This window comes from Cricetulus griseus, chromosome 3 (assembly GCF_003668045.3).
Source record: "Cricetulus griseus strain 17A/GY chromosome 3, alternate assembly CriGri-PICRH-1.0, whole genome shotgun sequence".
NCBI classification, from domain to species: Eukaryota; Metazoa; Chordata; class Mammalia; order Rodentia; family Cricetidae; genus Cricetulus; species Cricetulus griseus.
Genome location: NC_048596.1, coordinates 49,997,953 through 50,067,812, shown reverse-complemented (window position 1 = coordinate 50,067,812; position 69,860 = coordinate 49,997,953). Strand labels below are relative to the sequence as shown.

The 69,860-nt window shown below is 53.7% G+C and overlaps 2 protein-coding genes across 2 annotated transcripts; one reads left to right on the top strand and one right to left on the bottom strand.

Annotated features, from left to right (window-relative positions):
• The first annotated feature begins 21,400 nt into the window (after positions 1–21,400).
• Syt7 (synaptotagmin 7) lies at positions 21,401–56,635 on the top strand. Its single transcript, XM_035441585.1, has 14 exons — positions 21,401–21,475; positions 21,641–21,719; positions 23,739–23,842; positions 28,092–28,171; positions 31,833–31,964; positions 32,861–33,088; positions 36,318–36,686; positions 40,307–40,429; positions 45,485–45,620; positions 49,156–49,426; positions 52,850–53,019; positions 53,460–53,574; positions 54,066–54,265; positions 56,531–56,635. The coding sequence occupies exons 1-14, from the start codon at positions 21,401–21,403 to the stop codon at positions 56,633–56,635; spliced, it is 2,187 nt and encodes a 728-aa protein (XP_035297476.1).
• A 7,617-nt stretch (positions 56,636–64,252) lies between these two features.
• Positions 64,253–65,131, bottom strand: Lrrc10b (leucine rich repeat containing 10B). The gene has a single exon (XM_027406714.2). The coding sequence runs from the start codon at positions 65,129–65,131 to the stop codon at positions 64,253–64,255; it is 879 nt and encodes a 292-aa protein (XP_027262515.1).
• Positions 65,132–69,860: the final 4,729 nt, after the last annotated feature.

Below are 69,860 nucleotides of genomic sequence, written 5' to 3'. Positions count from 1 at the left end.
AGCAAATAATCCCAATTCTGTAGAGAAAAACGGAGTCCTTCAGATTTGGAAAATGTTAAACAGATCCAGGGAGCAGATAGCAGAGAGCATGCCAAGAGATCCTCAAGGTTGACAGGAGAAGGGGATTTCATTTCGGCGGGGGGGGGGGGGGCACACTGAGTCAAGTGAAAGGGGAGGACCGGGAGAACAGGGTCGAGAGAGGAATGAATAGGAGTTGAACAGCTGCTTTCTTTTCTCCCGGAGCTGGGATAGATGGGAAAGGTTGCGATACGTAGTACCCCACGGAAGATGGAGATTCTAGTCCTATCTGTTCCTGCAGCGCGCCAGCTCTGGGGAAGACAAGACTGTCAGACCGAGGCCCAGCGCAGGCAACACACTCCACTCCTGGTTTTGATACCCACCAACCCTTCTTCCCAGGTCCTCCGCTTTTCCCAGTCCAGAGCTAACGCCCTCGAGCGGCCACCGAGCGGAAAACCCGGGTAGGATCTCCACGCCTTTCGGAACGGAGTCAGAGGGCACCTCGGAGGAGGTGGCCAGCTGGGCGACCCTGTGGCGTACGAGTCCACCGCCACCCGTGGCTCACGAGCCGAGTGGGTCGCGTCTTCCATAGTCTAAACGAACCTAGCCGTGGAGCTCCGCGGCCCTTCCAAGCGGAGCTTCGTGAGCACTTGGGGTGTGCGGGGCGGCGGCCGTGCCCTCGGGGCGGCTCCGGGCGGCGGTGGCCAGTTCAGGGCTGCAGTGCAGCGCGCGGCCGGCAGTGGGCGCAGCAGTGACAGTGGCCGTGCGCTCGGCGGCGAGCGGGCGGCGCCGGCGGTGCCCCGGGCGCACACACACACACATACACACACTCACACACTCACGCACGCACACACATACATACATACACACACACACTCCGCCTCGTACACACTCACACACGCTCCGGCGCGCACACGCGGCGCGCAGGCCAGAGGGAGGAGGCTCCGCGCGGCTCGGCGGCGGCGGCAGCGTGCTCCGCGGGCGGCCGGGAGGGCTGGCGGGCGGCCCCCGCTCCCCGGCTCCGCGGCTCGGTGCAGCCCGCGCGGCCCCCGCCCTCGGACCCGCCCCCGGGGGTCGCCCGGCCCCATGCCCTGCAGCGGCGGCAGAGCAGCGCGCGGCCGCAGGCGGCTCTGAGGAGCCCGGAGGGAGCCGGCGACGAGGGGACCATGTACCGGGACCCGGAGGCGGCCAGCCCAGGTAAGCGCGGCCCCGCGTGGGCTGGGGCGCCCCGCACGGGCTGGGGCGCCCCGCACCGGCGGGCAGGATGGCTGCAGCGCCTGGTCGCCGTCTCGGAGCCCCAGCCTAGGGCTGCTGTCGGCTGGAACCGCACGAATTGCACCCCTTCCTACCAGGGTCATCCCAGCCCCGGGGGCGTGGGTTCTAGCGGCAGAGATTCAGACTCAGACCCCGCAGTCGGGACGTTGCTAGGCTGGATGCCCGGGGCCGGGTTCGCAGTGTCCCCACAAGGACCTCCCCCCCACCCCCCAGCAGCCCAAGGACAACGTGTGTGGCGGAGCGAGGAGCTGCTGTCCCCGTGGGTGCCGGGCAGTGCCTTCAGAGGTACCCCCTGCTCCCCAGCACCAGTGCCCTGGGGATGTCAATGTTGGGGGACCTCGGGGCAAGGAGGATCCTGGCAGTTTTGGGCCAAGATTGTGGGCACAGAAGAGCAGAGTGTCATCTGCGGTGCCAACTGTGAATTGAGAGGACTCCAGGGGGCAAGTGGGAATCTGGTGCAGCAGCGGGGGATAGAGGCTTCTGGGGGGTGGGGAACCGCAGGAGCGGTGAAGGGGAGGCAGGGGTACCTGAAGAGAAATCTCAGCGGCGGATGACAATGGGGGTGGCTGGGCAGTGTTCTCCTGGGCTTGGGGAGGGGGACGCAAAGAACACCAAACTCACTCCAGTCCTACCAGGGAGGGAAGGGAAGGGGGCCGCACCCCTTTGCCTTTCTAAAAGGGAGTGGCCTGGGAACCCACTGTCGGCTTAGCATCCTTATAGCATCCTTAGAGCCCATGCCAGGAATCTCTCCTCCTTCCTCGGGAAATTGCTCTGCCATTTCCTCCTTGGTTCCTGACGCCTCCCCCACGCAGTGCCCACCTGTAGACAGGTCCCCTGCAGCTCCTGGCCAGGCTCAGCTTGGGATGCTCCTTCAGACCCAGCTTAACCCCCTTACCCCCACTTCTGCTTGTTCAGCCTCCTGGCCCCCAGGGTCTCTGTTTCTGGGCTGTTCTCCAAGGCTAAGAGCAGGGCTCCAGCCTAAGACTCAGTCCTACAAGAGTCTCTGGGTTCCCTGCTGTGGGTCCTGGGGGACGCTGAAACCCTCCACAGAAGGGGACTCTAGCCCTGAACCTCTGCACAGAAAACGGGTGGACATTGGCTTTGCCCATTTGTGCCCAGTCCACACTTGCTGTCTTCTCTCAAGAGGCACTCCAGTTTCACTGAGGTTGACCTACTGGGTGGCAGACACTGTACTCACTCAGGACTTGGGTCTGAGACTCAGTCTTCTCTGGGGCTTCATGCCCTTCTCCGAATGTCCTCTAGGTGTGGGCTGAAGGGACATTACCTTTGAGGGGCCCTTTCCTCGTCTGTCTGAACCCAGCTCACCTACCCTGACATTGTTCCCTAGGGAAAGGCAGCTTCCTACACTTGGACCAAAGGCAGGGGCATCCTTTTGCTTGGTTCACTCTCAGCAGCCAAGTTCCAAGCCCAGCTCAGGAATGAGCATGGAAGGGAGTGCAGTGGGGACAGTCTCCATTGCTGTTAGGCCATTGGCCTGGGGCCATGCCTTCAGCCACTCTTATCCTTCTAATACTTTGGCATGGTGACATTACCACTCCTCCAAGCACCTCTGCCCTCTCCACAGAGGCCAACCTGATGTGCTTGGCATCTTCTGGGCAAAAGGCCTGGATTCCACAGCTGCTCCTGACAGCCTGGCAGCCCCTGGACCTTTCCCTTCCTGCTTGCCCATCTTGCCCCTTGAAACTGCAGGGTCCACCAATGCCCGTGGCAAGGTTGGTCCTGACTGTGAAGGAAGCTGGTGAGGTTTTCTTCTCTCTTGTGTGGGCACTGGGCTGGTGGAACCAAAAATAGGTTGTAGGGGGTAGGGTATGTTTGGATTCTGCTCCTCTGGGATCTCTGGAGGCCCTTTGTGACCCTTAGTATCACTTCCAAGAATTTCTATAGTTCCATGTCAGGCTCCCATCCGTAGCAGCTTCTCAAGGTCTCCCAGACTCTGCTACCCACAGCTAGGGCCCTATGTCCCCCATTTCCAACCACCCACAACTCCCCTTTGCCTGGTACCAGGTAGGAGTGAGATATGCAAATTAATTCCTGTGTGACTCAGACCAGTCACTCATCTCCCCTCTGGTCCCACAGGATCCAGTACCTCTTACAGCCTGGTCTCCTCATCCACCCGTCTCAGGAACACCTGTGGCCCATTGTTGCTTTGTTAAAATAAATAAAGAAATAAATAAATAAAAGATACCTATCCTCTTCTGCTCCTCATGCTCCAGGCCAGTTCCAGAGGGTCCCTATGGTATTCTCTCTCCCTCTGTGCTCTCTCTCTCTCTCTCTCTCTCTCTCTCTCTCTCTCTCTTTCTCTCTCTCTTCTCAGGTCCCTACAGGGCTCATCCTAAGACTAAGCCTTTACCTGATGGGTGCTCTTCCCTTCCCACCTGGTCCCTGGCCCCCAGGCACTATTACTCCTGTTATTATAAAGAAAGGGGTGGGAGAAGAGAACAGGAACCAGATGGAGAAAGCAGACCTGTTCCTTCCCATGCACACTTACGAGCTCCTGCTCCAGACTGCCCAGCCACCTCTGCCCTACCTGCAGCCTCCTCTGTCTTCTCCCTCCCATCCTTTATCCTCTGCATCCCAAAGCTGGCCTGGCCTGCCTCCTTAGTCTGTCTGACTGCCTGTCCCCAGGCTGGGCAGGGCCTCAGCAGGCCTGCAGGGGTCAGCGTTGCAGTGGGTAGGCAGGACAGGCAGGACAGCAGTGGGAAGGAGGAGGGAGGGAGAAGTGACCTTGCGGTGAGCTGGTGAGCAAGGCCAAAGAGAGAAGGGCTGGGAGAGAGAGGTCAGGCCCTGAGGGATTCCTACCTAGTCACCAGGCTTCTGGGACTTGGTTTGTCCCACTGGACAGCAGTGCCTGAAGCCTCCATCTGTCCCACCTGTTAGTGGACTCTATCCTCTACAGACACTCCATCAGGCAGGTCATTCCTTAGGGGTAAAGGGGCACATATATGGGCAGAGGGCTTGGCATGGCAAGGTAATTGTCTAAATCACCTATCTACTCCCTAGGAACAACTTAAGGGCCAAGTCTGTCAAAGGGTTGGTGTGAGGCTGGAGTTAGGGCCGAAAGAACAGACTAAGTTTATGGTATAAGGACCATGGATGGGGTCAGGGCCAAGGCTGGGTGTGGAAATCCCTCCAACAGGTATGGCAGGGAGGGGGGTCTGAGGATGAGCAAGTCTGACATTGCATTGGGAGAGGATGACCTTTGGGGCTCCTCTAAGCTACAGAGCTGCTGTGGAGTAATAGTGCCTGGGGGCCAGGGACCAGGTGGGAAGGGAAGAGCACCCATCAGGTAAAGGCTTAGTCTTAGGATGAGCCCTATAGGGGCTCCTCTAAGCTACAGAGCTGCTGTGGAGTCAGGCCTCTCACTGACTCTATGCTGTTCTGTGGTCTTGTGGGACAGCTTGCCCATCAGGCTACGTGTCTATGAACCCAAGGATTGAGAAAAGAGGTTGGTCCCTTTGATGGTAGGGGTGTCAGAGAAAGTTGGATCACGGTGATAGATCAGCTTGGGATAGGTGGTGGGGAGGGGTGGGAGGAAAGCTAGAAGGCAGAGGACCCGGTGGGCATCAAGTAAACTAAGAGAGGTCTCTGGACAGCTGGTCCTGACCCTAGCTGACCCACAGGCTCCAAGGGCAGCAGAGCAAGGGCCCTCCAGCCCCCATATTGAAGCATGTCATGGGGGAAGAGCAAGAAGGAGCATGTGGTCCCCTCCTATCCACCCCCACTCTCCACCCACCCCTCTATTCTCTCAGGGACTTTGGATTCTTATTGAATCTGATGGACCGTTTTCAATAACTGCTTCCCCCAGGGGAGTGAGGCCCAGAACAGCAGGGGAGTAGCTGCTGAGGGGGGGGCACATGGTGGCTGGGAGGCTCAGTCCTGAGTGGAGGAGGGAGAGTTGGTTCCATGGGCTCCTCAGAGATACTGAGATGTCCCAGGTGGGCACGGACATCTTTGTGTGTAGTCCCCATTCCATGGTCAGTGCCCACAGGTGGCACTCGTGGCCAATGAGGTCAGTTTTCTCTATCAGGGCAGTCACTGCTCTGGCCAGGTGCCGGAGCCAGCCTGTGCCAGGCTAAGCCTGGGTACCCTTCTACCTTGCCAGGGAACCCCAGCCAGTGGTGCCAAGTGAATTGCGCCAGTTCCATGGACGTGGAGGTGCTGACCTTCAGGCAGCAGGGGGTAGCCCTGTTGGGCTCTGTCCAATTTGCCTCTGGAGGGCCAGGCTTTGTCTCACCCAGCAGAATTCCCTGAGGGTTGGACCAGAGTTGGCAGACAGCATGGAACCTGTGGAAGGGACTGGAGAGAGCCCAGCATCTATGCCTGCATTCCAACCCGATGGTAGAAAGGTGGTCTAGCTCGTCGGCTACTCAGGAAGGCTTGGCAGCTTCTACCTGGAAGGGACCCTTGGGAAAGGTGTGTCGTCCTGGGTGGTTGGGCTGAGATGTTTGGGGAATTGGTATATCCACGTGATAGAGCATGTGGGGCTCCAGTGAGGGGGAAGGGGAAGACAGGGTGGTGGTAGAAGCTTGGTGGCTGTGTGTACCTACGTGTGTGCGTGTGCGGGCGGCAGCTGGCTGGCCGTAATAGCTGTGCTCAGTGCCGAGTGCCCTGCCCGCTGTAAACAGCAGCTAATGAGTGTATTCATAGCGAGGTGTATTGAGGTGCACGGGGGAGCTGAGACAGAAAGCTTTGGGGAGGGCCCCTCCCTGGGCCCTATACTCAGCCTGGTAGGGTGTGGGCTCTCTAGGGATCCTGCCTGCCCCCTGCCACACCCTCAACCTGCCAACTTAGCCACCTCTGAGGCTTCCATCTTCAGGGAGCAGGGCCTCACCTAGCTGTAAGCATGCATGGGTGTGGACATGGGATGGTTGTAGGAGTATTCTGTATACAGATACAAGATTACTGTGATGCTGTGTGTCTGTGTCTGTGTGTGCGTCTGAGTGTGTGTCTAGCTGGGTTAAACTGAACTCATCTGTGCATCGGTGACTGTCAGATTCTATGCATATATTTGTGTTCGCACTCCTCCCCAAGATCCTAAGAGAAGGATCGTCCCTGTATCAATAGTTACCCTGATAGTGGCAGAACCAAACATATTGTCAGAATAGCATTATGCGTCTTGCCCTGCTCTTTCTGTGTCCTTGGAGTCTGGGAGGATGAGGGCTTCTGGGGCTGCTTTGATGGAGAGAAAGGGGTGACCCTGTTTGTACCACTGGAGAAGGCAGAAGGGAGGGTCTGAGTCTCAGCTTCAATCAGCTTCCATAGCTACTGTTTGCATCAGCAAAAAGGAGCCTCTGGTTTTTGCGCCTCCAGGAACCCCAGAAAAAAGAAAAGAGGGGTGCCAATGAGTCTGTCCTAACTGGTTGGTGGTGTGTGTGCCTGCTTCCTGCCAGGGCTGGGTAAGTGAGAAAGGGGTGCCTGCATGAAGCCCCAAACAGGGGAGTAGAGGAGAGAGCTGTGTGGCTAATGTGTCCGATTAAATTACTTCAAACCCTGCAGCGGCGGCTGCTCCCGGTGGGGCTCTGGGTACAAATTGGATCCGTCTCATTACTACAGGATAGTGTCAGCAGGACCAGAGAGCTGTGGCTGGCTTGGCCAGCCCAAAGCAGGCCCTCTCCTGCTTGGCCCAATCTGAGTACACCAGAGCCCCCTAGAGGAGCTGCTCATCAAAACATCCCACGGGGTCTCTAGGACCAGTGCGATACAAGGGTTCCCTGTCCTTCCCATGTCTGACCCTAAGTATAGCAGAACCCTGCCCCCTGAGTCCCTGGTTTCTTCCTCCAGCAATGGAGTATTGTGCTCTTCAGGTCATGTAGCTTAAGGAATTCCTTCTCAGCTCACCCAACACCTCCTCTCTACTAGTGTTAGCAGAAAAGCACTATCGTAGCAAGCTCGTATTTGCAGAGCACTCAGTCTATTTGCAGGCACCTTACACATGTGCTACCAGGGATGGCTTGCTTAAGCCAGGGCCCTGAACCCACCTGCTGTCTTTGTGTGTTCCTGCAGAGGTAATTGTTGCTGTCTCACTCTTCCCCTGCTGCCTCAGTTTCCTTCTCTGTGAAATGGGCATGAGGATGTTTCTTATTTTCTGTGTGACTGGAGGATGAGGAGCAGTGAGGCAAGAAAAGTAGTCATCCATCCCAGAGCTTCACACGTAGTAAACACTCGTGATATGGAAGGGCAGCTGTTATCAACATTACCCCGTTGTGAGAGATTGATGTGTAGGACGGGGGTTCTGGAAGCTCCAGGCCTTAGTGGAAGAGTTTGGGGAGGATTCCACTGAAGCCATGGCAGCCAGTATCTATCAGGAGAGCACAGATTTGTGGAGTGTTTGCTGTGTGACACATGCTCTTCTAAGTGCATAACACGTCCATTGTCAGTACACCCTGGCAAGGACTTGCCATTAGAAGTCAATTTGGGATTCTAGCCATGCTGCAGGATCCAAGAGCTTTGGGCTCAGACCTTTGGGTCTTGAAGACCAAACAAGAGCTTGCCGTAGGAGGAAGCACAGGCCGGGCATTTGGCAATTGGGAGCAAGCACTTGCAAAGGTGCAGGGGCAGGAGAGATCTTGGCCAGTCGAGTGAGCAGCGTCTGAACTTGGCTGGAAGGGAGACCCTAGGGAGCAGTACCCGGAGTGAGGCCTGAGAAGGTAAATTGAGCCAGATTAGAAAAGGCCTGGCTTCAGAAATGATAGAACTGAGCTATTGACAGGAGGAGCAACAGGGTCTCATGTATTCCAGGATGGCCTGGAACTTCTACCATAGCCAAAGAGGACCTTGGGCTTCTGGTCTTCTTGCCTTTTCCTCCCAAGTGCTGGGATTATAGGTTTGAACCCGGGGCCCTGTGCATGCTAGCCAAAAATTCTCCCAACTGAGCCACATCCCCAGTTTTGTTTTTGTTTTTGTAAGGTAATGGAAGTCTTTTGAATAGATCGCTGTAAAGAGCTTTAACAGTGGCAGTGTGGGAGATGGCAGCATGCTGGCAATGGAGTTAGAGTCTCACCAGGGGACATACTTGCCCAGCTCTGTCTCAAATTTCCTGCCTCAATCTCTCACCTGAGCAGGGTTGAGTCCAAGACCTTAAGTTTTCAGGATCCAGCTGCCCTGGGCCCTGGCCTTAGCAAACCAGTGGTGGGGAGTGGGCAGTCAGATGGTAGCCAGTGTGGATGGGCATCAGTGAAGACCCCGAGAGGGCCTTCTAGCGCTGGAGTAATTAGAAAAGGCCTCTCAGAGCTGGGTGAGATGCTAAGGTGAGTGGTCCCAAGGGCCCCAGAGACATAGGTGATACTGCTAATGAATAGCTCTGCACCCCCCACCCCTCACTTAGGGCATCAGGGTGAGGCCATAACAGGAACCACAGAACTCACACGCATGCTGCCAGATTTGGGCTGCAGAGTCTCAACAGAGCTAAACTGTCTCCATGACAACTAGGCAGGCCACCTCCCCTCCATGCTCATGGCCCCTGGCACAGGGGCCCATTTCCAGCAGGGTGTGGATATATCTTCCTATTTCCCTAGGGAGAGGTCATCCCAGGGCAAACAGCTTTACACTGAGCACATACACACATGTTGCCATTTGAGTGTGTGTGTGTGTGTGTGTGTGTGTGTGTGTGTGTGTGTGTGTGTGTGACCTTGTTTTCTAGATTGTGTAGGTGAGGAAACTAAGGACCAGAGAGCTAGAGGGTCTTGGCTAGGTTATTCCACAAATCAGGATAAAGAGTTTGAGTCATTCTTAGTCCACAGCCTGGTTGCTAACCACTGGGCTATGCTGCCTAGTGCTTCCTTTATCCTACTAGGATCCCAGCCAGCCTGTCTCTCAGCCCAACTCTCAGAAGGGAGTGCTTAGAGTTGGCTTGGCTGCAGAGTCGGACTCAGAGGGTGTCCCCAGCACCTTCATAAACCCTTTATTCTCCAGTCCCTGAATGGAGTAGAGGTCCCTTTCTATCCTGTTTTCATTCTTCTCTAGGCAAGGTGGAGGGATTCTCTTGCCAGAAGATCTGGGGAAAAGGGGAGGAGCCCCTCACTCACTGCTTGGCACCTGCCAGCCTGGGAGGAGCCCAGTGAATTGTCTACGTGGCCCTCCCCAACCTCATTCCTCCCTCTCCAGCCCCCGCCTGGTTGGGGAGGTGCGAAGAGAGCGATTTCACAGCCTGTCAGCTGAGGCCTAAAAATACCCAGAACTCTGAGATGTTTGGGCAGGGGGAGGAGAGCGTAGGGACCAGGGATGGGATGGAGGGGTGCAGTTAAAACTCAGCCAGAGGAGCCCTTGTGGTACCATTGCCCTACTTGGGAGTGAGGGCTAGACCCTCTGTTCCCATATCCCCCATCTTCTCATTTGTGGAAATGACTGGGGGGGAGGGCTGGCATCCCTAGGATTGCGAGAGCTGAGTTATGATAGCCAGAACTGAGAGAAGACTTGGTCTTTGTTAGGAACCATAGACCCTAAGCCCCCAAGCCTCATGCTGATGCCTCTTTCTCCCTTTCCACCCCCAAGTTGGCTGGCATCTTCAGGCCGTGGGAGCCAGGCTGTGCCTGAGCCTGCTTCCTTCCTGGAGAAGGTGCCTGCTTCTGCTAGAGGAGAGGCGTGAGGAAGGCAGTGGGGATGGGGGTGCCAGCAGGTGTGTGATGTGACGTGCCAGCCACCCAGGCACTAGAGGGAAGCAGAGGAGAGAGGGTGTGGTGGCCCACGTCACTACCACGTGGCTCTGCACTGCAGCATGGCACAAGGTCTCCACAAATGAACCAGAGCCCAGAGGTGTGTGTGTGTGTGTGTGTGTGTGTGTGTGTGTGTGTGTGTGTGTACATAAGCACATATTAAAGCTGGCTTCTTCTTGGTGCTGGAATGCTTGTGGACATATGAGACCCAGCATGGCTATTCCAGGTAGATAGTGATTAAGAACAGATGAGCAGGTAAAGGACAAGTCACATGCAGGGAAATGACCAAGACGGTACAGACAGACACTGGGGTTCTGATCAAAAATAATGGGATTCTGGGCTGGGGAGATGGCTCACTTGGTAAAGTGTGTGCCTTGAAAGCATGAGTACCTGAGTTCAATCCCCAAAATACACATTTAAAAACAAAATCCCACACAGTGGCACACCCTTGTAATCTTAGCACTGAGGAGGAAGAGACAGGAGGATTCCTAAGCTTGCCTGCCAGCCAGCCCAGCCTCCTTGGTGAGCTCTAAGCCAGTGAGAGATCCTGTTTCAAAAAAAAGACAAAACAAACCAAGGTAGAACCGGTGTGATGGATCAACGGGAAAAGGCACCTGCCACCAAGCCTAATCCTGTGTTCCACCCTGGGACCCACATGATGGAAGGAAAGAAAAGCTATTCCAAGTTGCCCTCTGGCCTCCGCTTGTATGCTGTGGCACCTTCATGCTCCTCCAAACGAAATAAATGATAAAGATATAAAAAAACAAAACAAAAAACCCGGGGTGGACAGTTCCTGAGAAACAACATCCATGGTTGTCCTCTGGCCTCCATATGCATATGCACACATAGACACACACACACACACACACACACACACACACACACACTGCACTGGCACACACATACACACCTGCACAGATAGACACACAAGCGATGGGGTTCAGACCCCAGGCCTGCTGTGTACTGATCCACTTTGTCACCTTCGGCAGCTTAACCTTGCGGTGCTTCCATTCCTGTTTGTGAAATGGAGGCAACAGTGCTGCCTCTGGGGATCTAGGTGTATAAACCACCTAGAACCATGTCTATCAGCAAGTCTGCACTATGCACACATGATCTGTCATTGTTATCTGGCCCCTGCTCTTAGATGTTATAGGTGAGAGCACCAAGCCCCAGAAAAGGCAAATGACCTTCCTGAAATACACAGTGAGTGGCTGAGCTAAGACCAGAACCTAGGGAAATGGGACTTATTGAATGTGGGACCTTATGATACTTCTCTCTTTCATGCAACAAGAAAAACTGCAGCCCCATTGGTATTTTGGGCCTAGATTTCAGAGCTGGGAACTCAGACAAGGCCATAGTGGAGGGATCTTCTGGACAGTGGCCTCAACATGGCTGGCTGGCCGGCCACCAGCTTAGAGCCATTTCACTGGCTAGTTCTTCTGTGTCTCAGTTTCTTCACTATAATAGGGTGGTAGGGTTGTCATGGGGATCAAATAGGATCCCACACATCATGTGGTAAGCAGGTGACACACTGTGACTAGTAAGTACTCAATAATGTTAGCTGCCATTGTTGCCTTTGCAGAGCCCTCCTACCCAGCACCCTTCCCCCCCCACTCCCCTCTTTTTGGCTTTTCTTTCAGCCCCTGGCCACACTTGCTCCCTTCCATGTGGTACACCACATCAAGGTCTGGCTTGCTGACAGCCAAGATCCACATTCATCTGCTGTTGCTGCCCAGCAGAGAATGGGACCCCCCACTGGGACGTAGCCCCTGAGTCCTCTGTGTCTGGTTTCCTCGCCCACTTGCTGTATGACCTTGGCCAGTCACTACTTCTTTGTGTGTTGATCTTCCTGCTGAGACAGAGAGGCTGCAGCACACAGCCGCACATGCTCAGGTCATGTTACTGTGACCCAGGAGGGTCCCCTGGCTCAGCCCTCTGGACGGGGTTACAGGTTGGCATGGAGGAAAGTCAGCTGGCTGTCCCCAGAATGTGGAACATCTGGGGCATGAGCTTGCTGGTGGTGATCATCGCGCCTGCCCGCACCTGTGGCTATGTAGGAAGGCGTGCAGGCCTGGCTGGCTGGGGACTGACATTGGGGAGGCTCAAGGACAGCGATGTAGAAATAGCCCTTCTTGGGGCCCTGGGAGCTGCCACTCCAAGTCGTTCTCCCCCATTCTCCACTCCTCCCTGGGGGTTCTTGCAGTGATTCCTCCCTCCTCCCTGTCCTTCCTGTCTCCTTCTCCCTCTTGGAGTCTCCCAGTATGTCCCTGTCTGCCATCCTCTTTTGTAATCTTGGTCATCTTAAGGGGTGCCTTCTTTTGCCTCTCTGAAGAACGGAGATCTGTCTGTCTCCTTAGATTCCTTCATTCATTCATTCTATTCCATTCCTTCCCCCACATCCTTGTTTCCAGGTAATTCCGGCCCCTTCTGCTGCCCAGGTCTTTATTATTCCGCATGGGTGTGTCTAAGCTGCTCCTAGCTCCTGGTCTCCCGGCTCACTCCATTTCAGCCACACCCACGCCCCCCACCCCCCAGCATCTTCACTTCCCTTCATGTCCTTGAAACTCCTTGATCCTCCACTGCCCTGACCGGCTGTGACCCAGGAAGTGTTTGTGACTAGTGCTGCCACTCATTGCCTCCATACACCCTCATCCCTGTGGGTTGAGAAAGGGGTCAGTCTGGGGCCCTGGGACTGGCAGCCTTGCTTCCTAATTAGCAGGAGGTAATTGCCTGGAAGAAAAAAAGCCATTTAGAGTGAGACTCCAAGACTCCAACATAGAGCTGAGGCAGCTGGTGGCCTCTAGGGAGCAGGAAGAAGGAAAGCGGCTCAGGTCAGGGCCTCACAAAGCCTCGTAGTCCCAAGGATTTTCCAGCCCTGTGTACCCAGGACCCCAGCCTGCAGCAAGTGGGAAATAAGCACCAGACTGGCAGGCCCACCACCTACAGTTGAGTTCTGATCAAAATGCGACTTAGGGCAAGCCATTTATTCCTCCGAGTCTTACGTTGACTCCTGTGAGGTCAGAGCCAGGTCATTCCTGCTTGCCCTCACCCCCTCAGTATCACGGGGCTCAGTTCAGTCAGTGGCTATAACACTTAGTAAGGCTACATGTACTGCTGAGTGCAAGGTGTTACTGTCTCATCCACGTGGCTCTCAGCCGAGAGGTGAGGGTGGTGGAGGGAGAGAATGGTCTTGCAGATATCTGAGGGATGGTGAGGCTTCTGGAACACTGGATGATAGTTGGAGTTTAAGGGTGGAAAGATAAGGTTTCTCACACCAGTCTCCATGTCCACCAGCTCCATCGTTCTGCGTGCTCACCCTTGCTCTCTGACCCCACTCTCTTCATTTGTAAGAGGCTAAACATGACGCTTCCTCTGATGGGTGTTTGTAAGGCTAAAGGATATGATGTTTGCAGAGCTCTTAGCATGGCGCTTAGTGCATAACAAGTGTTCAATGAATGGTACTAGATGGCTGTACTGTAATTAAAGTAAATTAGCTCTGCTCCTTCCCTGAATTCAGAGAATCTGTGGTTCAGTGTTGTCTTTATTGTGATTTTATCTGCTTTGCTTTGTTTGTTTGTTCTGAGGTGGGGTTTTAGGCATCCCAAATTGGCCTCCTGATCTGCCTGCCTCCACGTCCTGAATGTGGAATTACAGGTGTGCACCATAATTCCCATCTTATGACGTGCTGGGAATCAAACCTGGGACCTGGTGTGGATTAGGCAAGCACTACTAGCTGAGCCCCGTCGCTAGCCCCTGATTCCTGCTTTTTGTTTTGTGTGATTCAGGGTGGGGAGTTTCTTCAGCCAGCCAAGCTAACAGAGATCTGTAGAATCACCAAGCACCTGTAGAATAGGAAGGTCTCGTAGGTATGATCTCCTCCCCAAGCTCCTCACTTTTTTCTAGGGAAGGGCTATGAAAAGGTGGCTGTGGAGGAATGGAACTTCTGCCCTGAGGGAAGCAAATTATGGGAGTTTTCTAGCCTAGCAATGGGAGGAAAGGTTGGTGGTCATCAAGTCAACACCGCCCACCACCTGGAGGTTTGGCTTGGTGCACTCTGGTCATCTGTGTTCAGTCTGCACTGTGACCCAAGCAGCAAGGCGCCCAACTAGGCTAGGACAAGGAAGGACGAGTTGGAGCGTGCATGTGTTGGGCAATGATGCAAGCTCAGAGTGCCAGATTGCCCTAGGAGCAGTGAGGGGGCGGCGGGGGCCAGGCCTTCTGCCGCTCCTTCCCTGCGCAGGCACCCTGCACCACCACTGGGGACCTTCTGTGCTCCTGCTCTGGGTGCAGCTCCAAGACTGCCACTAGGAGGCAGTGTGGCAGACTGCCTAGAGGGAAGCGGGTGTGGTATTTAGCAGAGAGACTTGTGACTCGCTGGGACCTCACCATCTAAAAAGAGCTCTGGAGGTCTTCTAGTGGCTTCAGCTGGGGTTTGTTCGGGAAGGGACAGTCAGAGGACAATAGAGGTGCTGCGCTATTATTGTGAGGAGGTTCCAGTCTCTTTAGTCTTGCTCTATAGGAACAATGAGGAGGCCACTGTCCTGGGACTGAGGACTGACTGTTCAGCACCAAGGACAGGGAAAACCAGGCCTACATCTGTTTCAGTACCACGGGCAGCACTGAAGGGCTCAGTGGCTCAGACCTCCTAATCACTAACCCTGTGACAGATATCTTACAGCGAAACAGCACACAAAGGAGGAACACCCTAAGCTCTAGCGACAAGGCTGAGAACGGAGAGAGGAGTGAGTATCCCAAGGTCACACAACTGATGAGTGGTAGGACTGGATTCAGATCCTTCTTGCCCACATCTGGAGTCCCTCTCTAGTTACCTCTTACCTTCTTAAACATCTCAGGAAGCTGCTTCACATAATCTTACATCTTCAAGAGCCCTTGAGCTGGCAAAGATTAAGTGTACTCCCCTCCCCCGCCCAGAACCCTGGCTGAGTACTTGAAATTCAGGATGGATGAGTCCTCACTCATGTGGCCTTTGTGACTCCAAGCCTCAGGTGGGAGGAAGTCAGAGAAGGACAGGTGCCCTTCCTGGCCCATAAGTAAGCCTGTAGCCTGGGGAGGTGGAGTTGAGTCACCAGTGTGAGGAATTGTGCAGTGCTCTGAGATCCTCCAATGAGATACAGCGCAACGTTCCAACCCTAGCCTCTGTGCTGCCGTGTATTATTAATAACAATAAGATGCTGATTTAGGCCAAGGCACAACAATGCATTATTCATAGGAGTAACTAGTGGTCAAGGCTTGTACTTAATCATCACACATCCCTGATCCTGCCCCCGCTCCACACTCCTGCGGGAGAGGCCCTTCGTATGAGCTCCTCCTTTCTTGGGTTCCTGCTGCTCTGATGGATGTGATCATTTTCATGGCTACCCAGGCAGCTCATCAGCTTTGGGCACAAGGTGGGCAGGGAGAACAGCAGGCTCCTGGATAACTTGGCTAGATATCCTGCACAGAGCTGACACTTGAACCTGTCAGTCCTGAAAGGCCTTGATCCTGATGACTTCTGGCCTCAGTAGATCTTTGTAGTCTGCAGATAGCCTGTCTCCCCTCCTTTTGAGGCTGAGGACCAGCACTCAAAGCAGTCCCATCCCAGGCCAGGAGGTGAGGGTGGCTGTGGTGTGGGGAGGAGGTAACTGGACAGAAGATGCCCTCATGACCTCCATTAAGTGTGATAATGGATGTGAAACCTTCAGTAAACTGCCCAGCATTTCACAAACTGTTCCTCGCAGTACAAATGTGAGCCATTTATTCCCTAGGCCGTGATGATGTCTACTGGAAGAGAGAGCAGAAATAGGAAAGGCGTGGATAAGACCCGGTAGCTGGCCAGGCCTCACCCCTGATGAGGAGTCTGAGTGCTTGTGGATCCTGACATGTCCATATCCAATTCTTGCTGGACCGGCTCCTGGCCCATCAGGATAATCCTTCATTCGATGTTTACTCACTTGGCATCTCCTCTGAATTCTAAACTGTCTGCATGCAGCCGGCCTCTGCGGCCCTTGCCAGCATGCTCTCCCTGGCTCACTCACACATTATCTGTTTTTATTACAGTCAAGGTTGAGGAAGCTTGCTTGTGTTAAGCCCCTATTTTCAGCTACTTGTAACTTTCCAAAACACTTCCCCTCGGGCCTCCTCTTGTTCTTGCCCCAGGTGAGGCCCAAGGTACTGTGGGCTCCTCCTCTGCTTTCTGAAGGACATCCAGAGACAATGTCCAGAGGGCATGGGAGAGGGCCAAGACCCAGCTTTCCTTTGAAAGGTGTGCTGGGCTCACTTCCCTCCTTTTTCCTTTTCTCCTCTCCCACCCATCTCATTTTCTCTTTCCCTTGCAAGGAGAGAGCTGCCAGGCTCCAAGGTGGGTGGCCTGGAAGGAGGAGTTTCAGAGTGAAGAGAGGACAGAAAATTCTACTGAATGCCAAGCAGCAGAGCTCTGCCTGCTTGTTTGGGCTTCGGGGTTTGGCTTAGTGGTTCTCTCTTTCTTTCCCATCGCTTCCTGGCTTTCTGGTGTGTGCTGGGCTGGAGAAAGCAGTGAGGTGATATAAGCACCACAAACGAACCTTTCCCATGTCCACATTACCTACCCCAAGCCGGCAGGCTCTGTCCACTTGTAAATGCCCTCCCCCATTTCCATATGCGTGGCATGCATGGGGGGGCTTCTTATGGAAAGCCATGACTCCAACTTTCACTACCTTCCACCTGGAACGTCATCCTGGGGGCTGAGGGAAGTGCTGTGTAGTGCAGAATCAGGTGGGAGGAGGCAGGCTCAGGATGGGAAGGTGCTGGCTGATGTAGACCCAACCACCCCCAATAGCAGCACTCCTCCTCTTCAGTGTGTGTGTGTGTGTGTGTGTGTGTGTGTGTGTGTGTGTGTGTGTGTAATACGGCTGTACCCTAACCAGTATCGATGCTGGAGCCCTGGGCACATCTTCTGATTACTCTGTTCTCCCAGTTAGCCCATCCAGCACCTGCCCCCAGCTTCTTCTGGGACTCTTAAGCAGCTGAGCCTCTATCAACTGAAGGTGCATCAGGCTGGCATCTGGGAGGAAATCCCTAGGCAACATATGCCAAAGGAGTGTCTGTAATACTGGGGAAACTCAACCCTGGCTCCATCTGGGCAGTTCTTGAAAAAGAGCCATGTATTAGTTAGGGTTTCTATTGTTGTGATAAAATACCATGACCAAGACCAACCTGGGGAGGAAAGGGTTTATTTTATCTCACAGTTCCATATCACAGTTTATCACTGACAGAAGTCAGGGCAGGAACTCAAGACAAGAACCTGGGGGTAGAAGTCATGGTGGGACACTGCTTACTGGCTTGCTTCTCATGGAGGTTCTCTCTTCTTAAATGACACTAGCTATATCAAGTTGACAAAAGAAAGAAAGGAAAGAAAGGAAGGAAGAAAGAAAGAAAGAAAGAAAATAAGGGAAAGGAAGAAAACTAGCTAGGACAAGCCTTTTCACTGACTTCTTTATCTAGGGTTCACTCAGTCTCTTTCTTTTCCCTCTAGCCATTGAGTGATTTAAGACACAGTGTCCCTAGAGTAGAACAGAGGAGAGCCATGGGACATAGGACCTGAAGACCTCAAGTCCCATCCTGGTTTTACCTCTCTCTTGCTCTATGCTCCTGGGAAGGCTCTGAATCCTCTGACCCTCGGTTTCCTTCATTGTAAAATGGGCATGAGAGACTTACTTTCATTTGTATGTGGTGGCCTCACACCTGTAGTCCCAACACTCAGGAGGCAGAAGCAGGTGATCTCTGTGAATTCGAGGGCAGCCTGGTCTCCAGATTGAGTTCTAGCATAGCCAGGGCTACATAGTAAGACCCTGTCTCACCTCCCCCAACCCCCATAATAGATGTACTTCCAAAGAAGTGCCGAGAGCTATGAACCTGCCGTGGTGCTATCAATGACTATGGCTAAAAGTACTTGGTAAGGAGACCAATGGCATACAAGCTGGAGATGCTAGAAGGAGCCTCCAGGAAAGGGACAGTCCAGGTTGAGAGTGATGGGAAGTAGTAGGCATAGGCAGTATCCATGTCACCATCCATGAGTACAAATATTAAAGAGCCTGTGTATAGATCTCTGGTGGCCCCCTATAATATGACCTGGGTTACATGAGTCAGGAAGACAAGACATTACCCTAGTGGCCCTTGTTGAGGTGACTGATCTATGCCCAAGAAAAGGGAATGAGACAGAAGTTCAGTTAATTTAAGCTTTGGAGGAAGAAGTCACTGCTGTGTCCTCAGAGAGGGCTTCCTGAAGGAAGTGGGCTTTCCTGGAACTGGATGATTTCATGCATTTATTTAGCAATTACCTCCGCAGCCTCTCTATGGAAGTTTGGCTGTAGAAGCCATGGATCTAGGGTCTCAGCCCTCCAGGTGATCCAACATAGAAAGAATATAAAGAGCTAGTTCTGAATCCCAATTAGTGAGCTGTCATAGTTCCAGTACATATAAAGGCTTATGGAAGGAAATGAAGACCGACCTCAGTCAAGTGCCTTGAAGAAAAGACTGTAAGGAACAGCCATCCAGTCAACTTGACACAAACAAACTTAGACCTATCTAGGAAGAGGTAATCTTACTTGAGAAAATACCTCCATCCAGATTGCCTGTAGGCAAGTCAATAGAGCATTTTCTCGATTAATGAATGATGTGTAAGGGCCCAGTCCACTGTGGGTGGTACCACCCCTGGTCAGATGGTCCTTGGTGTATTAAAAAAAAAAAAAAAAAAACTGAGCAAGCCAGGAGGAGTAAGCCTGTAAGTGCGTTCCTCCATGGCTTATGCTTCAGTTTCTGCCTCCAGTTTCCTGCCCTGCTTGAGTTCTCGCCCTGATTTTGCACTGATGGAGTGAAAGCGTAAGATGAAATAAATCTTTTCCTCCCCAAGTTGCCTTTAGTCATGGTCTTTATCACAGCAATGGAAACCTAACTAAGACATCATGCAAAGCCTTCTAGGCATGAAATGACTGGCCTGGGTGCTTGTGGGAAGGAGTGGAATGGGTGTGGCTAGGCAGTACTGTAGAGCATGCCTTGGGACATCATTCCACCCAGAGGGAGACCAGTGTAGCCTGGTGGGAAAACACAGGCTCAAGGGCCTTTAGTTCTCCAGACCTTGCTTCTTCCTCTGTCAGTGGGGGAATACTAAATAGCCCAAGGTTCTTGAGGTGGTATGCAGAAACTATCTGGTGTCAGTCACATCTGCCACACTAGGCGTCCCCAGTGAATGTTGGCTATCATTTAGTCCTGACAGCACTACACCAGGGGATGGAAGGAAGAGAATGGAGACCCACTCCAGCCCTTGCTTGGGCTATGCAGATGACCATGTGGCTGGGGCTTGAACCCAGGGCATGAACCTACTAGAAGCCTACTGGCCCTACTCTGCTCCACCTGGAAAGGAAAGAGGAGGTGACATGTGAGTGGGCAAATGATATCCAACTCAGGAGCGGGAGTTCGAAGCCAGAGAAGCATCTGAAAGCCCAGGCCTCATGAGTGATAGAGTGGACCGGACATCTGCTCATGGCCCTGCATGCATGTGTGTGTGTGTGTGTGTGTGTGTGTGTGTGTGTGTGTGTGTGTGTGCATGAATATCTGTATTAGGAATGAGTCTCCATGTTACATGTACGTGACAAGGTTGTGGTGACTGTATCTGTGTTCTTTGTGCATATACCTACCCTCCCCCAGCCAGGCAGCCAGTGAGCTTGCCCTCAGAAGTCCATTGCTTCTCAAGCAGCTTCCCCAGGGCACCCAGCCGCCCGCGGTCCTGTTTGATTCTGTTCATCCATAAATCATGGCTTGCTGAGGAGATGAGAGGCAATGGAAGCAAAGCCTTACCAACCTGCACCGGGTCTACAGTTCACACCTGAGGCCCAGCCTGGCTTCCAGCTGTTGCCCCTACCTCACACCCCCATGTCCCAGCCCTTCCTCTTCCATGCCAGAAGCACTCACCGATGCCTGCCATAATCCAGCTTCTAGAGGGCCACTTCCTGGGATGGGGGTGGGTAAGCATGCACAGAACCCAATAAAATGTGACCCTTGGCCTCTGCTGTCCTGGGGAGAATGAGAGTGGACCAGTTCAGTGTTTCGTTCACTTCTCAGTGAGCCCAGCTCCCTGACCCAGATATCTCTGGTCCAGGGAACAATGCAGTAATGCTATGATAATAGCTAGCATTTATTGCTTACTCTGTGTCAGGCACTGTGCTAAGCACATTATATGTGCTAATTCCTGTTAGTCTCCCAGTAGTCCCAGGAAAACTGTGCTATTATTAGTCCTTGCTTACAGGTAGAGAAACCAAGGCATGTAGGGATTAAGTCACATGGCTTGAAAGAGTCTGAGCCATAATTTGAGCCCAGAAGTCTGGTTCTAGAGCCACAATACTTAAACATTACACTCTAAAAGACAGGTAGAGTGCAATGGGAATGCTGCAGCAGAAGACATTGATCGATTCTCATTGGGCAGATTAAGGAAGGCTTCATGGAGGTGTTTTCATCAGGGTCTTGTCAACTCAAGGGTTTGTGGGGGCAAAGAATAAACAGGGTCCTGGTTCAGAATGTATGTGCATGTGTGTGTGTGTGTGAGAGGGGGGGGGCTCGGAGACTGTCATTAACGCCTCTCCCATCTCTTCCCTTCTATCTTGTTTGGGTGACAAATGAGATAACATATGCAGGCATTGAACATTCAACAAATATTTACTGAGCACGTCTTTGTGTGTCACCAAGGATACTGGAGTGAGTGAAGGATTGACAGCCTGTCTTCACGGGTCCTGAAGTGTGGTACACAGTGGGTGCTTAATAAATGGCAGATTCCCAGGGCTATTCTTACTCCCAGAGGCCTGGGAGTCTTTCTCATTCATTCTTCCAACAAGTATTTATTGATCACCTACTATATACCAGGTTCCATTTTCCATGATGGAATAGTTTTAGCTAAGGAACTGATCTTTGCCCCCATGGAGCACAGGCAATTGGGCTCCCTTCAGAAAGGAGACACCTCCTTGGTTCTCCTTTCTTTGAGGTTTGCTTGATGGTGGTATGGGCAGGACGATAGGACTCAGTTTGGTCATGTGGTGACTTGCCCAGCACAGGCCTGGGCAGAGGGGCAGCAGTGTGTCTGAGCTCACCCCTCCCTCCCTCCCTGAACACCCCCTACAATTGGCCCAGAAGGCTGGTTCTGCTTAGCTCCTGGTTTGCCCTGCCTCCCAGATCTCCCAATGTCATCTGTCTGCCCTTGTCTGTGTCTCACCCCTGGGGACCCAGGATGTCTTCTCTGTCCAAGGAGAGGTCATGGAACTCCGCCCTGGGCAAAGGCTGACTAGGGCCGCAACGTTTCCTTTCTTCAAATGTTAATGTGCTGATGATAAGGGGACTTGAAACCATGCATGTCATCTGAGGAAGGGATAGAAGAGCTGGGCAGCTTTGCCTGGAGAAGACTTGAAGGGGACATGAGAACTGTCGGCAGGGATTCAGAGGCCTGTCATGTGGCAGAACTGCCCCAGGGCAGGCTGAGGACCGCAACTGTGAGTTCCAGGGAGACAGATTGGACACAAGCTACAGCAGCCTCCTCAATGGTATCTGCGGGAGAGCCAGCCTCCTGCAGGAACAGCTCCCTGTCAACACCAGGGCTGTCCAGAGGGGATCATGGTTCATGGGCTTGACTCTGTGACTTCCAAGGTCCCTTGCAGCTCAGGGACACAGTGACTCCAGCCTCCAGGAATGGTTCCTTCTGGCTGGCAGGCGAGAACACGTTTGTGCCCCTTGATGGTAACAGCACTTGAGGGCATGCTGGCCAAGGACATCTTGTCACTTTTATTCCCAACATCAGTGCAATTTGTAATGGCAAGCATTTGTTTCACCCTGCCTTCAAGGGCTGTGCAAAGGATGCTGAGGGGGCTGAGGGATCTTGAGGGGGAGGAGTCAGCTCCTTGAAAGATAATAGCATCCACACTGCAGGAGACCCTAGAGCCATCATTCCAGAAGGATTCAACTTTGCTCAGTATCTCCTTCTTCAAATGTAATTTTCTTCAAAAACCCAAGATGTAAAGCCAAGGGAAATGATGCTGATTTGATTGAAGAGGGCTTCAGCCTTCTCTACTCAGAATCTACCTCTGAAGCCATCAAGGGAGTCCAGGGAACCTTAGGTGTTCCAAAGAGTACACTTTGAGAACCAGCAACCAATATCCAAGGCAAGGAGTGCAAACCCTGAGACAGACTGCCTGGACTGTCTGCCTCAGTTCTCATCCACTTGCTGAGTGACTGAACGTGATGTCTGAGCCCCTTAAGCCTCAGTTCCCCTATCTGCAAAACTAAACCAACTTATAATCCTTATCTCATTTGTTGTCATGAGGATGAAGTTGTCCTTGTAGGTGAAATACCTGGAACTCCTGGCTCATAGTCTGAGTTAGGAAGGGTCAACTCTATTACATTGTTGACACTGATGTCCCAGACATCAAGGGCTTCTCCATGGCCATAGGGCAGGACCAGATCAGAGCTCATCGTTGTTGCACATAAAGCTGACAGGAATTGGGCCCAGGGGTTTCCTGTGATTAGGAGTGAGCAGTTGGTTGGCAGGTGGTAGGCTGGGAGGTTTAGGAAGTTGGTTTGGCCCAAACAGCCTTGGAGAAAGAAAGGGTAGTAAATAGACTCCTTGGGGTGCCACAGTGGTGGGCACTGAGTCAGGAGCCCTGAGAGCTGAGAATGACCCACCCAGCTCTCCTCTAGGAGACATCTATGCAGAAGAGACCCAGAGGAGAGGAGAAGCAGAAGCTAAAACCACAGGAACCAGGTCCAGACAGATACCGTCAACTCTTAATTACCACAATCACTGGCACCGAAAAACCCATGCAGGCTCCTCTGTAAATAAACTGCATCTTCTTGATTTAGGACACATCCCAATGCACACATATTTAGAGCTCATGTGTGCTCTTTGTTGCTTTTCCTCCGCTCTGTCCCCCACATGGTCATGTTTGGCCCAGGTTTTGCAGTCTGTACATTTGTTTTGGGCTAATGTTTACAATCCCCTGTGAGGAAGACAGGGGAAGCTGTTAAATCTGCATTTCCAGAGGAGAAAACTGAGTGCTCATATGGCTTATCCTGGGCCACAGAGTTAGGAAACCTGGGGTTTTCCTCCCACGGTGGGGCTCCACCCCTCAAATATGAGATCGCAGGATCCTTAAGGTGGAAGCTTCAGGTGACTCTTGTGAGCTTCTGGGACCTTACAAATAATGCTGAGGAGTCTGGAGCCAACAGGGATGAGAAGACTGGAAGCAAGCCAAGGGGCTTAGGATGGAGCTGACAGAAGAGGGCTTCCAGCACAAGCCAAGTTGAGTTAATGTGGGCAGAAAATCCCAGAGATTCCCCTTTGATTACACATTCACTTTGAGTCTTGGCCAAGCCCTTAAGGGAGTCTAAAGGTGCTCAGAAGGCAGGAGGCCTTTGGGCTCATTTACTGTTCAGAATTGGGTGTGGCATGTGGAGGTACCTGAAGGCCACACAGAAGCTGTGTCTCTTCTAGAATCATTGATGGACCTACAGAGCATCGATGTGTCCTCTCCCTTTGAAAGGGATACTGTTTAGAGAACGGCAGTGTCTAAGCAGCATGTTTCTTCTGTTTGTCCTGATGAAGAAGCTGAGATAGCAGGGGGAACTTCCCAGATTCAGGCAGAAAAAGCCGAGCTGGTAGTGGAAAGTGCCAGAAAGAAGGGGAGGTGTGCTTGTTCTGGGGGCTCTGGGATGGAGAGTAGCCCTGGTCCATAATGATCTGACTGTGTGTGTCCTCCTTAGGGGCACCCACCCGCGATGTCCTACTGGTCTCTGCCATCATCACCGTCAGCCTTAGCGTCACTATCGTCCTCTGCGGCCTGTGCCACTGGTGTCAGCGCAAACTGGTGAGGCTCTTGTGGGGAGAACCTTTGGGGCTGGGCCTGACCTTGCACCCTGCCATCCTGCTTTCGCTGGCCTCTAATTCTCTGCCTAGGCAGATGACCTGTCTGCCGACAGTCAGGGACAAGTGCATACAACTTCACACCACAAGCTTACACACACACTTTTGCTTGGGTCTTGGTCCTATACATCTTTTTACACCCAGAGGCACACTCATGGGGACACACATAGATCACTACACGGGCGGGCGGGTGCGCTCACATGCACCACCTCACGCATAAAGAACTTCAGACACACACACGCACAGACTGAGAATTGAGGCCCTCGGAATCCCCGCTAGTCGCACCACCCTTTCCCTCCCCACGCCCCCCAAGGGGCGTGGCTAATCCACAGCCTTCTGACCAATGAGAAGGTGCCGCCCGCCCCGCCCCACCCCCAGCCGTCTGCACATCCATCCTGATTCTCCTGGTTTGTACAAGCACAAACGGCTTCTTTTCATTTTTAACGAGGGCTGGGGAATTAACGAGCGGGATTAGGCTATCAATAAGTAACGAGACTGTCAGGAGGGACATTCATCACCCTAAGGCGCCGGGAGGGAGAGGTGTGAGCCTCCCGTTCCTCCAGCACTCTGCAGCTAGGCAAGTGCTGCTGTTCCCTCAGGACCCCCTTTCTGGGCCCTTCAGCCTGAGTCCTACCTCCCATCCTGCCCATTAGCGCAGTGGGACTTGTGAGGGCTACAGGGAATGATCTCAATAGAGGTTCAGAGCTGTCCCAGGTGCAGGCAGGGATCAGGCACCCCTCCACCCCTCATGGCCCCCACCCCCGTTCAGAATGGGATGATTGGGGCACCATACACAGAGGGACCATAAGGATAGGAGTAAAAAGCTGAGTCATAGACCCTGGGTGGATTCAGGCTGCACGCCCCACTCCCTTGTAGGAAGAGAAGGGGCAAGCACCTTTGGAAAGAGTTTGAGGTCTGGTGAGGAATCTATGGGGAGAACCTAAAAGCTGATAACCCAGCATGCCTCCTTCAAGAAGGCATTTAAAAAAAAACAAAAAAACAAAACTAGATGAGTCTCTCCACCCTGGGGTATTGATAGGCAGCTCCCACCCCTGGGGAAGAACCGAAAGTTCAGCTCCCTGTGTGAGTGTCATCTGTCCCCTGCTGTGGGCAGGAGTGTGAGCTTGCTATCCTCCATTGTTCCTTGGCCCATCTTATTTCAAGGAAGGTACTGGAGGGAGCTGGGCTTCATGCCCCGAGTACCAGTGCTTCTGAGACCATGGAAGTGGCTGCTCTTGGTGTGTGCCTTGTCTCCTTGTAGGACCAGTTAGATTGTTCCTGCCTGCCTGTGTTTGAAGGCAGAGGAAGAAGGTTGCATGAGCTGGTGACCATCTGTGTCTGTGTATGTGTAATACTGCTGAGCAGTGGTATGTGTATCATTTTCTCAGATCCCTGTGTAACTGAGGTCTGCCCCATGTTCTAGTCTTCCCTGCATATGCACTGTGCCACCCAGTGTGTGTGTGTGTGTGTGTGTGTGTGTGTGTGTGTGAAGACACCCTTTCCAAGACCAGAGTACAAATGGCCTCATTCCACCAGCACTCATCTCTGATGGTAATAGAGTATGAGACAGGTTTGTTTGTAGTTGGGGACTTTAGAGTACCTTGGCCATTTGAGAGGTTCTGAACCAGCAATCTCGCTGGCCCAACCACACCCTAGCCTCCAGCTAGGAACCTTCCCCGGGTTCCAGACCACAGTCTGTCTCCTGGGACTTGTGCTTCATAGAACATAGCTTTCTCAGCGTGTACCACCCTAAGCTCCTGGCACCATGGATTCCAGATGACAGGACAGACCCTTTTTACCCAGGCTACTTCCTTGGTCTTTATAAGGGACCTTAAAACGCTGTCCTCACAGACAGCAGTGGCTGGGCTCTCCTTGCCTTCCTGTGCCCTCAGTCCCAGTGACACAATACCTTGACAGCTCAGATCCCATTCCCAAACATTAATAACTTCCATAATCTTCAGCTGGCTTTTCCAGATCATCCTGGCAAGTCCCCTCCCTGACAAGCAGGCTAGTGACACTGGGTTCCTCTCAAGCCACCCAGTATCATTGGGACCTCATCTAGGTTTTCTGTTAATTTGAGTTGTCCTTTGAAATCCTCAGTGCCCCAGCCCACTCCTGCCCTGGGTCCTGTCCCACATAGTACCCTGGCTCCTGCTGCAGAGTTAGTCACTACAGCCAACAGGAAAAGTTCTCTGAGCTGCACAGGTGGGCGGCAGTCAGAATCTCCCCCAAATGCTCTGGGCCATCAAGATCACCAACCCCAGCCCTGCCTGGCCTTGAGGAAGGGTCAGCTGAGCATCCTTGGAGCCAAGGCAAGCTCTCCTGCAAATACCTGAAAGAAAGAAGAAAAGGTGATGGAGTTCCAAGGTTACCATCAGAAGGGCCCTGTACTGCCCAGATCTTGAGGAATAGTGGGACTCTGTCTCCTGCCTAAGGTCCTTCTGAAAATAGCCCTTGGTGACCACTGCATGGCCCCACCCTGATGGTCTCTGTCAATGTTTGGAATTGTTTGGGATTTGAACCTCTAAGAAACGAATGATGAGAGAGACCATAGCAGTGTGAGGGAGGGTGGCTCTGTGGACCCGAAGGGCCTAGCATCTCTGCATTTGAGTTTGAAGATTTGAACTCAGGGAAACAGCTTGAGGCCCAAGCCCCTGTGTGGGTGGGGAAATAGGACGGCATTCTAGTTGATATTCTGAACTACCCGTAGGTGCCAGGTGCCACTCTAGGTGCTAGAGAGTGAAAAGCCTTGCCTTTGTGTGGCTTTGTTTGGCTTTGTGTCAGGATATAGGAACTGACACAAATAAACAGAGAAAGCAATGCGGTCTGGTACCGGGAGCCCCTTCTCCAGTGGACCCACGTGGTAACATCAAACTATTCCGGTAGGGGGGATAGAGAGGTCAGAGAGGGTGGAAGGGCTGGCCAGGGTGACATAGGGCACTGGTGGCTCTGCCAGAGCCACATCAAGGTGCCCTGAGTTAATAAAGGTGCTGCATGTAAAATGGAGGGAGGGCTCTGCACTCCACATATTCCCAGGAGTTTTGCTGCAGTTTCCCCAGATTCCTGTGGCCAGGAAGGGGCTGCAGCTGGCAGGGCATGTGAGAACACGGCCGTGGCAGCTTTTATTCTGTGTTTGGAAGGATGGAATAATTGTCTGTTATGGCTACGGTGTTGGTGCACGTGAGGGAATGTTGAAGCATACACGTGCATGCTTGCAACACTTGTGTGTCTGCATTTGTCTGTCCCCACTCAGCTAGTTCAGGGCCCATTAGTACCCAGTGGTAGAGGGGTCTGCAGGGCAGACCTGGCCCCTGTCCAGCCTGTGTTCTCAAACTGCCTGCACCAACCTGGTGCCTGGCCCAGGCCTGAGGCCCGTGGGGTGTTCGTGAGGATGCTTGGTGGCAGCCAGGAATGTTAATGGGGCCGGGCTCTGCATGAGCTAAATTTAGAAACCCAAACTGAGAAGGTGAATGGTGCTCACCTTCCCGGCAGCAGGCCTGGTCGTTGCTGTTCTTCCTTGCACTGTGGACCCAGGATGCCCATCCCTGACCTGCTTCTTCTCTCTTCACACTGGGCTAAGCAACTCTGGGGGCTGTCCAGGGGCCAAGCAACCTTGGAGCCCCCAGGGTCAGGATGTACTCTCTTTTCCCATGATTATCTCTCACAGAGACCTTGTCCCTTCCTCCTAGCCCTAGGACATGAAGACCCCAGCGATCCCCCAAGCAGTGACCAATACTGGCAGGCTCAGGCACGTGGCCTGCTCCCCGCCCCCACCACTGACGTCATTGGCCACTGCCAACCTTGCCCTGCAGGATGCCACCCCCACCATCTGGGGGTGGTGACGTGGACATTGTGACGTGGCCAGGCGCCTGAGAGCCGTCTGTCCACAGCAGAGGGAACTGTGTTTCTGGGAGCTGGGCCAGAGGCGCAGGAGACAGGCAGACGGCATGGCCTGATACCTGAGGGTCAGGCATGAAGGATTGCTTGTAGGCAGAGGCAGGTCCTAGAGCCCACAAGGTGCCTGGCTCTGGGACAGCTACCCCACAATGACAACAATCCCTCACACTGACTCTGGACTTTGTTGATAATCTAAATTCTAGTCTCTCTCTCCTTTCCTCTGGAGCCCCTATTCTGGAGAGACAGGGAATGTCCAGATCTTCACCCAAGAAGTAACCCTGATACTGTCTCCACAGGGCAAACGCTACAAGAACTCCTTGGAGACGGTGGGCACGCCAGACTCGGGGCGTGGGCGCAGTGAGAAGAAAGCCATCAAGTAGGTGCCAGGCTGCCAGTTTGGGGGGGTACACAGATAGCCCAAATGGGAGAAGCTCCTTCTCCCATTCCTCAGACCTGGCCACACACATATCTAATATGTCCCTCACCCCCTGAGGCCCATGCTCATGCCCACCTCCTTGGTCTCAGAACCCTGGATAATCCCAAGGCCCTCTTTTTCCTCTTATGCCCCAGATGCTGAGATTTTGGAGACTGCAGCCTTCTTAAGGCTGCCTCTCACCTACAGCCCTATGTGTGCTACGCTGATTCTTCCATCCAGCTCTTAATGTCATACACAGAGTCCCCACCCCCCTGGCAGGTCCCTGGACCCTTCAATCTCCACCCAAGACCCTACTTATAGGCTTGGAATCCCCTCCTCATAGTCTGAGTTTCTTTTCTCACACTCCACACATGTTCCCAGGGCAACCTGGAAAGGATGGCAGACAAGTCATGAGGACCCCAGCTAACGTCAGTGCTGAGTCCTGGGAATGAGGCCCATGGGGAGAGGCTCTGTCCTCCTAATGCATCTTGTCCCACTTCAGGTCCTATGGATTATACCCTGCCTAGGGTTGCCCACTGAGATCTAAGAGCCTAGTCCATAGACCAAGACCACCTTGGCCAGCCCTCTGCTGAGAGTCACTAGGAGACAATACAGAACCCCTGCCCACCTAGGGCTCAGGCTCTGAGAACAGAGCTTTCCCTACCTTGCTCTCCATAGAGAGCAGGCCTTCATAGGGAGTTCTGACCAGCCCATCTGGATGGGATCATGCCTGCTGGCCAAGGGGCTTTGCCTGGAAGCTGAGCCCAGCCCTACCCATACCCCTCCCCTGTCAATTCAAGGCCCTCCACTTTCACTGTCTCTTCCCCTGCACCCCTGCACACCCTTGCCCTCCTGCTTTACTCATTCTTCCCCTTGCTCCCTTATTCCTGAAGGCTCCCTCCCTGCCCCTTCTCTTTTTGTAAATCTCCTGTTCTGACCTTGTTTGGGGATTTCATAGAAGTTGTGAGGGGGTTTGTCTGAGGTGGGGGATGAATAGAAGGGTGGGGCAACTAGGGCTTGGATGGGTGGAAGGCTCAGAAGGAGACCACGGGGAGTCTTTGAAGCCGAGTTTGGTTGCATGCTCTCTGTCTTCAAAGACAGGAGCTGGTGGGACTTGGGGGCTGTTGCAGAGCACAGGCTCTGAGCTTTCTGAAGGTTGGGGTTGAGGAAGATCCCATGAGCTAGTCTGGGCTATTTGAAGCCCTGAGTGAAGACAGGTGCTCATGACAGGGAAGGCATTCTAGAAAGCACCCTCCTCTAGCCAACAAGGGGAAAGGAGGGCGTCAGGGAAGGAAGCAGTCTACAGCCAGGGTCCAGAGGACTCTCTAAGGCACAGTGAGGGCAGAGTGAGCCTCTGTCCACAGCCTGAGTTGCTGCCACCTGATGTGCTGCCAGACCCTCTGCCCCTGACATAGAAGCCGCTACTTATGTCTGTGTTCCTGTATTCCCTGTCCTGGGCAATTTATTTACTGCACAACTCCCCACTGGCTTAGGACCTCCTCCAAAGGAATCATGTTGTCAAGGGTTCTGGGATACTGCATTCTTCAGCAGCGCTTCCCAAACTCTTCCTTGGAGCGCCTGTGCCTCAGAAATAATGAACACATCCAGGATTTCACAGCCAACCAAGTCTGGGAAACAATGCACACTCCATCTCCCTTTTGGCGATACTGATGGCCGCTGACACATTATGACCGACAAGTTATGCTGTAAAGGAACCAGTTTCTCCAGCCTTCTTTTATGAGGGATCGTTTTTTTTCCAGTACCATGGTAGAAATCCAAGTAGCCCCAGAACTCAGGGTCGGGGAACAGCCTGGCAATGATGCTGAGGGGATCTTTTCCCTCTAGGACCTAGATTGGATGGAGACATGGAGGGGGCATGAGGAGGGAGACTGCCAACCTGCTACATTCCTTTATCACCTGATGTGGGGAGTCTCCATCCAAGCAAGGTCTTGCTGGGGAGTGGAGCCAAAGGAGTATCTTTCATGGGCATGAGATCTTTCGTAGAGAGAGAATTTTCTACTGGAGACTATCCTGCCTCCCTTTCCTACACTGTTCCCCCTGTCTCTGTGAGCTGGCTCGGGGCTTGGGCTTGGACTTTGTGCATAGATTCCCCTGTGAGACACTTCCAAAGTGTATTTAGACAATAAGTGACTATCTTTAGGGATAGCCAAGGCCACCATCTCCTCTAGGCCCATAGTGACAGCCCAGCTTCTCATCTCTTTTTTTTTTTTTTCTCCATTCCTGAGTCTCAGATGAAGCACCAAGGTCAAGATCTAACTCTCAGGGACATGAGAAGCAGCTCCCCTGAGAACAGTTGATTCTTAGGGGAGAATGCCCCCATGATGCTGGCCCCCTATCCACGCTTCACCTCACCCAAGCATGGACACAGGCCAGACTCTTCCCCTAGACCCTTACTCTAACAGCGTTCTTGTCATCCATGCTTGGATCCCTTCTAGAATGGTTCAGTGGCCTGAGAGCTACCCCTGCCCCCCCCCACCCCAGCACCAGTCCCTGTTGCTCTGGGAGCCCAGGAAGCTAACAAGCTGTCTATAGTTTCTGAAACCTCCAGGCCATAAACTACAGGAGCCCAGGATTCTGCTGCCTACTCTATCCTATATCCCTACACAGAAATTCCGATGTCCTTTATGCTGTTAGCCAGTCAGCTGAGGCCAAGTCACCCAGATGGAGGGATGATGGACTAGGGTGAGGGTCCCTTCTAAATCCAGCAGCTCCACCTTAGGGACAGGAGCACAAGAAACCTTCCCAGTTGGCCAGGCCAAGTTTCTACTGTGGGCTCAAGGCTGGGAAGGTCCTATTGGCCCAACTGACAGAAGAGCAAACTCCCTCCACATAGTCCCCAGAACAAAGGGTCTTGATGACCTCTGGTGATAGCCTCCCTGGCGTCAGAGACCAGGCTACCTCCTTTATCTGGAAGCCTCACCCAACCAATTCAATCACCCCATTTTCTCAAGTGAAGCCTTCTGCTCACCCAGTCTCATGGAAATCCTGCATTCCAGCCTCACCAGAGGAGGAGGCCAGGGAACATGTTAGGCCACTGGAGAGAAGATGGAAGAGGGAGAAAAGCCAGTTTTCTCCTTTGATGAGAAACTGAGGCCAGAGAGAGAGAGGGCCAGCTACCAGGAGCAGGATTTATCCTACTTTCCAACACCTTCTAACATTAAACTAGCGCCTTCCCCTTCTCCCAGAGTACCCCTTGCTCATCCAGGCCTTTCTCCCACCCCATCCCCATCCTAAAGCCCTCCTCTCTCATGGTCTTTCTCTCTCCCACCAGCTTCCTAGGCACGAGGCTCTCCCGTCTACCTGCCTGCAGCTTGTCTCCTTCCTGTGCGGCTTCCCCCGGCCAGCCTTCCAGTGCACGTGTGTTTGTATGAATGTGTGCACCAAATGGATGTGTGAGCGCAAGGATACCTGGCCCAGGCTGCAGTGCCCATCCACCCTCCTGCCTTTCTTCCTCTGCAGGAGCAGACCCTCGAGGCCCTACCCTCTGTGTGGCCCCAGGGGCCCCCGCGTCCCTTCTGGTCCCTTCTGCCCCTGCAGGACTTGCTGTTCTGGTCTCTTCTTGTATCTTCCTGTTTTCTCCCCTCTCTCTCTGCCCCTCCAGCGACCTAGACAGAGACTTTTGGAATAACAATGAAAGCACAGTGCAGCAGAAATGGAGTTCCTATCCTCCCAAGGAGTTTATTCTAAACATTTCACCCTACGCCCCTTATGGCGACCCTCGACTGTCCCTCAAGTGAGTGACTTTACCTGGTTTGATCATATGTACTGAGTATCCGCGCACGCCCTACCCTCCCCTTCTCCTGCCCCTCCCCCCACTTCCTCTCCTGCTCCTCTCCCTCCACTTTCCCCTCCATTCACCCCATGGGCAGGCTGGCCATGGAGACGAGCAACCCCTCCTGCCCCCCTCGCCTGCCTGTCCCTCTCCTGTCACCTCTCCCAGGGCCAGCCATGCAGGAGAGCCCCCTCCGCAGCCACACCTGGTCCCCAGCTACGCCCCCTGGCTCCCCACCCTCTGTGCAGTCAGGATGGGGTTGCCCGTTTTGGTCCCTCCCTCTCGGTTGTGGCTCGCTTTTTCCTCCCCGCTGTGTGCTGCGGCCGTGGCTGCTGGTGGTCGGTGGTCGGTGGTCGGTGGTTCGTGGCGGTGGTGGCGGTGATGGTGGTGGTGGTGGTGATGAACTCTGACTAACACGGCTTTCTCTCTCTCCCTGCCTGGGGGCCTCCTGGCCTGGACAGCCCGCTCTTCCTCCGTCGTTAACCCTTCGTTGTCCTGTGGGATAGAGTTGGAGGTGGCTGCCCTCCCCCAACCCCCACCGCTCCTGCCCTAGGCGGTGGGGAGGGGCCCCCCTCCATTGTCGTGGTGCGTTGTTCTCTGACCCCAGCCCGCCCGGTCCCCTCTCTCCTCTGCAGGCTCCACTGTTAACCCATTTGCAGTGCTGATGTCTCTCTTTCTCTCTGTCTGTCTCTTGTCCGTCTGTTTCTCTCCTCCTCTCTCACTGTCTCTTTCTTCCTTTTATCTGTCGATGTTTTTCCTCTTCTTCCCCCCTCCCACCCCCACGTGTGGCCCGCCCTCTCTCCCCCACCGCCACCCCCGGTGCTCCTCTGGCCTGGCTGCCTCCTACACGCCTCCAGTGGCACCCTCCTGTCAGGCGCCAAAGTAGCCACTGCGGCGGCGGGGCTGGCGGTGGAGCGGGAAGGCCGGCTGGGGGAGAAGCCGGCGCCGGTGCCACCACCCGGAGAGGACGCCTTGAGAAGCGGCGGGGCTGCCCCCAACGAGCCGGGCAGCAGTGGCAAGGCGGGGAGAGGCCGCTGGCGGATGGTGCAGAGCCACCTGGCCGCAGGGAAGCTCAACTTGTCCAAGTGAGTGATGGCACCCCATGGCTGCCAGAGCCATGAGCTCAGGCCTGCCCCCACCAGGGTGGACAGCGGGACCCCTGGCATGCCCGCTGCTGCCCCCAGAGGTGCCGTCCTCGGCCCCTGGTTCATTCCATCCCTTCACAAGACTCTTTCATCGTCCTCGCCATCAGGCACAACCAACTCAGCCATATGCTCTCACATTCAGGCCTCTGGCAGCCTCCCATTAATGTCTTCCTTTGCCAGTGACCAGGTCATTCCATTCTCTGTCCCCAGAGCAGCTTCACTCCAGTCCTTGGGCCATCCCATCCTCTTTGACTGGCCACCCCATCTCAGCCATCAGGTCATCCCTCCGTGGGCAGCAGGCCCTTGGTTATCCCACTGTCTCTGACTGTATTTTTATCACTCATCAGCCAGTGGGCCTTCCCTCTTTTGGCCAGCTGATGGCTCTAGACCCCACTTTGAGCCATTCCATTTTGAATGATTTCATCTGCTTGTCCCAGCCCTTGCTTGTACCATGACACCATCTGCCACAGGGTTTCATCTATGAGCAGCCACCAGGCTGCCACAAATGTTCATCTCATTGCAGCCATCCCCACTGGCTGGCCCTGTCTTGGTCAGTGAGCTATCCCACTGATAGGAAATCTTGAGGGTTGAGATTGTTGAACCCCCAGTAAGCAGCTCCTTTCAAATGTCAGAGGGTAGTCAGAAGAGCCTGTCCCTTTTTAATGGCTTTCTGGGCTTGCCGAGCAGTTGTGGATGGTTGACACAGCATCTGTCTTTCCACTAAGGCTGACTTATTCTCCTCTTCGCTTTCAGAACTTCCAGTCTCCCACAATAGAGCCCTTCCAATTCCCAAGTCCTCTGAACTATGAGCACCTCACAAATTTGAAAGTGGGTTCCACTTTGAGCTGCTAACATTGTCTCATTTCCAGTCATGAAGGAGCCTCCCCTTAGAAGGCCAGCAGCCTTGATTGATCCTTCTTAGTGTTGGGATATTCGGCTCAAGTCAAGGCCTTCCTGACTCTCTTCAGAAGACACCCCCCACACACACACACACACACACACACACATCAAACCACAGAGGCTACTAGGCTGAGGCCACATTTGCTCATTGCTTTGAGTGGACACAAGTCCATTCCCTCCTGGTGTATGGTCTCAGGAATGTCCCTAGAGATGGATGCCTCACACACCATCCGAGAGCCACATCCCCTTCTCCCCCCCAGGCTACCCCAGCCAGGCTCAGGGTTGACTGGACTTCCTTGGCATTTGCTCACTGGCTTCAGGCCTGGAAGATCCAGTTTTAGTTTCCTGTGACTGAAAGGTTGTAAATTGAACTAATTTTGGATGTGATAGGAAACAGAAATGAGGCCGGCAAGGAAACAGAGAAGATGGTGTGCACCCCTCCCCCAGCTGGCCTGCCCCCATTGAGCTGTGGGCCTACCAAGGCTGAACAGACCTAGGCCTGCCCTGGGGAGAGCCCTGATTCCCAGCCCATGTCAGGCCAGGCTGCTGCCTGCCTAGACCCCCAGTTACAGCCATGTTTTGCTTTCTTCTTTCATTCTGTCCTCTCTCTCTCTCTCTCTCTCTCTCTCTCTCTCTCTCTCTCTCTCTCCTCTCTATTTACCCAGCCCACAGGGGCCACCTAACTATTGTCTTTTGGTTCCCAGAGTAAGTTCAGGGGTGAGCATGGCTGAGGTCTGGCTGCTGTGGTGAACGTGGCTCCCAAGGGCCCTGGGGCCTCCTTCTGCTACTCCCAAGATATACTTGGTTATCCCATGGCCCTAGAGCAGGGGTAGACCAGCTATCTCAGTTAAGGGCCAAATGACAGCTGGGAAATACTTAGGCTTTGCAAGCCAAGGCCACATCTTTCATGCTGCTCAGCCTCAAGTGGAATGTAAACAAATGCCAGCAGCTGGGTTCCAGTAAAACTTTATTTATAAAAACAGGCATTGGGCCCAGATTCAGCTTATAGGTCCTAGTTCACCAACCCTAGTCCCAGACAGCTGGATCAGGAAAGAAAAAGGAGGCTGTAACCTCAGACTCAGGGATAAGGAACTTGGAATTGTTCAGCAGTGTCTAGTTTGACTCCCTGATCCTTGAGTGACAGTTTGCCTCCAGTCCTGTCATGGGAATTGTTAAATCTTTGGCCAGAGCACAAAACAGGCAGAAACACAAAACCTTAAGTCAAAACACAAACTCCTGTCCCCGAGCCCTGACATGGTAGCAGTTAGTGGGGTACAGCCCTGACCTCAGCTCCAGAGAAGGCCACTGAAGGGCTGTTTTGTACCCTCCATCTACAGTTGAGAAGATAAGGCCCAAAGAGGTATAAAACCTCATCTAAAGTTGCCCAGTTAGTAAGTGGCAGAAGTGAGCTTTGAACCCAGGTCTCTGGCTCTACACCACCTCTCACAGCCAGACCTTGTTTTCTTGTCTGTCCTTGCCCTGCCTCGCCAAGCGCATTTAGAGATGCTGATGGGCTATTGCACAGACATCCTCTTCTATGTGAAAAAGCAGTGGCTCCTGGGACCCCCCCACTCCTGTCTGCTCTTCTGTTGGCCCCCACATCTGAGTGTGAATCATTGCCTAGGTGGCAGGGCAAGATACCCTAGGAAGAAGTCAGAGATCTGCCGCAGAACTGAACCCCAAGGCTGCGCTGGCCACCAGGCAGGCTTCCCTGTGAGTCTGCCTTCTCTCCTCCTCTCCTTTGAGGCTTCAAGAATGGCTGCCCTGCCTCCCCAGCCATTATTAGGCCAGCTCTGTGCTGGCCTGGATTTCTTTCTGTCTCGGGACAGTAGTACCTAGAACACAGAGGCAGATGTTACTAGTATTCCCCTAGTGAGATGGCAGGGGAGTGGTAGCAGCTCTCTGTCCCTCCCACTCCAACATGATAGGCAGTCAGTCATAGGGCCCTGGGGACCTGCCTTCACCACGCAACTGCCACAGCTCTTGCGGCCCACTCAGACCTGCAAAGAGGTTGGTCCAGACAGAGGTACTGGGGAACCAGCAGCCAAGTCCAGAGGTGGGTGGGTGGGTGGGGCCAGCCTGGGGACCTCAGGGTGGGTTAGGTGGTGGCAGCGACCGCAGCAGTGACAACTCCGATGGAGGCCTGGCGAGGTCCAGCCGAGCGTGCCCTGCACTGGGGCCTCCCAGCCCTGGCCCTCGGCTTCTTTCTCTTCCACTGTGATCCCTTCACCTGCTTCTCCTTTCTCTCCTCTCCTCCACCTGCCCCAAGTTTCGAGGACTCCACCCTGTCCACGGCCACTACCCTTGAGTCTATCCCCAGCTCCGCGGGAGAGCCGAAATGCCAGCGACCCCGCACACTGATGCGGCAGCAGAGCCTGCAGCAGCCGCTGAGCCAGAACCAGCGGGGCCGGCAGCCCAGCCAGCCCACCACCAGCCAGAGCCTGGGCCAGCTGCAGGCCCATGCGGCCTCGGCACCGGGCTCCAACCCCCGGGCCTATGGCCGGGGTCAGGCTCGGCAGGGCACCTCGGCCGGCTCCAAGTACCGGGCAGCTGGGGGCCGCAGCCGCTCCAACCCAGGCAGCTGGGACCACGTGGTGGGGCAGATTCGAAACCGAGGCTTGGACATGAAATCCTTCCTGTAAGTCCTCCCCTTGAGCAGCCAGCTCCCCACCTCCCCAACCCAACCTTTCCCCCAGCCCCAAGTCTCCTTGGGAGCAGATGAAGCAAGACACTCTTGTTCTATGTTCCTTCATGTGGGAACACACATTCCCACAGTGTGTCTGGCAGGCTTAGGGGTCCTCCTCCCCAGCCTTTTGTGACTTATGTCTGGAGCCCCTAGAACTCTGAGGACCCTAGAACTCTCTCACTGCCTTTGAGGCTTGAGAAGAGAAGCCTTCCCCTCCAAAGTTCAGTGAGAACACATAATTAAGTGCTCTGGAGGTCCCTGAGATCTGCTCCCCCCAATCAGTCCCCGGCTGCTCCTGTCACCATGCCAGCCTTGCCTCACTGTGCCCTTTCCTCCACCTCTCCCCAACCCATCCCTGTCACTAAATCTCCAGAGCCCTGCAGTCCTTCCTCCAATGTCCCTCCTGTCTGTAACCAGACTCTGCTGTTCTTTCTGCCCCAAGCATCCTCCCCCCTGTCACTTCCCTGCCCAACCATCCCTGACCTCCGCCCTATCAATGACCCCTCTCCAGAGGACAAAGCTGAGCCACACCCCCAAAGCTGCCAAGTGTGGTATTTCTTTCAAGGACCCAGGTTGGATAAGCAACACCATACTAGCTAGCAGCTGATCATAGCTGCTTCCCTGACATATGTCCCACCACCTTACCCTCACAGGGATAGTCACACTAGGAGTTGAGAGGTGTGGGCCTATGGGCCTTGTTCCAGCCATGAGGGGATCATTCCTATCAGCCCGGTCTTCCCTGGGAAACTTCTTAGGTACAGAATGGCACCATTAAACTGGGAGGAAGAGGAAAAGCCCAAGGCCAAGGCCAAGCTCACTGGAAAGATACAGGGCTTCCAGAAGGCAAGCAAGTTTTTCAAAGCATGTTACATCTCCATGTGAGATCCCAGCCAGAGCCTCCAGCTCAGGCAAGAGCCACCTCCAACAGAACTAGGTGCCCACACCTGGTTTGCAAGAGGCCTGTACCATGACCCACTGGCCATTCTGCCCAAGGCTGCCCCTGGAAAATCAGAGAAGCCTGTGCAACTGCCTTCTGGGAAGGCAATCAAGTACTGCACCAGAGATGTCCAGCAAGGCTTCCTGTCTTGGCAGTGGATTGTTCTGGGATGGGTGTAGTGGCCATGGAGTAGGAGATCAAGAAATCCAGTTCTGCTGTGGCGTGAACAAAACTGAGGGTCAGCTGGGCCCCACCTGCCCTTAACAGGAAGACGCCCACCCCCTTCATGTCTTCCTGCAATTGCGTAGGCTGGGGCCAGATATCAACTCTTCTGCTTCACCATTTTCCTAACCCACTAGAATTCTGATGGGTGTGACTTAGATGCCAGCATCCTGGGGCATGGCTCAGATTGCCAGCATCACTTACCCATGCTCCTGCCCCCACAGCAGCTCTCATACCCTCTTACCTGCTGGCCACCTCCAAGCTCAGAACATCTACTACTACTGATCCCTCACAATAAGGGGTTGCCTACCCTGTCTGTAAAGGCCGGATACTTTGGGCTTTGCAGGATACATTCAGTCTTTCCCACATAAGGCTCTCTTTTTTCCCCTTAGTGTTTCTAGGTTATAGAAACCGTTCCTAGCTTGTGGACTGCACAGAACCATTGATAGGCTGAGGTGTGCTGAGCCCTGCCTTGCAGTGTAGAGGCTGTGTTGCTGAGGATCTTTCACCCCAAATACAGAGGCCCTAGAGTCCGCTCGTGAGGGCTCTCCAGGCCTTGCAGGAGCTTGCCCTCCCCTCACACGGAGAATGCATCCTTCCCACTTGCTAGGTGCAACCCCACCCAACCAGACCAGTTTGTCTTCCCCAAGTCCAGCTCTGCTCCTCATCCTTGCCCTCATGGCCTTCGAAGCTGCAGAGAATGACAATCTGGGTATTTATGCAGAGGAGCAGCTCAGTTTTAAAGACCAAAAGCAGTATCTGAAAAATGCATTAACTGAAAAAAAAAAAAAAAAAAAAAAGCACGTGTTTTCATTGGGTTCGCCTTCTCCCAGCTCAACTAGCTCCTGAACAACCAAATGGAATTTTACCAACTCAGACATTAGCAATAGTCAGGAACAAAAGAAGCCAGGATCTGGCCTGAGGGAAGGGGAGAGTCGAGCCCCCAAAGTCAGATACCAGCACAAATGTCAGCTTGATGTGGCTGTGTCCAGGACAAAGACTCAGAAAAAGGACACCTCCATGTCTACCTTCCTCCCCTCCTCCCCTCACTCAGACCCTTGTGGTGCCTCCCATTTTCCACAGCTCTTATGCCCTTATACCTCACCCCAGATGCTATGTCTGGCCAGAGTTCCCATTTTGACAGTCTCCCTGGGGAGTAATCACAGAAGCTCTTGCTATCCGTCAGTGCCTGAAGTGATAGGTTCCTGACCTAAGATCCTCCTTCTGGAACATTCTGTCAGTCTCCCTGTGTTTCCTTTGGCCCGTCTTGAGGCATGCTTTCATGCTTGCCCTGTCTGAGAATCCTTCAACTCTTTGTTTTGATGAGCTCTACAAAGGTCCCCTCAAGCTCTACAAAGCCCCTGTAAACTCATAGTCTTTGATGGCTTTGAGGGAAAACAGCCACCAAAATTTGCATTTCCTTCTAGGAAGTGCCTATGACACCAGCAAAACTCCACACAGTGGTTCTCTGAGGAGGCCTCCACACTCAAGGTGTGTGGCCTCAGACCCTGTGCTGCTGCCCACACATCCTCTCTAAGTTGCTCTCATCCTGTTGGTATCTGCCCACCACTCTGCTTTGGCCACTTTCTCTCAGAGCCGTATCTCACTGCAGGCACAGGCTCCCTGCAGCCCTGCCAAAGCATGCCCAGACCTTGCCAAGTTTCTGGACTTTCTCTCCACCTTTGCTCCCTGATGCCTTCTGAACTGCTTCTCCATGGAAAGGCCTCCACTGAACAGGTCCTACAGGCCTCTGATCATCCCTGACTCTCTGGGGAAGTGGACAAGAGAGAAATCCCACTATGCCTGGGATCCCAGAAGGGACAGAATTGGAGTTCTCCTATGATGGGTTGTATATCTGGAAGCCTAGAAGAAGCTGCATAGCTGGTTTCAAGGACCCCGAGATCTATGAAGGGCATCCCTGAGCACAGTGTACAATGTCCATTGGATGTCAGATTTTTCTACAGTGCTTCCCCTGTGTCCCAAACCTCCCTGAACATGCCCTATACAAAATATTGAGAGAGCCTCTTCTCCCTCTCCCAGGGAAGAGACAATCAGAGTGACTGCATCTGGGATACCGTGTCCCAGGGTCTCTGCTCCATCCTCCAGCCTATGTGTTCCCTGGGGACTATCCCAGATACCTAAGTCCTCTCCTTGGGCCTGTGCCTAGCACCTTTCCCATGTTACCCCAGAGACTGCAGCTCTGGGCCCAAGGCCAGCTAGACTCTCCCCTCTGCTCCCCCTCAGTTCTCCAACCACTTACAGTTCTGAAAATTGGTTTCTTTTCTCCAGGGCCAGTTTCTTACGCTTTTTCTCTTCTCTCTCTTTGTTTCTGTCTCTCTCCTCCCCTCACCCTTGCCCTGTCCATGGGGCTGCCTCCTTTCACCCCGGCTGGTGGGCTGCCCATCCTGGGCAGGGAAGGCCGGATGGTGGTGCTATCCCTGGTATTAGGGCTTTCGGAACAGGATGACTTTGCCAATATCCCTGACCTGCAAAACCCAGGAACCCAGCAGAACCAGAACGCTCAGGGGGACAAGAGGTACGAGCACGGGAGAGGTCTGCGGCGGCGGCGGCAGCGGCAGAGAAGGAGGCACGGAGAGGCCACCTGCCTCAGCCGGCCCCGACTGCTGGACGAGGTGGTGGTGTCTTCAGCAGATGCTGGAGTGGGAGGAGAAGTCCTCCAGCTGGTGTTCTGTCCCCTGACCACGTCAGTGGTGTCCCTTGGGTCAATGAAGGGACCATCCTGGGACCATTCTGGATCAAGCCTGCTCCCCAGCATGCTTGTCCTGGCCTGGAGCAAGCCCAGCCTCCTGGGCCCCATCTCCCTGCTTGACTCCCTCTGCTGCCCCTCCATCTTTCATCTCTGCCCCCCTTCCCAACCCAGAAATCCCTGTTTCTCTGGTGGTTGGCGAGTGAGGGGGAATGCTGGGAGAATGGCATAAGCCTGTTCTTCCTCATCCCCACCACCTCAACCTCCCTCTGGCCTGCAGGGCCTGTTCTGCTACTCAGCCATGGAAGAGGTGCCCCTGGTGGGGAGGGTCTGGAGTGAGGGACAATGGGAGAGGCCTGGTGACCAGAAGGAACCAGAAGGGTGGCCCCTGAGCACAACCTCCAGAAATGGAAAGTGGGGCCAGCCGTTTACAGCAAGGGCAAGGTCTGGCTCTGCCAGGCTCCCTGTTGCCTTCCTCGGGGCCCTGTGAAGACCAGCACTAGCCAGGTGGCTGCAGTACGAGCTGTACCTCCTAGCCTTCGCCACCTGGAATTCAGGGAAGCATCTCCTGCTGTCCTCTGTGTCGAGGAGTGGGTAGACACTGCTCATAGGTAAAGGGAGGGTTGAAGGTTGCAGGGTTTATTAGCGCTCCCCAAGATGGAGTCCTTACCTACTTGTTACCTTGGCCTGGCCTTCGGCTGGACTCACTTCTGCTTGTGCTCAGTTCTGCTTCCCAGGAGGCCAAAGGCCTATGGTAGGGCCCATGGGCCAGCATTGGCGTAGCCAGAGCCTCACATCTGTGACCTCAGACAAGTCAGAGACCCTGTCTAGGCCTCTGCCTCTGTCAAATGAAGGATTGAACACACAAAGCTTCTAATGAGGAAATGGGCCCAAGATCCAGGGTACTTGTCAGATCCTGTAAGCTGGACCGAGATCAGGCTTAGACTGATAACCACGGTGCTCATTAGAGGCTGCTGCTAAGGACAGTAAGGGACTGCCCCAGGCTGCTGCCAGTGGCTTGTAGCTTAGGGAAGCAGGGTAGGCTGTTTGTGACAGCTGACTGGCTATTTCACGGTGGCTTCTGGAGACCAGCCCTCTCTTTCATTCCCACCCTGAATCCACATTGCATGTCTAGTGGGTCAGACATCCGTAGAGAGTCAGAGGGGAGAATGAGAACTGTTCTTACCCTTGGTGGCACAGCTGGTGTCAGTCCCTGAGCCCATGTATGTGAAGTGGGGATTGAGTGATAGCAGAGCCTGCCACCCTTACCTGCCTGGGTCTGATAGAAGCCACAGGCTCTCAAAGATGGGCTCCAAGCAGGCCAGAGGGCCTGGAGGAGAGGAATGGGACCAGGGACTAGAGGATGCAGGGGGCTGGAGCCCTCTGAAAGCCTGCTAAGAACCCAAGGCCTCTGCCTGGGAGGGTTGGTTTGGGGGGGGGAGGTGTGAAGCGTGAGGGAGCAGATGCAGGCTGGAAACGAGATTTCACATCACCCATGTGTTAATTAACCAGCTCCATTTTCACCCAACAGCCTATTTATACCTCCTTGCCACTCAGGTCTTCATATTTTAGTACAGCCATCCCTTCTGATCATGACATCAGCTTGTCCTCTGCCTGCCTAGGAAAGGTGGGTTTGGAGGTGGAGGCCCGCCTTGGGCCCTCCCCACCTGGCCCCACTTTCCGAGTAGACACATGCCATCCTCGCCTGTTCATGCCCTCCCATATTTGAAACTCATCTCTCACAGCTCTTGGGGTGTCTCCAAGTGGTGGGCAGCTTCAAGGACCTGCTGACTCAGCTGATTCCCCCTAGCAGGTGCCCCTATCCCACAGCTTGGCATAGGTGCCTGCACCAGGCCAGAGCACCTTAGGGACCTACCCTTTGACCTTTGGGCCTCACAGCCATCGGCTGGCTCATCTGTCCCTTTCTCAAAAGCATGCCCTCTCCACCCCAGCTGACACCTTGGCCAGGTGCCTTGGCTGCTGCTGGAGGAAAGGCTCAGCCCCCTTGGCCTGTTAAGCCCCAGAGTCCTGTGAGACAGCAGGGAGGCAAAGCCACTTCAGGGCCCTGGCAAAGAATATGGGTATCCAGCAAGCTACAGGGAACGTGAGGGACAGTCTGCCTGCAACCCATCCAACATTTCATGGTGCCCCTGAAGGCTCCCTTCCAGGATCCCCCAAGCCGTGGGCCTAAGCATATACCTCTTGAGCATAGGAGTGGGGTGGGAGGTAGAGACCCTTGCTGTGTCTGTCTCACTCATTCTCCCACACCACCTACTGCGTGCTCACAGCCATCCTTCCAGCATTTCACCTTTGCTCCTTGGGATCCAAATGGTTTCCACCGTGGCCCCACCCCCACCCCAGTGGGGGGCAGAGCGGACCAGGCCACACCCATTGCTCGCCTCCTCCGAAGCCACCATGTTTCTTCCGCCTCTGTGTGTCCCCCGCCTCCTCTCTGCCTCTCCTGTCGGCCGCCACGCTCCTCCTTGTCCCCTTGTCCACCCAGCAGCCTTCTTCCACACGTCTGACTAACCTTTCTTAGCCTCTCTCTCTCTCTGTGTGTGTCTGTCTCTCTTTCTCTCTATCTCCTTCCTCCATCTGCTCCTCACAGGGGTGTCCCTGGGCCAGTGACCAGCCCCTCGGCCTCTCCCTCTGCCTCTCCCTATGCCTCTCTCTGTCCTGTGACCTCCGACAGCTTCAGGGGTGCTGACCATCTTTTCCCAGGCTGCTTTGCAGCTATGCTGACGCTGTGGTGTGGCCAAAATAACTCCGACTTTCTCATACCTTCAGCAGTCAATCTCACGCTCTCTCCTCTCCTGCTCTATTTTTAACCTGACTTTACCTCTCCAGCTATTTCAGTCTCCTCTTCCTCCCCGTGCCTGTCTGTGTGAGCACATGTCCACGTGCGTGTGTGTGATAGTGGGGTAGGGTGGGGCTCGTGTGTGCCTGCCACTCTGTGTACTGGTGTGCTCAAACCTCTAGGGTGTCCAGGGAGAGGGCAGGCAGGCGGGTGGACGTGTCACGCTATGTTACAGAGCAAGGCCAGGGTCTCATGGCAGGTGGATATTGTACCTGATGACCTGATGTCCCTGCCTTTCCTGCTTCTGGTTTGTTCCAATTCACAAGCACACTTTTGCATGGCTGGGTCTCCCCTTTGAGGGAATCTGAGTGTGCCTCCAGCTGTTTGTGCCACCACAGAGGCCCCTGCCGCCCTGCCCACTGTCTGTGCTGTGCCGTCTTCTCCCTGTTGCTCTAGGTGTCTGTTGGGCTTGTGTGAATTTTTATGTGTGTGTCTGTGCGTCTGTGTGTGCACGCCCGGCTGTTGGATCCTGGTGTCTTCCCCCAGGGCCTGGCATATTCCAAGCATGTCTGTATCTGCCTGCTGTGGCCGCCAGTGTACTTCAAGCTGGTCTATGCCAGGGGATGTGGCTTGTATCCAGCCTATGTGGCTCTGTGCTCTCAAAGCTGTTTAATTTTAGCCTGCCCCAAACCCTATGCCATCTCTTCCTCACTGCCTGTCCCCACCTCTTCCTCCTCATGAGACATTCCAGCCTGGTCCCTGGGCAGGCTCTTAGTTGTCCCTTCCTAAGTCCCAGCTGAATGGAGCCTGGGCTCATTATCCGGCTGTTAAACAGAGATCCCAGCCCCCTGGACCAGCATGGCATTGGGTGTGGCCATGGTTGCCTGCTAGGTGGCAGCCTGTCTTTCTCTGACTCGGGGTAAGAGTCTTACCAAGTATGTTGTATGAGTGGGGAGCATGGTGGGGACTGGGGCACATGAGGTCATCACGGGCCCAGCCCAAAGATGGCTATTCAAGATGAATGGGTGTGGCAGTTTTTTGTGTCGTGTTTGAAACAGAACAATTAATTGATTAATGTTGCATAAGCAAGCACTTTACCATTGAGCTACATCTTCAGCCTAGAAAAGAGCTTGTATTTAATCAGATTAAAATGTTCATGCTCAGGCCTGGAGTGATAGCTCAGTCAGTAAGACTTGCCACACAAGCACAGGCCTTGAGTAAAAGAAAAGCAGAGCATGGTGGGTCTGTAACCGCGATGCTGGGGAGTTGAAGTCAGGCAGGTTCCTGGGGCTCACTGGCTAGCCAGCCTTGGCAAGCCACAGACCAATAAGACAGTATGTCTAAAACAAGAGAAATAGCACCTGAGGAATGGCAATGAAGGCCTCCACACACATGCACATACATGTACACATACACATGTGAACACACACACAGTACTCCTTCACACTGGCCACACGGCAAATGTAGATTCCAAGCACATGGCTAGTACTGCATGAGACAGCAAAAGAGCACGCCTGTCGAAGCAGACACTCCAGACAGAGCCATGTGGACAGTGGTCCCAGCCTCACCTTGGCTACAGGGTGAAGAGCACCTTGGCTCTGCTAAGGCTGAGCAAACACAGGTGGAGCTCTGAGAGAGAGGCTGTGGAGTGTTTGCAGAGGGTAATGACGTGGAGAGACACCTGGACAGGCCACCTGGCGCCTCCCCCTTTCCAGACTGGGTGGAGGAGGCCTCTGCAGAGCAGGGGCACTCAGAGTACAGCCATGTAAGCCAGAGGACTGGGAGAGGGGATTGAGAGGGGGGTAACAGGAAGAATGAAGGCTCCCCTTAAACAGGCTCCACAGGGCAGCTCAGCCAGTCACCTGAGGCAGAGGCTCAGGAAGGATGAGCCCTGAGTGCAGGTCTTCAGGGAAAACCAGGCTTTCTGTGGACCTGGGCTTCACTCCTGCTGGCCCACAGGAGGTGACAAGGGCTGAGTTCTCAGAGAAGATCCTGTGGCCACCCAGGCCCCTGGAGTCCAGCCCAGCCCAACCTACAGGCCATGCTCATTGGAACTCTCCTCCCCCCCCCTCACCCCCAACCTCCAGGTTGCCTGCAGGAGGGAAGGCTGTGAATACAGCCCCAGTGCCTGGCCAGACGCCTCACGATGAGTCTGACCGCAGAACGGAGCCCCGTTCTTCTGTCTCCGACCTTGTCAACTCCCTCACCAGCGAGATGCTCATGGTGAGAAGGGCTGGGGAAGGGCTGTGGGGGGGACCAGAAGTAGGCAACTTAGTCAGAGACTTAGATACTCAGTCCCAGCATAACGGCTGCTCAGTGTTTGCGGACTGAATGAGGCCTGGTTTCTTTTCACTGCTCTTTCATCAAAATGCCTTTCCATGCTTCAGTTTCCTCTTTTGTCTTCCTTTGATCCTTTTCTGCCGAGGAAAAGCCTAAGAAACACAAAGACATTTTTATGTCCTGGGAGGAGAGGCTGTCCAGCAGTGGCCTTTGAGGCAGGTGTCCTTCCCTCCAATGGCATTCCCTTGAGTAGAGATGTAAAGTGGGGCTGCCAGGGGTGACTGTCCCATAGCCACCACTGATCTCAGTTGCTCCCAGTTGCCGACAGGCCTATGATCCCTATCTAGGTTGTTGACCAAAGCTGGGGCCACAGTTCTCATGATACCCCCTGGTGGCAACAATATGTCACAGTTACTTGTACTTTCCAGAGAGACACTGGGTTAATCCCCAGAGGGAGGCCCATGGACAGGCATAGCAAGTTAGCAGACAAGAATCAGCTAAGGGTCTAGTGGGCCAGAAGTTCCTCGAAGGCTTGGAGAGAGTTGTGGTGTGAACCCAGCGCCCTTTCTTTCTACTGGACATAACAGGTCTTCTTGGCTCCCTTCCTGTGGAGGCAGGGTTCTAGCCACTCCTAACCACCCAGACATACAGTTTCCTGCCAGCTTGACCTGTCTCAAGTAGGGATATGCACACAGAGTCACACAAGTCACCTGGGTAAGGATTCAGGTTTCCAGGCATCAGGCCTCAGGTGGAGCCCAAGTCTGCATTTCCCTTGGCTTGGCCCTTTACGAGTTCCTATCTCCAACTTTGTATTCACTGGCTATCTTCTACTCTGGGAAGCCCATTACCACAGACCACCCTGCCTGCTTGCACAGCCCCTTAATTGGTGCTATTTCCTGGTAGTCAGATTCCCAGAAGGGGCAGCCCTTTCCCAGCCAGCTGGCTGGCCCCTTGCTGCCCTCAGGGAGAGGCTGGCAGACTCAAGCAGCGGAAGGAAGTACAGGCCGGTCTCCCTCTCATGTACTCCACAGATGCCCGGAGGTGGGAGAGCAAGTCTAATTGCCCAGCCCTCTGCCAATTCGAGGTCGTTGATATTAACAGTGACAGTAAAAAGATAAGCAGGATAGAATATGTCCTGTGACCTCATCCCATGGTGTTCTCCAGACCCCAAGCTGAAGAAGCCGAGGGCCAGGAAGGAGTCAGATACCTAGAGATGGACATAACCATCCCCACTGGGGAACATGGGACCTGGCACAGGCTGGCTTGATGTCTTTTAAGGCTTACTTCTGGACAGAGGTTTGGGGCAGGGGAGGGGAAAATTAGGCAGCCTGGTTGCTATGGAAATGGCTTGTTCACTAGGACTCAGGGCTGGGCCTTGAGAAAGCTAAGCAATTGGGTACAGAGGCTCTGCCCCTTTCAAAAATAAAGTCCACCTTGACAGCCCAGGCTTCCGCCGAGAGTGGAGGGAACCACACCTATGGTGGCCTAAGACTTCATAATATAAGAGGGAATTGGTGTGCAGGTAGTCTTGGCTGGCTCTGCCTACTTGTGCCATGCACCCATTCACCCTCCTGAGAGCCCTACAGCCCAAGTTCCATGTTCTCCAACCTGCAGGTTCAGAAAGTGACCTTCAGTAGAAGAGGAGGGTTGCTATAAGCTGAGGGAAATTGGGGACGGAGGTCTCTATATGGATAGCCACATCCTGGGGAGGCTGGGATAGAGCCTGTGGGCAGTAAGATCAGCTGCGGGGGGGGGGGGGTGAGCAGGAGCATCAGCAATGGGCTAGGTGTGTAGCTCAGTTCGTAGAGTGCTTGCACTGTTGGATTCCCTAGCTCCTAATAAACTAGGTTTGGTGGCACATGTCCCAGAAGTCAGGTGATAGAGGCAGGTGGATCAGAAGTTCAAGGCCAGCTTTTCAACATAGAGAATTAGTGGCCAGCCTGGGCTACATGAACCCCAGTCTCACAGAGATACAAAAAAATTAATTAAAAAAAAAAGTCATTTGCAATTCCCCCTTGGCCACTGGGTGGAGCCAGAGGTCAGATTCAAACTATGGTCTAAGTTCGGGAGTCAGGCACCCACCGTTGCTGGCCACAAACCTGGTTTCAAGTTCTGACTGGCCAGTCAATCATAGGAGCTTGAAGTGTGTGGCCTAATATATCTGTGCTCCTTGCCAAACTTTGAACATACTAGAGCCTGCCTTAAGATATAGGAAGGCACAAAAGATGCCAAGTGTGTGGCATACTGCAGGGTTGGCATACAGTAGGGGACTGGTAGGTGCAGTATTTGCCATCATCGATCTAACTTGGATACTCTGCTCAGTGCAGGCAGGTCTTTGCTTCCAGTGGCTATGGGGAGGGCCTTACTGTATCTTGGGGTCTGGGCGGGCTTTGGTAGAAAGAGTGGTGCTTGAAGTCAGAGAGTGTCCTGACTGATATGCAAGCTTGGATGTGTGATTTAACCTCTTTGAGCCAGTCTCCTCAGCAAGAGGCGGGTGACAGCTGCCTGGTCCGGCAGTAAGAAGGTGATGTGTCTTCACTATGGTAGGTGCCTCTGTCTGCCTTATGTCACCTGTGATATTCTTTGTTGAGAAGGTGGGGTTGCCACTCCAGGAAGCAGGAGGGGCCATTTTCTGAGAGAGTGTGGGGAGAAGGCAAGTGCCTACCTTTTGGTCCCATCTGCAGTTTCCTGGGACCTACTCTTGACTCCCATCTATTGCCAGAGGAGATGTGGACTCAAAGACACCCAGGCCAGCAAGGCCCTGACTAGGCAGTGGAGACCCTCAAGGCCCTCCATCATTCCTAGTGAGCAGTACCCCAACTGGCAAATCCCAGCTGCTCTCCCCAACTGCCACGCCCTCATTGAGATGAAAATGTAGCACCTAGTCCCTCCTTGTGACTATCCACCACTGTCCAGCCTATCCAAGCTTCTATCCTGAGGAGTGGAGACTGGGAACGGGCATAGCTTGGAGGTACAACTTCGGTGCCCAGGGACCCTAGCCTGGTTCAGTCAGTCTCCCTGGGGACAGCCTGGCAAGCATTTCATCTTCTCCCAAATGCCATCTTGTAAACTGCATCATCCACAGCCCCCAGAGGGCCTCCTTTGTAAGAGTTGGGATGTCTCCCAGGAGGCCATAGGGCTGGAAAAGGAGAGGGGGGCAGGACAGCTCAGGGTAGCTCTTGGAGCCGAGCAGACTTGTGGCTTCAAGGGGAGGTGGGAATGTGGGTCTCCTGCTCACAGCTCTGGGATCCAGGATGCAGAATCATCCTGGCCCTGTTCCCCTCCCTTTCTGGTTAAGTCAGGGCTCTCAGAGCCTGGACATCCTCTACTGGCCATGAATATGATAGGCCACTACCCCAGCCAGTCACGCTGGGACCACAAGAAGTTAGCTTGTCATGCTGTCATGGACCCTGCCGTGCTGCCCGGGAGCCTTGTGGAGACAGAATCCCCAGCAACCTGCCATCTTTTCCCACTACAGCTCTCCCCAGGCTCTGAGGAGGATGAGGCCCATGAGGGCTGCAGCCGAGAAAACCTGGGCCGCATCCAGTTCAGCGTTGGCTACAACTTCCAAGAGTCCACACTCACCGTGAAGGTCATGAAGGCCCAGGAGCTGCCAGCCAAGGATTTCAGTGGCACCAGTGACCCCTTCGTCAAGATCTACCTGCTACCCGACAAGAAGCACAAACTGGAGACCAAGGTGAAGCGGAAGAACCTGAACCCACACTGGAACGAGACCTTCCTCTTTGAAGGTGAGGGTGGTGCCACTCCCAACATGCCTCTTGCCCCCCGCCACACGCGCACACACTGAATCCATCCACACGTGCGGCTGCAGGCAAGAAACAAACAAATGCATGCCTACAGGTGCACAAGTGTACAAGCACACACAGGCAGGTGCACACACATGCATATAAGATGCATGCACATACTATTTTCATGAACACACATGCCCGGATTACCCAACGCATTTTGCTTCTAGCTGAGATTGGTCCCAGGAGGTGAGAAAAGTCAATGTACCAGCCATAGGCTGAGGAGGGAGACTAGATCCCAGCTCGTGCGTTGCTGGAGCAACCATGTGAAGGGCCCTTATGCATCTAGTGGAAGTGCCAGAACCATCTGGGACTCTTCCCTTCATCCTCATCTTCATCTCCATCAGCCCCTTGGTCTAGGCTGTCTGAGCTGGAGTCTCAGCTTTCTCACTTGCCAGCTGTGTGACATTAAACAATATCCTAACCTCTCTGGTCCTGGGTGTCTTCAGCTATAAAATAGAGATAATAATGATAATTAAACAAATTAGTGACTTTTCAAAGCATCTAGAGCAGGCCCTGACATCCAGAAGATGCCAATATTGGCCTGTTGAAAATATGGTCTGTTGCTGGCATTTGACCCCTTCCCACCATGGGAGGTGAGCAAGATCTCAGAACCATTCCCTCTGGCTCCAAGAGCCATTGAGCTGAATGTGTCCCTTGCTCACAAAGCCATTCTTTGTCTCTCGTGTCTGAGGACACGGGATGGGCAGTGAGGGGACTGTTCCTATCCCAGGCCTGAGGTGGCAGGGCCTACTATGGGAAGCCTTACTTCTTTGCCCCTAACCTGGCTCCACCAGGGAAAATCATTTCCTGTGGGATTACAATTGCTTTGAAGTACCCTGGCCTTCTGGTCCCAGGGACGCTTCCCCGGCTGGGTCCACGCCCATCAGCACCTGTGCTTTTCATGACTTGACAATGTGGTAAGTGCCTCTGTGTTTCTAGGCCCCTCATCCCCAGGTAGGCATGGGCACCAGGTTAGAGATGGCACGGTCAACCAGAGGCTTGGCATCTGGTGGCATGTATAACTAGCACATGGTGAGACTTAGGGGCAGAGCCCCAATCCTCAAGTCCCTCACACAAGCATTTGCTCACCACCAACTTTTAGCTGGATCCTGGGAGTTCAGAAAAGAATGAAGAATTGATATAGTTATCCGGTCACTCCAGTCTCATGGAGGACAAAGCTGTGCAGATAATTAAATCATGTTCTGTGAGAACCCTGTATGGTCTCCCCTTGGTGTCCAGAGGAAAACATCCCTCAAAACCAGCCACTCAAGACAGGTTCTGGTGGGTGAGTTTTAGCCATATGTGAGAGAGACTGTATCTCACATCACCTCCAGGCTGTCCTGTGCCCACCCTAGGTCCCCTGTGCCTCACAGAGGTCAGACCTGCCTCTCTCCCTTTCCCCTTTCATTCTGGCCACTCCATTGGGCCAGCTCACTAGCATTTCTTCATTCATCCAATTATTTATTCTCTCTGTCCTCTCTCTCATTGTGTGCACGTGGGTGCGTGCATGCGTGCATGTGTGTGTGTGTGTGTGTGTGTGTGTGTGTGTGTGTGTGTGTGTTCAAGTACAGGTGCATGGATGCATGAATGCATGTGGAAGGAAGTGACAATACTCAGTCAATAGCTCCTGACCGTTCTTTAGAAAATATTCGATGTGTGTTTGTGTACATAAGCAAAAACTCAGCAAGAACAGAACTTGCTCTCAGCTGCTGACCCATCTCTCCAGACATATCCACCTTATTTTTTTGAGACAGAGCCTCTCAGTGAATCCAGAGCTCACCGATTGGCTGGAGGAGCTGGACAGCAAGTTCCAAGGATCCACCTGATTCCACCCAACCCCCAATTTCCCCCGGGCTGGGGTTGCAGTACCTACCACCACACCCAGGTTTTACACCGGGTGCTGGGGATCCAAACTCAGGCCCTTACACTTGCGCAGCAAGGGCTTTACTCACTGGGTCATCTCCCCAGTCCCCAGTTATTTACTCTCTTGACAAATATTTATCTGGGCCAGTGAAGTGGCTCAGCAGGTAAGAGGCTTGACGCCAAGCCTAATGACCTCTGTTTGATTCTCAGGATCCACATGGTGGAAACACAGAACCAATTCCTGCCAAGTTCTCCTGACTTCCACACTCACACTGTGGCACAAGGCATGCCCATGTGTCACGTGAGCATATGCACACACATGTAAACACATTCACACATGCACAGACGTAAGTGTAATCTTAAAATATCAAGTGCCTATCCTGGCCTGACAGGCAAGCCATAAGATAATGGAGGAAACAGATGGATAAATCTGTTTGGGCTTGCCCTACAGCCAAGAAAGGAAAGTGATGGAGAGTGCTACAGGGCAGCCCACCCATCTGTGATGCCAGGAAGGAGAACTTAAATGTAAAAGTTAAGAATCGGATAGAGCAGGCACGGTGGGGCTTGCAAGTTAGGTCCTGATGCAGGACTTCACGGCATCAGGGGGAAAGTCTCTAGGGATGGAGCCTGTGCCCGGAGGGAAGATTGGGTACCGGCCCACAGTGGGAAGACACTGGGGCCACACTTTGAAAGGACTAGTCACCAAGGTAAGCTGGCTTTCCTTTTGAGTGCACTGGGATGTTAAAAGGAGAGGGCTGTGGCATGCTGGCTATTTTTAAAAAAAATCAATGTGGCCACAGTGTTGAGAATGGACCATGGGAAGAAGCTTGGGAGCGGGGAGGGCAGTTTGGACATGCTTGTGGCTGTTGGGCAAGAGCTGCCGGTGGCTTGGGTACCCAACATGGGATCTGTTTAGGAAGAGCAGGTAGACAGGTGATGCCTGGGGAGGAAGTGAAGGAGAAAGCAGAGCCTAAAGCTGGTCTGTTCTCACTGGCACCTTTCTAGTTTCCCTATCCCTTGTCTTCCTAGGTCAGGCAGAGCTAGTTGCCCAGATTTGATCCAGAGAGCAAGGGAGTCACTGCCCAAACCCAAAATGGACACACAAGCAATGAGCACATTAATGGCCTTGATCTTCCTGTTGGTCCTGGGACTGTCATGTAAACCAGCTGAGCCTGTTTCCCCCATCTGTTGGGTCACATGAGACAGAGTTCTTGCTGGCACTTCAGAAAGCGCTGCTGCAGTCAGCTGTGGCCCCCTGACCTAGACTGCTGACAGAGGACACACGGCCAGCCCCACTCACAAGGCCTTCCTTCTTCCCTTCCCCCATTCCTCTCTTCCCTCCCTCCCTCCTTCCTTCTTCTCTTCCTTCCTTCCTGTTCTCTTCCTTCCCCTCCTCATCCTCTCTTCCCTCCCTCTCTCCGTATCTCCCTTCCCTCCATCCTAATTTCTTTTCTCGTTCTTGTGATAATCCTTATCACCTTGTTTATCTGCCTCCCCCAGGTTTTCCCTATGAGAAAGTGGTGCAGAGGGTCCTCTACCTCCAGGTCCTGGACTACGACCGTTTCAGCCGCAATGACCCCATTGGGGAGGTGTCCATCCCTCTCAACAAGGTGGACCTCACCCAGATGCAGACCTTCTGGAAGGATCTGAAGCCATGCAGCGATGGGAGTGTAAGGCCCCTGCAGTCCTCTAGCCAGAGCAATGGCCAGGGTTGGCAAAGGGTGCTCAGCCATCCTCAACCTTAGGATGCCAGCGGGACTGAGTGGAGCACTGATGGACGGCCCCAGAGAGCTTGCTCCCACCCATGGCTGGAGTACTGGAGCTTAGAATTTGGGGGTGAATCACCTGAGCTGTGCAATGAGCCCAGGACTCTGTTTAGGGAATTGGGAGCCCTGAGTAACCACAGACCTGCCAGAGGCAAGGAGATGGCATGACAGTGACAGGCAGAGGGGCTGGTGTCCCCCAGGAGAGGGAAGAAGGGACCTGTGGGCAGCTGGGCTCTCTGACCACACCCTCCCTTCTAGTTCCCACACCTGTCAACCCTGCAGGGGGCCCATGGGGAGCAACCCCATCCCTATGACCCTGTCTCACCCCTCCTGTTGCCCTACAGGGGAGCCGAGGGGAGCTGCTCTTGTCTCTCTGCTACAACCCCTCTGCCAACTCCATCATCGTGAATATTATCAAAGCTCGAAACCTCAAAGCCATGGACATCGGGGGCACATCAGGTGCTGAGGCTTATCATGACAGGATGGGCAGGAGGGTTTGGGGAGCTTCCTGTGGCATGAGGGTCACTTTGGATATGAAGGATAGAAGGATATAGGGGTCCTAACCCTGGCCCCTACCAGTCCTAACTCCTCTGACTAGAGACAGAGGAACTCTTTGGACACACTCTGGGTCAGGTGTCATCTTAGCAACCAGGTTTCCCTGAATCAGGAAGAAAGGCAACATTGTGGTGGGGAGACCCCAGTCCTAGCTTCCATGCCACTGTGTGTGGCGCTGGGGGACCTGTCCAGAGTGCCAGCATAAAACATTAGGGCAGTGTCCACCTGCTGATTATCCCTAATCTCTCTTGTTCTTGCCCTCGCCTGGCCTTATCACCCTCTTAGAAGGCATGTAGCCAGCTCCTGCTTAAGTTTTTGCACCTAGAAGGGCATGAGGATCGCCCACCCCCAACACATACACTCTGTCCCTCTGACCCTTCCTCTACCGCCTCCAGACCCCTACGTGAAGGTGTGGTTGATGTATAAAGACAAGCGGGTAGAGAAAAAGAAGACGGTGACCAAGAAGAGGAACCTGAATCCCATCTTCAATGAGTCTTTCGCCTTCGACATCCCCACAGAGAAGCTGAGGGAGACCACCATCATCATCACTGTCATGGATAAAGATAAGCTCAGTCGCAATGACGTCATTGGCAAGGTAGGGCTGGGTGTGGTGCATAGTCCTTACGGCGCAGCAGGGGCCAGAATGAGCACAGGCCAGGACCCCAGGAAAGACCCAGTCAGACAGGGAGAGGAGAAAACTTTGAATTCCCCAAAGGTTTTCTGAGTGGGCTTTCAGACTGGCTCAGCCCTGCTCATGGAATGAGCTAGACGGGGCTGTGGTGGAGCCCTTGCCAGAAACCAAAGACCTGACTTCAGCTCCTAGTTGATTTGCACTCCAGGGTGGCCTAGAGTGAGTCTCTTGACCTCTCTGAGCTTCTGTGTTCTTATCTGAAAAACGAAGCTAATGCCAGCCCTCCAGAACTTCCCAGAGTCAGGCAAGAATCGCCTGAAATAGATGCAGATTCTGGATGAAGGTGACCTCTTCCCCCGCCTCCCCCTCCCACAAGACAGGTTTTCTCTGTGTATCCTTGGCTGTCCTGGAACTCACTCTATAGACCAGGCTGGCCTCGAACTCACAGAGATCTGCCTGCCTGGGCCTCTGCCTCACCCCGCAATGGTGACCTCTTCTTGCATGTTAAACAAGAAGCCAGACCCAGACCTGATTTGAATTTTTCTACACAATTCTGTGACATAAACCCTCCACTCTTCTACTTTGAAAATCACATTCCTTGTGTTTCTGATTCAATGTTGGGAGTATGGGCACAGAAGTCTGGAGGGTTCTGGTTTCGTTGTTGTTCATTTGTTTGTTTTGTGACATTTGGAATGGAACACAGGCATACACTGCCACTGACCTATCCCTCTGGCCCTGGAACTCCACCCTTAACGGCTATCACCTCTCTGAGCCTTATTTCCTCTGCTCATAATGAGAGTAGGGAAGTTGTCCTAGCAACACAGTGGAGTGGGAGCATTTGATAAGGGCATAGTGAAGTGTTTAGTCTGGCACTTGGAGCATACACATAGCTTCTATTGTAATAGAAGTTAGTTTCGAAATGTTCCTACCCTTGGCGCGCGTGGTCATCTATTCAGTAACAGAAGTTTGCTTCCCACTGTTTTGTTTTAATAGTCTCCCTATATGTCCCTGGTAGATGTGGAACTCACTGTGTAGACCAGGTTGGTCTTGAACTCAAGAGCTCCACCTGCCTCTGCCTCCCCAGTGCTAGGATTAAAGGCTTGTGCCACCATGCTCAGGCTGGCCTCCAACTCGTATATAGCTGAGGATGACCTTGAATTTCTGATCCTGCTGCTTCTACCTCCCAAACACTGGGATTATAGGCAAGTGTCACAGTACCTGCTTTATGCAGTGAATTGGGGGCCTCATATTCATAGCAATCCTCTTGCCTCGGTGTGAGGGTTTTAGGTATGAGACACTAAACCCAGTGAACAATTTTAAATTTACAGAAAAGTAGCAAAGATAACATAGAGTACCAATATCCCTCTTGCCCAGTGTCCTCAATTGCTAGCCCCTCACATTGCATCTGTCACAGCTTGAGGAACTGACATGGGACCTTGCTGTGAAGCCACCAGACTTCATTTGCATTTGGTCAGTTCTTCCCCTGATGCTCCACCTGTTGGTCCAGGATCCAGGACTAGCTAGCCCAGTGTACTCAGTTGTCAAGCCCCCCAGGCTCTTGGGGCTGAAACAGTTTCTCACCCTCTAAACTGTCATCTTGACGTCCTTAGGTGCCCTGGCCAGGATCCTGCAGCACTATCGACTTTTCTTCCAATGTCCTTGGTCTTAAGCATCCACCAGTGTCCAGGCCAGGCTCAGCTGAGCATACTTTGGGGGGTTTCTGGGGCAGCCCTGCAAGTTATGGAGCCCCGACATGAGCTTGGACAGGATTAGTAGTCTAGACCCCCAAGACTTGCCTTGTACCATTTTGAACATTTCAACTCTTAACTCTGGGTGCCTTAGTTTCCTCACTGCAAACTGAGTCTAATCATGTAGTCTGCTCACCTGTCAGGTTTGCTAGGATACATTGAAAGTTCCTAGTGCAGATCCTTGGGGTAGGTGGTGGCAGGAAATGCCAGGAGATAGAAGAGACAGTAACAATGGTGCCACCTCGTAGGGCAGGGAAGGTCACCCAAGCCAACTGCCTGTGCCCTGACCTTCATTACAAAATAGGTTGCAGTCTGATGTCAAAGGGCCAGGCATGCCCAGGCCCCCGAGGGATATCACAGGCAGGAAACTAGGTCAGGCTGGCAAGGAGGGAAAGGAACAGCCTCTGTGGGACAGGCTGTTACTGTGGGACAGGGCCCAAGCCTCATAGCCTGCCATAATGCATCCTCTCTTCCTTCCCAGATCTACCTGTCCTGGAAGAGTGGGCCAGGTGAAGTAAAACACTGGAAGGACATGATCGCTCGCCCCCGGCAGCCTGTGGCCCAGTGGCATCAGCTGAAAGCCTGAGTGGGGCCAAAGGAGGCCCCAAGGGTCAAGGCCTGGGTCCATATCATGCCCCGACCACTTTATGCACAATGCCCAGCTCGGCCCCCCTGCCTTGGGTGAGGGGAGAACCTGAGGGCTCAGCCAGGGAGGGGTACCAGAACTCAACTGGGCCCCATTTCTAGGAAGTACCAGCCCCACCCCCATGAGTCCAGCTTGGGGGGTGGGGGCTCTGGGAGCCATTTCCCTGCTTTGCCTCTTTCTTTCCTGATTTGCTGATACTAAAGAAGTGGGGGAAAGCTCAAGAGCCAGATAGGCAGATCCCTCCAGAGGCCCGCCAGGTGGGCATAGCCCCCCGTTTTCTTTAAGGCAGTGCCTGGAGTGGAAAGAAGCCACCCCTTCCCTAGCCCCCCCCCTTTTGGGGCCCAAGAGAGGAAGGCCGAGGCGTTTGGCCACGGCCTGGTCACCAGGCCCGTCCCCAGCTTCAGGTGCCGGCTGGGCCCTGGATGCCGAGGATAAGTGTATAGCCCGTGCTCTGGGGTCCTGGAGACGTGGCCCTGTGTATTTGTGTTGTGTCTATCGTGTGTGTGTGTGTGTGTGTGTGTGTGTGTGTGTGTGTGTGTGTCCACACGCGTGCACACACGTGCATGTGTAAGCCCATGCGCACACATGTGAAAGGGGGTGCTCACTCCCTGTCACCCTGGGGCCAGCAGTGCTGACCGGCTATGGAGAGTAGCAGAGTTTCATGAGGATGGGTGGGGCTGGGCCAAGTAGAGGTTAAGGATGGTAGGAGAGGAAGGGTATGGACAGCTGAGTAGGAGGAGTCATCGGGACCAGGGCAGATGCTTCAGCTGCCTCCTGGTACCCACTTTGCCAGTTTCTGTAGCCCCCACCCCTATAATTCCCCAGTAGCAACTCCCCTACAATGTCATTCCTTGGGCCTGGGCTCACACTTTGTAGGCTCCTACTCACCATGTGCATGGCGTTCCACCTGGGTACCACTCCCATCCTTCTCAGGCATCCCTAACCCCTTAGCCAGGGACCCCCACCTTCCCAGATCTCATATTCAAGCCAAGATGGCATCTGCTCCACACTCTGGCATGGATACGGTCCCTCATCCCCACCCCTTACCCCAGCACCTCCATTCCTTTCTTTGCATTATCTGATCTACCCCTGACCTCCAGGCTGTCTGGACACATTGTCCCACCCTCCCTGGCCTCCCTGCCAGAGCAGCAACTCTTTTTGTGCCCCCCCCCACACACACACACGCACACCATGCAAACAGAGGAAGCAGGGAACATTCCAGGAGTCTGAGGTTGCCATACTCAAAGAAGCTGCCGTTTCTCCTCCCAGCCTCTGCTGGGATTAGAACTGACTTCCCCTTGGAAACAGTGGGTGCCAGGATGATCCCTCTGTACACTTTTGAGAAAACACCCACTGGTGACACAGCCTCAAAGCCAGTTCAGACTTGAGCCTGACATTCCCAGAACCTACCACCAGGTGGCATCAGACCACCACATCTGTGTTAACTGTTGGGGACCACAGTTCTACCCTGGCTGGCAAGCCTGACACCCCAAGGACAGAATGGGCTCTGTGCTAGATCTACACATCTAGAGCACAGTGGAAACAGATATTTGGGCATATTTTCCTTTGGTGGGAGTCCCCTTAAGTTAAACTTTCTGCTCTAGGCAGTGAGGTCTCTTTCCGCCCATATGAAAAATGTTCTTAAGTTGAATTTCATACCGTGTCCCCTGGTACCTGGAGGAATCTCTTATGTTGTAGGTGAATCATTTGTAGAGTGAATAATTATATTGTGAAACAAATAGTTACCCATATTACTTGTAATTCTAAATGTTTCTGTACTGCAACTTTTGCTTTAAGTGGGATCTGCCCCAACTGCCTTCCCCAGCTGGGTGTAGCCCCCAGAAAGGGACCCCAGAGGCTGTGTGGAAATAGGAGAGGGTACTGCCAAGAGCCTGGAAACGAGAGGGAAATTGCTGCTATCCTTTACTCCATCTGCCTCAGTTCCCTGAGCATTCCCACGGGGCCATCTGAGGGACCCAACTTCCACCAATGGGTTTAAGAATAGCAGAGATTTATGGGAGTCACACACTTAGCCAATCAGCTCAGAGCACATCCCCTAGAGTTGGTTTCCCTCGGAACCTACCTAGGAACACTGGTGATCCAGCCTGGAATTCCTCAGCACCCACATGTAGCTGGAGTGGAGGATACCAGCAAGAGGTTCCAAATGGTGGGCTAAGGGCAGAGTGGGTTTGCACAAGAGGCAGCTGGGTGACAAGGGGTCTGGGCATGGGACAGTTAGGGCAATCGGGGAGCAGGGACAGGGGGGGACTTGAGGGTGGGGAGGGCACCAGAGCTCTGCTACCACCATCCTAGGATCTTGGGCAAGTCACCCCACACTCCCTGGGCCTCAGTTTCTCCATCTGTAAAATGATGGTAATAATACTTCACCTACCTCATGGGGGAGGTTGTGAGGCCACCATCACCTGACCTAGGGGATCAAGGCAGGAGGGCTCTGAAGGTGCTACCCAAAGCAAAGTTGTCACTGACACCTGAGAGCAAGGCCCACCTGCCCATCCACCCTACCCCACAGAGCCTCTAGGGACCACCAGAGCCAATCTGTCTCTTCACTGTGTCCCAAGCCCCTTTATGAGTGTCATCTGGATGTCTTGTGGGCACCCTAGACTTAGTTGTTATGTTGTTTAGGTATCCTTTCTTGTGACCATCTTCTCCATGTAACTGCTGTATAAATTCCACCTGCCCCAGCACACCCCTCCACCTGCCCTCAGCACCAGAGGCCAGGGAAGGGACAAAGGAAAACAGCCACAAAAGAAAAAAAAAAAAAAAAGCCAAGGGGATTCCCAGCTCAGCTGGGGCCCCCAGGGGTGGGAATTGGTGGCGCTGTTTGTATTGTGTTTGAGTCCTTGAGCGCAAGTGTTTTATAAAAAATAAAACAAAAATCCACTATCACAAAAAAAGAAAAATTGCAGCAAAGAGAAATGAAGAAAAAAAAGGGAAAAAGAACCATACAAAAATTTCCACCATATGCACCCTCTAAGCCAGCAAAATCTTCCTCTTTGCAAAATCATATTTTTGTGGGAATGGGCCCTGCTTTTTGTGGCAAGGCCTGTTCTGATAAATAAAGGATCGTGAAAAAGTAGGGCCTTGGCTGTTTCCTCTGTGGGTCCCAGTCTCCTCTCTCTCTTCCCTCAAGGGAAGCAGCAGCTGGGAGTGGGGAGAATGGGGAGTCTGGGGCTATCTCCACTTAGTCTGTCACCTCTGGGACTTGATTTTTAGTGGCTTGGGCCTGCCTGAGCTTCCAGCCCACTCTCAGGTCTAGACTGTCATCTCCACACTCACCAGGAAGCATTGCATTTCCTGGGTCAGGCATGTGTCATACTTAGCAGTAGTGGTCTTTCCTGGGCCTCCCCTGGAGCTCACCTAGCGGGGCATGCACCCCCTCTCTTCCCAGAGGGTCCTTAACCCCATCCCAGATAGGCAGAAAAAGCCAAGGTGGCACCCAACCATTACCTCACCATCCTGCTCAGCTGCTATGACTTGGGGACAATGTTTCCTTCCAGGTCCTGGTGGGGGAAAGAAAAGATAGGCTGAGCTCTTGGTTGGCCTGCTGGACCTGTGGCCTTTCTCCAACCCATTGTCTAGGCTGATTCTCTGTGGTTGGAAAAAAAAATTCTCCAATCTAAGAGCCCCATTGGCAAGTTCCAACCTGAGGGCTTGAGAGACTGAACTCCAGTGCCCTCCTATCTGCGGCTCTGGCAAGCCATGTCCTTTGCTGGGCCCTCAGTGTCCTGTATTCACAAAGAAGCAATAATTTCCCAGCCACTCCCTGCTCGGTCCAGGGCAGCTGGCCTGCCAGTTCTCAGGGTACTGCAGAAGGAAAACTATCTGCTTCAGATAGACACTAAGGGAACCGCGTATCTCCATGAGCCCTGCCCTACTCTGGTGTGAAGAGGGTCCCATACCTTCTGGTCCCCCACATCCAGGGCCAGCAGCTGCCTCCTCAATCTGTAATAAGTATCCCCATTCTGAGCCACTTCCCACCCTTCCCCCTTCTGCCCCTTCAGTTTCCTATAATATGGTTTAAAGATCCCTTTCAAAAGCTGTGTGCAGGCTGGGGTGTAGCTCAGAGGTACCGTGCCTGCCTAACGCGCACATGCAGATGGGAGGGATAAAAGGCAATTTCTTTTGGCTTCTATTCCAGGGGTTGGAGGGAGTCCTGGGATCAGGTAAGTAGCTCCAGGGGCACCCTAAACCAGCCTGGGTTTGGTTTAGCTTTCCTTTGGGGGAAGTAAACCCAGGAAACAGCTTTAGCATAGGCGGGGCAGCACAGCAGAGGTGCCAGACCCTGGCTGCTGGCACAGGGCCTCTGAACTCCAGCTCACTTCTCTGCCTGCTCTGAGCTACCCATCCATCCTTTCATGTGCCTGAGACCACTTTCTCCTGCAAGTCCCTCCCAGATACGCTGCTTCCAAAGGTCTCACTGGCCTCCCTGAATTCTGGGCTCTCCTCTCCCTCTCTGAGAAAGACAGCCCAAAGGACAATCTGAACATGCTTGATGCTCCATCCTGAGCCCCCACCCCATCTGTTTCTTGTGAAGTCATCCACTCCCTGTGTCTGGGTCCTGTATGTGTCTGTATATGTGTCTGTATGTGCACCCGTGTGCGAGTGTGGTGTCTCTTAGATTGTGAGCCCTTGGGCAGGGTTCCCTGTCTGAATATACGTTCTGTGTGGCACGCCTGGCTGTGGTAATAAATGTCCATCTTCAGAGTCACAGTGCCCTGATGTCTTGAGGAAGCTTTGGGAGCGATGACAAAGCCGGTGTGGCTGCATGGGAGGAGGGGAGGGGCTTCTGGGGAGGGTCTCCGGTTCCCAATCACCCTATTTTCCCCCTTTACCAAGCTCTCTCAGGGACGGGAATGAAGCCGGGAAAGGCCTCTGCTAACATCCTAGTATCTCTGCCCTGCCTGCCAGTCAAGAAGTCAGCTGTTCTGGAAGCTTGGGAACCAGACTGGAGACTTGAGGGTCAGAGGGGAGGAGACAGGCTATAACTTTCATCCATCTCACTTGCCAACTTGCCAGCCATCCAAGGATGGAGTGGCTCTTCCATAGCATGACCTGAGCACTGGGTTAGGAGTCCACAGATAGGCCAATGGGCGGATCTCAGACTCTCAGTTTCTTGCCCTCCCACCTCCTCTGGCCTGCTCTGTTCCCTTGGCCTTTCCTTCTCTCTTGGCCTCTGCCCTAGCCTGACACAACCAACTCCTTAGAGCTTCCCTGTCCTCTCATGTGTCCCACCTCTGACTGTCCTGAGATTGTGTGGGGACCACAGATGAGGCTGTGCCCCAAAGTGTCTCACCTCTTATCCTTCTTTCCAGGGGCCAAGTATGGGTGGAGGTGATGATGGGACCCCCTCATAGTGCTTCCCCCACCTCCAAGGGAGCTGTATCAGGGGAACTGGCAACAGATCTTCTTAGAGGGATCCATAACAGTGTGTCAGGCATCAGCAGGAACGCTAACCAGACTAACTTTCCACAAGAAACCAGATCTGCCTCAGACAGCCTCAATAGCTTCAGCTTGGTTGGTAAACAGCCATAGGTAATGGTGCCAAGCTGAAAAAAGGAGTGCCTGGGGCCCCACGAAAACAGATGGGGGGGTAAGCAGTGAGTGGAGTCTTGGGCAGGAGCATCAGACCAACTCCTTAGCTACAGATGGAGAAATTGAGGCCCAGATCACTCAGCCAACAGAACCAGAAGGGGGCCAGACCTGGTCCACAGAGGTTTCCCCTGTACCTGGCAAGTTCTGGGTCAAGAGGTCAGTCCCTAGTGACCCAAACCATCTGATCACCTCACCTCCCAAACCCTTACTCCCAAGTTACCAGACCCCAAGAAGGCCCAGAGCCCCGATGGCACCTCAGCAAAGACAAAGCCTACAGTTGGGTCCCGCACTTGTCTTACTCCTTGTAAAAGAGGCAGCTTCCAATCGCCCCACCTTCTCTTTCCACCCACAGTCTTATCGCACTCCAGATCCATGCCCAGCCTTCTCCTTACCCAGAGCCAGCTACTGGGCTGAGCCTGACCTTTTGGCCTCATATGACATCAGCCCTCGTTGCCATGGTGATAGCGACCAAAACTGAGGGAGCCCAGGCTCAGAAAGGCAAAGGAGATGGGAGCAAGTACAAGTCACAGAGGGAGGGGCCAGTACTGGTGAGACAGTAAAGGAAGGCCAGCCCAGCTGGTGGGAGAACCAGAACCCGAACCGGGGAACTAAGCAGCAGATGACCCCCACAGCACAACCAAGGGTAGGGTAAGCCAGAATGGGGAAAACGACGACCAAAGATGCCAGATGACCAGCTTCAGGGAGCCAATGCCATTTCTGCAGCCGGCACTTGTTCCCCAGACAGGAAGGACACAGCAGTTGGCCAGGGTCATTCTGACACAGAGTCAGGGTACAGGGGTGGGGGAGGTGTAGCCACAGCAGTGGAACTTGGTGCTCCTGGGCTTATAAATAAATAGACATGTGGGAAACACAAATTCTTTCTCCAAGAAATATAATTTATGTTTACAACCAGTTTTTTTTTCTTCCTAAAGAAAACACTACCTTCTGGGGCTCCAGCCCCTGATAGTGTCCCTGAGTGTCCTCTGGCCCCTTCCTCCTGTTATTGCTTGGATCTGGCCCTGGGAATTGCAGAGCCTGTCTCCTCACCCCCTCAGAGGCTGTCCCTGGTGACAGAGTAGAGGCACATGGTGCCCGTCCAGTGCCCCATGCCGTGCCAGCCACCCTGGCTGTGCCCATGTAAGGAAATGGAGAGTGCAAGCAGTAGGGAGGCCCTGAGCAGCCTCCTAGAATACAGAACCCCTCTTTCTCTTTGGGGCAGGAGGCCCTACAGGCACAGTGGCTTCTTTTCAAACTTAACTACTGAGGACACAGGCTGTAGGAGAGGGAAGATCTCTTTGCCCAGCAATCTTTCGGCACATGCTGGGAGAAGGGACCAGAAGGAAAGGTGGGGTGAAGACCCTGTCTTCTGTGCTCCATACAGATATCGGGGGACAGGTGGAGAGCCAAGGGAAGCTAAGGTGTTAGGCCCCAATCTATGTCCTGCTTCTGGACAGAGTCCCTATGCCCTACCTCTGGCCAGACCCAACCCCCCCCCCCCCACACACACACATAGGAGGGCAAGTTTTGCCTCCTTACAATCCACCCCAGAGGTAATGGCTCCAGCAACAACTAGGGTAGGCCTAGGAGATCCAAACCCCAGATGAAAGCAATAGGCACCCTGGGCATCCAGTGTCAGAGTGGGGATGATTCTGTGGATAATGGTGACCCTGGTTCCAGGTGAGAACCGGCTCATCTGTTGTACCGTCAGTGGCTCTATCCCAGACTTCTTGGTCTGAAAACTGCCCAGAGGTCTTCCCAGGGAGTCTTTCTTACTACCCAGGAGTGTCTGAAGATAGCTTCAGGCCTGCTTGTGCCAGGCTGCTCTCTCAATGCCGCTCCTTCCCTGCCCCAATAAGAGGCGCAGCGGCACCCATAACCAGACAGCCACGGCCTCCTAGAGCCCCTCCTTCCAGAGTGGCCAAGCCCATCACTCAAGGCATAGGCTCAGGTGCCCAATCCTGGAGGGGCTTCCAAGGCTCGGAGGCTGTCCCTGGCGGGCCCCAGGGCCCTGGGTCCTGTGCCTCCTATGAGCAGGTCTTCTTCCTCCTCATCTTCAAAAGCCCGGACTGGACGCCGGGGTGGCGGCCGCGGAATGGGCTCGTCACGCTCAGCCATGCGCTCGACGGCGCCCTCGCCAACTAAGAAAACGGTGTCCGCCACGCGCGGGGGTCCAGTGACCGGGTTGTGGTCGTAGGAGAAAACTCGCAGCGCGCGCAGCGGGTGAAGGTCAGGGAAACCGCCCAGTCGGTTGCGGTCGAGGTCGAGGATGTGCAGCCGGCCCATGCGCAGCAGCGCGGGCGGGAACTCTTCGAAGCGGTTGCCGTAGAGCCAGAGGCCACGCAAGCCCGTCATGCGCGGCAGCTCCGCGGGCAGCGCGCGCAGCCGGTTATCGCCCATCTGCAGCGATTGCAGCGCCACCAGGCGCAGCAGTGGCCGCGGGAAGCGCCGCAGGAAGTTGCCTTCGATCCAGAGGCAGCGCAGGCTCTGCAGCTGCGCAAAGTCGGGTGGCAGCGCCAGCAGCCGGTTGCCGCCCAGGTAGAGACGCGTGAGGCGCGGCAGGCGACACAGGCCGTCGGGCAGGCGCTCCAGCTTGTTGAAGTCGAGCGCCAGGATGCGCAGCTCGCGCAGCTCCTCGATCTCCTCGGGCAGCTCGCGCAGCCCGGTACCGCTCACATACAGCTTCTGCAAGCGGCTCAGAGCGCACACCGCGCTGGGCAGCCGCCGCAGCCGCCGCCCGCTCAGCTCCAGCTGCTGCTCGCCGCTGCGCAGCTGCTCCTCGGCGTCCGACGGCAGCTCGTCCGGCGTGGACTCCGCGATACCCATGGTCACGGGCCCCAGCCCGGGCCGGCGCTGCCACCACCCGGCATCGCCCCGCCCTGGCCGCCCCGACGGGGCCCGAGCCGCTCCGGCCTCGGGGGGCCCCCGCCCCGGCCTGCCTGTGTGCCGGGAGGGGGGCCGTGCCGGGAGGAGGCGCCCGCCTGGGCCCCGCCGCCCGGCACCGCGTTCGGCCGCCCGCCCTCTGGCCTCCCCCGCTGCCTCTGCCGGAGGCCGACTGGCTGGAGTTCGAGCTGACTCGCAGCTTAGCGACCCGTCGCCTTGGCAACCCCCGACGCGCTTGCGGCTGCCAATGAGGCAGAGGGAGGGCGGGCTGGGGCGGGGCCAAGGCGGCCCCGGAGAGTGGGGTCCCCAAGCTAAAGCGGGTCCCTGGCTAGCTAGCCCTTCCCGGAGCTAGCGAGAGCCGAGGCAGCGCTGAACGCGAATGTAGCACGGGGCTAGCGCTGAGCCCCGACGTCCGGCGCTGACTGCACCTGCTTCAACGGGTCATTTGATAGAGCTGTGTGCGCCTCGAGGCGGATGGTCCCAGGAGGAGGAAACCTGGGACTGAAGAAATGGAGGAGTGTGGACATTGGAAGAGGACCTGAAGGCGAGGCCACTTGCTGTTTCGTTCCCGTCCAGCGGCGTGTGAACAGTCGCCCAGAGAGCCGGGGTGGGGGTCACTTCAAGATTATATTGGACTAACGAGGAACGATGTTACCTTCTGGCCTTCTTTTAGATATAAGGATTTGCGGGACTATGCTAGACTCCTCCCTCGCTGGGTTCCGCCCATTGCTGGTGCTCTCACACACCAAACCCGCAGCTCCTATCCGGGACCCTCCGAGGATACCCAAGGTCTGTGTGTGGCTGTGATGGGCGGACGACTGCAACAAGTGACCACCTTTGAGTGCCACCAACGATAATCACCTTGATTCTGTCACTCGGCTGCTCTCACCAACAGCCTTTTGACCTGCCTCCTCCCCTTCCTCTCTGCCAACGTTCCACGTGCCTGGCGCTTTGCTAAAAGCTACTACCCATATTTTAAAGATAGAGGCACTGAGTGAAGCTCAAAGAGATTGCAGTTAAGCCTGTTGACTTTAAAAAAAAAAATGGCATTTGAAATCAGTGTGACTCAAGAGCCCCAAGTCCTAACCATGTAACTTCCCAGTAAAAGAAAACACATCATTCTACCCCACCCTGCCTGTGAATTTTTCCTCAACAGAGTTTCTGGCTCACAATGCAAAAACTAGGAGAAAGGAATTATTAAACCCATAGAAAGGAGGAAGAAAACGGCCTCCAGAGATTAGGCAAACCTACTAGAGGGTTGTGCAACCACCAGAGGTTGCACCCTGGGAATTCAGTCAGCAGACCTCATATCTCCTTCCCAGCCTTCTCTGACCTAGCTATGGGTTCAGACCTTAGCTCTTCCAAACCATCCCTACTGCCCTGACAATTTTAACATTAAGACAGTGGAAGAAAGGAAGAAACACTGATTCGCCTCTAGAATTCTAGCTGGTTAGCCAGCCTGAGCAGTATCACGGCAAGAACCCAGGTGTGGAGGCTCAGGCCTGTAATCTCAGAACTTTCAGAGTAGAAACTGGAGGATCTTCGCAAGTTCAAACCAGCCTAAGGTATATATAGTGATCTAAGGCTAACAGGATACAGAGCAAGCCCTTGTCTCAGATGGAGGCAATAAAAGGGGGGTAGGATGACTCACACCGGTCACCCCACGTATGTTAACCAGGCTGGGCAGCATAGTAAGAATCTATCTGAAAAATAAAAAGTAATGACATAAAGGAGGAAGGACTGGGGGTGTCCCTCGGTGCTGTTGAGTGTATTTTGACTAAGTGCTGTCATGGGCTTTTCTTTTTCTTCTTTTGTTTAAGCTTTTGTTCCTTTGTGAGTTTCACATACTTCAGGCTAGCCTCCAACTCAATAGGTCGCCAAGTTTCTGGCCCTCCCACCTCCCTGATCCTGGATTACAGATACGCACCGCACCGCACCACTATGTTCTGATTATGTGCTGCGGGGGACCAGCCCCAGAGCCTCGAGCAAAGCACCCTGCTACCTGATCTACCTCCCCAGCCCTCGTGTCCCTCAGGCCACATCCCAGAGGCAACTTGGCTCATGGCTCTGTCATCATGGGTCAACCTGGCTTGTTCTTGAATTCCCTAGGAATGAAACCATCCAGCAAATCCTGTTTCACTCCCGGGCTTCTCCTTCTCTGAGCCTTAATAGATATTTGTTAGCTATAGGAACAGAGGGCAGAGCAACAGCAGTGGTCTTCAAGCAAGGGATTTCTTGGGGGTGAGCAGATAATGGGAAACACAGACAGAGGAAGGCTGTTACTAGGAAACAGCCATGTACCCTCCATCCTGGGGGAAACTAATAAAATTATATAAATCCCAACCAAGGTAAGGGATCCATGTTTAGAAAAAGCCAAGCCCAGACATCAGACCCCAGATGGAAAGATTCTAAGGCCCAGCTAGACAAGGTTCAAGATCCTCAAGTTCCCAGACCATGTTACTTCCCAGCCCAACACTCCCCTTTCTCCTTACATGAGAGGATTTCTCAGAAGAGGTGGGTACTCACACACCAGGAATCCAGGCCAAACCCAGCCAGGCATAAATACCTCCCAACCCCCCTCCCACATCCCCTCAGCATCTTTACCAAGGGACATTCGATGTGGAGGAGGGAACCCAGTCAGCCTACCCTCACCACATGCTCAGGCTGGCACTGCAGCACCAGGCAGCCCGCCTGGACTCTGTGGGGGTCCCAGAAGCCCTATGAGTGCCTCTGCTTCAGTACCAGTCAGGTATTGCTCCTGGGGTTAGGAGCATGGAGACCAGCCTTCTGCTTCCTCTAGGTCTTTTTCTTGCTCTGGGTAGATCCTGTACCTTTACCTCCCACCAGGCCCTTCTCAGTGGGCAAAGGTAAAACGTGCTGCTGCCTTTCAGGGCCCACGCAGATTGGCAGTGAAGCAATCATCTCAATGCGTCACGCTGGCACTGCAGGAGCCTGGTCCCTGTTGAGGTGTCACTAATGAATTAGCTTCACCCCAGCATGGGACCCCTCAGGTTTTTCCCACTCCCCAGGAGAGCAGGAAACTGAGACTTGCAAGGAGGAACCAGGGCTCTGATAGCTCTGTTCACACACACACTGCAAAAATACCCAAAGGACAAATCCCCAGGCCTTCAAAATGGACTTTCTATTGCCAGCTACCAGCTATAATCTTACCCCCCACCCCAAATTTATGTGAAGATTTCTTTGAATACAAAAACTCAGTGCTCTCAGTGATCGACTCTGTACCTAGTCTCTAGCATTCACAATTGTTCGCATTTTCCTATGCCCTTCTAAATGTTTTCTTTTAAATAAAAGAACAAAAACCTGACAAATCATTCAGAAGGAGGCTTTTGTCTCCCCTTCTGTGTCCCCTGCTGACCCTGCCTAGGCTCCTCCTGAGTGCCCCTCCCTACCCTGAGCCAGGGCCACTGGCTGCTTGCTGAGACTTGAATAGTCACAGAATGTCACATTACTGGAGGTTCTTAGAAAGCAAAGACTCCAGCTTATTAGAACCAACCAGGAAATGTCAGGGCAAGGAGAGGGCTCATTGCCTCGTGAGGGGCAGGGGTTGGGGGGGGAGGGGTGCTCTTAGTGTCTGCAAGAAGCTAGAGGCCTGGCTTCCAAAAACTCTGCTGAAGGGACTCACCCACTGATATGTTTAGTTCCCATGGGTTCATGAAAGTCTCTTGGAGCTCTACTCTAGTTCTCCCATATGGGAAAAGGAAAGTGATGGCTTCTTCATACCACGGGGCTGTCTCCTTACCTGCACCAGCCAGAACTTAATCCCCTTAGTCTTTAAAGTATTCATTCAAAAACATCAAATACCTGCTTCTAGGCCTGGGCACTGGGGGGTGCCATGAATAAACACACCACGGCTAAAGTCTATACTCTGAGGACAATTTCTGCCAGTGGAGACAGTCAACCCAAAAGGAGCTGAGTGATGGTCGGGTTGTGGAAGAAATGAAGCAAGGACTGAGGAGGGGGAAGAAAAGAGGTGAGAGAGAGGCCACTGACACCTGAGTGGCCCAAGGAGGCTACTGTAAGAGAGTAGCATTGAGCTAGAACAAGAGGAGGCGAGTGTAAGGCAGGAAGGTGTGCACAGGGGTGGGCTCCTGAAGATGGTCATTAGGGGGAAAGAGGGTCTGGGATCTGCACAGCAGCCCAGGAGCTTTCTGGGGCCTTGGAGCTACCAGGGTGTGGTTGCAGATGAATCAGAGAGAGAAGGTAAGGAGGCAGCAGCTGCTTTTTGGTGTTGACTTTGAATACTAGGTCACTGAGAGACTTAGAGCAGAGATCATGCATTTGAACAGACAGCTGCAGGAAGAAGCCTGCTCGGCATCCCCCCCTCATCTTGGTTCTCTCCCACACGATAATGAACAATGTCATCTAGTGAGCACCTACGAGCTGTCTAATTTACCCTTCACTGCCGATCCACCCTCCCACTCTACAGATGAGGAAACAGATTCAGAGAGGGTAAGCAGCTTGAGCAAGGTCACACAGCTGGGAAGAGACAAAGCTGAGGTGCAGGTCCATCTAATCATGAAGCCAAAACTTTTCATACCTTGGGTCATTGACTCAGTTGGTTGAGAGAAATCAAAGAAACCACCCAGTGTGCCCAAACGCTTGTCCTCAGTCTGAAAACAAGACTTCCAGGAGTGCCCAAATTGATGATTCT

Excerpts from the sequence above, each read along its gene's own strand:
- Syt7 (XM_035441585.1), top strand. The coding sequence starts at position 21,401 with ATGAGAACTGTCGGCAGGGATTCAGAGGCCTGTCATGTGGCAGAACTG. Across the intron at positions 23,843-28,091 it reads ACTGGTGTCAGCGCAAACTG|GGCAAACGCTACAAGAACTC; the intron begins GTGAGGCTCTTG and ends CTGTCTCCACAG. Across the intron at positions 28,172-31,832 it reads AGTGAGAAGAAAGCCATCAA|CGACCTAGACAGAGACTTTT; the intron begins GTAGGTGCCAGG and ends CTGCCCCTCCAG.
- Lrrc10b (XM_027406714.2), bottom strand. The coding sequence starts at position 65,131 with ATGGGTATCGCGGAGTCCACGCCGGACGAGCTGCCGTCGGACGCCGAG.